This window comes from Conger conger, chromosome 3, assembly GCF_963514075.1.
Source record: "Conger conger chromosome 3, fConCon1.1, whole genome shotgun sequence".
In the NCBI taxonomy this organism is placed as follows: Eukaryota; Metazoa; Chordata; class Actinopteri; order Anguilliformes; family Congridae; genus Conger; species Conger conger.
Window position 1 is genome coordinate 67,877,070 of NC_083762.1, and position 72,089 is coordinate 67,949,158.

At 42.9% G+C, this 72,089-nt stretch overlaps 2 protein-coding genes across 2 annotated transcripts in view; both read left to right on the plus strand.

Moving 5' to 3' along the window:
* The first annotated feature begins 5,826 nt into the window (after positions 1-5,826).
* On the plus strand, positions 5,827-51,883 carry LOC133123521 (NALCN channel auxiliary factor 2-like). The gene is made up of 4 exons (XM_061233992.1): positions 5,827-6,114; positions 50,169-50,344; positions 51,035-51,059; positions 51,620-51,883. Exons 1-4 carry the CDS (start codon positions 5,827-5,829, stop codon positions 51,881-51,883), a joined length of 753 nt encoding a protein of 250 aa, XP_061089976.1.
* Positions 51,884-59,051: 7,168 nt separating this feature from the next.
* The window catches only part of LOC133124797 (ectodysplasin-A-like), a 41,306-nt gene continuing 28,268 nt past the window's right edge, over positions 59,052-72,089 (plus strand). Inside the window, exon 1 of the mRNA XM_061236285.1 lies at positions 59,052-59,470. Coding sequence (XP_061092269.1) covers positions 59,168-59,470 — 303 coding nt within the window. The 5' untranslated portion in view covers positions 59,052-59,167. The remainder of the gene's footprint in view (positions 59,471-72,089) is intronic.

A 72,089-nucleotide genomic window follows, 5' to 3' on the forward strand; every position in this document is an offset into this window, starting at 1 on the left:
CAGCCTACACAGTCTTGCATCCATCCATCCATCCATCCATCGTCACCCGCTTATCCGGAGTCGGGTCGCGGGGGCAGTAGGCAAAGCCGGGTATTCCAGGCGTCCCTCTCCCCAGCAACGCATTCTAGCTCCTCCTGGGGGATCCCGAGGCGTTCCCTGGCCAGGAGAGATATATAATCTCTCCAGCGGGCTCTGGGTCTCCCTCGGGGTCTCCGCCCAGTTGGACGAGCCCGGAAAACCTCCAAAGGGAGGCGCCCGGGAGGCATCCTGATCAGATGCCCGAACCACCTCAATTGGCTCCTTTCGACGCGAAGGAGCAGCGGCTCTACTCCGAGCTCCCTCCGGATGTCCGAGCTCCTCACCCTATCTCTAAGGCTGAGCCCGGCCACCCTACGGAGGAAGCTCATTTCGGCCGCTTGTATACGCGATCTCGTTCTTTCGGTCACTACCCAAAGCTCGTGACCATAGGTGAGGGTTGGGACGTAGATCGACCAGTAAATCGAGAGCTTCGCCTTCCGGCTCAGCTCCTTCTTCACCACAACGGTCCGGTGCAACGCCCGCATTACTGCTGACGCTGCACCGATCCGCCTGTCGATCTCACGCTCCCTTCTACCCTCACTCGTGAACAAGACCCCGAGATACTTGAACTCCTTCACTTGGGGCAAAGACTCGTTCCCAACCCGGAGGGAGCAATCCACCGTTTTCCGGCAGAGAACCATGGCCTCGGACTTGGAGGTGCTGACTCTCATCCCGGCCGCTTCACACTCGGCTGCAAACCGCTCCAGTGCGTGCTGAAGGTCACGGTCCGATGAAGCCAACAGAACCACATCATCCGCAAAAAGCAGAGATGCGATTCTGAGGTCACCAAACCGGACACTCTCCTGACCTCGGCTGCGCCTTGAGATCCTGTCCATGAATACCACAAACAGGACCGGTGACAAGGGGCAACCTTGGCGGAGTCCAACACCCACCGGAAACGTGCTTGACTTTGTGCCGAGAATGCGGACACAGCTCTCACTTTGGTTATACAGGGACCGGATGGCTCGTAACAACGGCCCCGGTACCCCATACTCCCGCAGTACACCCCACAGGGTTCCCCGGGGGACACGGTCGAAAGCCTTCTCCAAGTCCACAAAGCACATGTGGACTGGATGGGCAAACTCCCATGACCCCGCCAGCAACCCTGCCAAGGTAAAGAGCTGGTCCACTGTTCCACGGCCAGGACGGAAGCCACATTGCTCCTCCTGAATCCGAGGTTCGACCGTCGGTCGGAGCCTCCTTTCCAGTACCCTAGAGTAAGCTTTCCCAGGGAGGCTGAGGAGTGTGATACCCCGGTAATTGGAGCACACCCTCCGATCCCCCTTCTTGAAAATGGGGACCACCACCCCGGTCTGCCACTCTACAGGTACTGTCCCCGATCTCCACGCGACACTGAAGAGGCGTGTCAGCCAAGACAGCCCAACAATGTCCAGAGCCTTCAGCATCTCAGGGCGAATCTCATCTACACCCGGCGACTTGCCACTGAGGAGCTTTTTGACTACCTCAGCAACTTCCGCCAGGGATATAGGTGCAGATTCCCCCGAGTCTTCAGGCTCTGCCTCTTCCACGGAGGACGTGTTGTTCGGGTTCAGGAGCCCCTCGAAGTGCTCTTTCCACCGTCCGACAATATCCCCAGTCCGGGTCAGCAGTTCTCCTCCCCTGCTGAAAACAGCCTGAGACAAGCCCTGCTTTCCCTTTCTGAGTCGTCGGATGGTTTGCCAGAACTTCCTCGAGGCCAACCGAAAGTCCTTCTCCATAGCCTCCCCGAACTCCTCCCATACCCGGGTTTTTGCTTCAGTGACTGCCGAAGCTGCAGCCCTTCTGGCCACCCGGTACCTGTCTGCTGCTTCAGGGGACCCCCGGGCCAGCCAAGCCCGAAAGGCCTCCTTCTTCAGCTTGACGGCCTCCCTCACCGCTGGTGTCCACCAGCGGGTTCTTGGGTTGCCGCCCCGACAGGCACCGATGACCTTCTGACCACAGCTCCTGCTTGCCGCCTCTGCAATGGAGGCTTTGAACATGGCCCACTCGGACTCCATGTCCCCAGCTTCCCCCGGGATGCGTGAGAAGTTCTTCCGGAGGTGGGAGTTGAAGACCTCGCGAACAGGGGCCTCCGCCAGACGTTCCCAGTTCACCCTCACTACACGTTTGGGTTTACCGGGTCTGTCAGGCAGCCTCCCCGGCCACTTGATCCAACTCACCACCAGGTGGTGATCAGTTGACAGCTCTGCTCCTCTCTTCACCCGAGTGTCCAAGACATACGGCCGCAGGTCTGATGATACGACCACAAAGTCGATCATCGATCTTTGGCCTAAGGTGCTCTGGTACCAAGTACACTTATGAGCTACCCTATGCTCGAACATGGTGTTTGTTATCGACAATCCCTGGCCAGCACAGAAGTCCAATAACAAGACACCGCTTGGGTTCAGATCAGGCAGGCCGTTCCTCCCAATCACCCCCCTCCAGGTTTCTCCGTCATTGCACAGTCTTGCACTGAGTGCAAAATTATTTTAAAGGCCCCACATTGTATACCTTTTCACCATGTTTTATTTTAGGTCCTGATATCCATAAGAGTTTTAAGTTCCAAAAAATAATCTCCAGTTTTACATGTTCATTCTCCAGTGCGTCTCATGAGCTTTACCAAGAACATGTTGTTTTAGTGACTGCGTCTTTAAAGGTACAATAGGTATGTTTGTGTTAAAACATTGTTATAAGGCCATTGTACAACCCTTCCCATCATTAAAAAAGGCTCACTGACATGTTGACTCGCCCTCTGCCTGTGTTTATAGTCCTTAAATTCAGGTTTCAAAGCATGCAGTTGACAGGCCGGTACTCTGTACCAAAACATTGTATAGCTGTACAATATTTAAAGCTCATTGGTTGAAAATTAGTTCTAACTGCCACAGCCAAAGGCATGGGGGGTTTCAATGTCAAAGTGTTCACAGAGAAGGGGGAGGGATCAAGAGTGTTGTGGTTTGAGGATGTTTGTTACTGCAATTCCTCTCTTGGCCGTTAGAAGTCTGAAATTACCTATTGTACCTTGAGTGTATGGTTGTGATATCACAACTCCACAAGTCCAAATGGCTCGTTTAATGGCACATTTTCTTCATGCTAGATTGTGTTGATTTATTTGTGGACTGTGCGTTTTGATACTTTTACAGTGTTTGTATAGCAACTTGAACACATTTATAATCAGCATAGCAAGGAACATATTCCTTTAATATGAGACCATTAAAACGAATTTCCTGTTAAAAATGTAAATGCAATTCACATGCGTGTCGAATCAATCCGATAGATGGCGCTGTGCAAAATACTTCGGTGCCTACATCCAGTCAACAACTGTGTTCCCAAACGTCATGATTTTCTTAAATAATACTAGATTGATGAAGCTGGTATTACAAATTAAGCTAAGTCTCCTGTTGTTATAATGCTGTGTTTGAAATAAAATGGATCAATATTCATTTTCTGAAATTAAAATATATATCAACTATGAATAATCTGTATGGTCTTCAGAAGAAGTCAACTGAATTGCTGCAATATTGTCCACATTTAAATGTGGTTCGCTTATATGGGGTGATCAGTGTTGATGGAAGTAGACACTAAGAACGACCATACTTTCGTATAGGCTTCTTATATGCTGCAATTATAGTTTTATCATTGGCTCTTTAACACAAATAAAGGACTGTGCTGACATCTATATAAAATAAACAAATGTACAAAATTCAAAAGTGTCTTCTGTGGTGTTGACGGTCTGAACATTTACCGTGCTAGGCTACATCAGTCATGTTTTCACAGAGCAGGCTGTTACACATATGCTTAGTTAACAGACGAGGAAGTATGAAAGTCAGAACTAGAGTGCCGTGAAAAAGTATGTACCCCCTTCTTGATTTCCTCCTTTACTACATATGTGTCTAACTGAATGGTCTCAGATCTGAGAAGCATAAGATTTTGTTGACTTCTCTGTAAAATGTCAAAATAAGAAAAGCGCTTGTAATTTCAGTGCCAGAGCTATCTTTCAGCACCATTCCTCTGGACAGCGCCTGCCAAAAATGACGAGGTCTTGTGATGGCAAACGGTACAAATAGTACACTGTACAACTATTGGTTTCCTATTTGTTTATGTGAATGGGGCGTTAACTAAACGCAATTGTGATGGTAACTACTTTAGCAGTAAACTAACAGATCTTGCAACAAACAGAAACTAATTTGTATTATTTCATGTGAAGCAATGTGGCATTTGTTATTAGGTTCCGTACAAGAATGGCAAAACTAGGATGCGTGGTTATTCTTCACGCTAGCTTAATAGTCTAATGGAACAACGGTTTTCGCTTAACAGCTTGCTGGCTGATAGAATCCAACGTTTTTCCTGGTAAAAGACATAACATGAACGTAACAAATAGCTACATTCCCGCATTGAGCTAGCCTAGTATTCAGCACTGACAGTTAGCATGAGATTATCATCAGTCAGTCCGTCATCATAAAGTTAATTACATGAAATAGCATATGCGCATTACCTGAAGTATTAATCTCGTTCAGACCTGCAAGGAGCCCGCGCAGCATATCTTTAATGGGCATGCATCAAATAAATAAAAAAAGACATACTATGACAGGACAAATTGCGAATTGTAATGCTAATCTTCGCTATAACGTTCGGCGCTGGTGCAAATATTATCTACATTTTTACATCGGAAGTGTGGAGGAAACACAGCTATACCCGGCGAAATGATGAATGAAACGGGAGGCGGACTATGAATGAATCTGCTGTGAATGGGGGAAGCGAAAGGGGATACCGCGCGAGCACGCACACCCACCCTCCCACCTCCCCTTAGAACCACCCCCCTACCGCCCGCCCCCCCCCCCCCCCCTTTCAGTTTAATCAATTTCTCAAGGTGGTCTCTGCAAAGCCGAAGATGGCGACAGACTGAGAGGGACAGAGGGAAGGGTGAATCGCGATGATGAGCAACACACATGCCATTCTTCTGCACTACAAACGCAAGAAAAAATAAGAAAACATTCTGTGTCAAGGATGACAGCGGTAAGATATAATCTTCCAGAATCTTGTTCGTTTCCCGAAAGGTTCAACAGGGCGCTATGGAGGATGTGTGGAATGTTGCAGCACGTTGAAACGAGCGGCGTGTGAGGACGATTTGTCGGGATATATACGTTTTCTTCGCCAATGGATGGTGCAAAAAATTAGACGCAGGGGTGGGGGAAGTGGTTTGATATCTTATTTCAGCCCAGAGGGAAACATTACCCAACATCATGCTGCTAAGAAGGTAGATGATATTGTTTGGGGAGAAAATTGGAGAGGAGAAAAAAAAAACGGCCGGGGATCACTTTTGTCTCCCCCTAAAATATGATCCGGGGTGTTTGGATGTGTCGAAGGGAAGATGATGCCGTGCTGAAAATCTGCTGTGCACCCAAACAAAACGACAAACCTTACGCCGATTCCGAGAGGGCACAGAAATGGCGAATGTCTTTGGCATCGCTTTTATTTTTTACAGTCCTCCTTTCTGACCACCTCTGGCTGTGTGCTGGAGTTAAACTGCAGTCCGGGGACAGGGGTTATCGCGAACCTGGGAGTAACGCGACCGAGGAAGACCGTTTCACAACTAAGGAGGGGGGGCACGATGTTTTTCTAAGCAATTCGACCAAATTCGTCGCTCCAAGTCCTCAGTGTACCGCTGTCCAAACTCGCCGAGATCTGGAGTCAGCCTGCGCCACACTGCGTTTGCAGCGAACAGACGTCGGGTCATCATTTTCAACTCCATTGACGTTTTCGTCACAGCTCATGTTAGCTCATTTTAGTAATTTCAGCCTTTCCTTTTGTGATTCTTACACCATCTCCGACCTGCTTCTGGGAATGGCGAACCCGGACGGTTTGAACTGCAGTCTTCGGAACATGATGTGGGATTTGGGTCGCGGGGGCGCGGATGACGACGACGTGTGCAGCGGCTGCATTCAAGCGTATGCGAGGCTGGACCAACACGCTCAGGAAAAATACGAGGAATTTGATTTCCTCTTTCTCAAGTATTTATCGGGGGATTATTCCGTCAGATCACATACCGAGGACTGTAAGGTAAGTGGTTGCTACTTTGGGTACTTTATCAGACCACGCGTGTGATCAGTTTGTTTGTACTTTCTCTCAAGTGAACCAGCATCCCACAAGTGCACTCATACCTTTCACCCCGCAGCCTGCATCTGAATCTGCGCATTACAGATAATTACAGAGTATTAATAATTGCATTACCATGTAAACGTTTACTTTTACCTCCAGCCACTGCATGACTAAAGAAAGACTTTTATACAATTATTTCAGTTTAGAATGTAATAAATCTACATGGCCAACTTGCCCATTACTTTTAATACCTCACCAATAAAATATGATCATTGCTATCTACCAAACTGCATTATACACAATCCTTATGTTCGAAATAGCGTATTTTTTCTTACTTTTATAATAGCTTACTAATGGTCTGTGAACTAAATAACTAGAATTTAGTTCCATGGAATCACCAAATTATTTTTCTCTTAAACCAAGCCAGGGGAACTATACTGCAGGATGTTTAGTAAAATTAGGGATAAATAAATCAAATATGCTGAAACCCTTTTTTTCCGTTGGATAAAAAACCCAGTTTGATACATTTTATTTTCTCTTAGATGGCAGCAAAATGTAAAAACACTTTCAGAGATACCTGGGAAGTCAATATATAATCAAAGCAATTTCATTTGAAGTTTGGTGAAAATAGATATCTTTTAAGATCCCTCGGTAATGAGTTTGCTGGTGTATCAAGGGTTAATGTATTTCAGATGCGTCATATATATGACCCTGGTCTGCTAACAGGACACAACATCTCTTTATTGAGGTGCTACCAAAGAGACATTACTTATTATTTAATTTAAATACATTCAGTCAATCAATCATTACTGGTCCAGCTTGCGGGTTAGCCCCTGCTCTTCAATGAGATGAGGAGGTGGTTTCTCATGTGAGACACATGAGTGTAGTGTGGTTACTTTCCAGTGTAGCCCTCCATAGCAGAGGGCCCTGTTATAGCAAAGTGCCTTGTTATGGCAGAGTGTGTCCTGTTATAGCAGAGAGTGCCCTGTTATAGCAGAGTGTGTCATGTTATAGCAGAGAGAGCCCTGTTATAGCAGAGAGTGCCCTGTTATAGCTGAGAGCCCTGTTATAGCAGAGAGTGCCCTGTTATAGCAGAGAGAGCCCTGTTATAGCAGAGAGTGCCCTGTTATAGCAGAGAGCCCTGTTATAGCAGAGAGTGCCCTGTTATAGCAGAGAGAGCCCTGTTATAGCAGAGAGAGCCCTGTTATAGCAGAGAGAGCCCTGTTATAGCAGGGTGTGTCCTGTTATAGCAGAGAGTGCCCTGTTATAGCAGAGTGTGCCCTGTTATAGCAGAGTGTGCCCTGCTATAGCAGAGAGTGCCCTATTATAGCAGGTTATAGCAGAGAGTGCCCTGTTATAGCAGAGTGCTCTGTTATAGCAGCGAATGCCCTGTTATAGCAGAGAGTGCCCTGTTATAGCAGGTTATAGCAGAGAATGCTCTGTTACAGCAGAGTGCCCTGTTACAGCAGAGAGTGCCCTGTTATAGCAAAGGGTGTCCTGTTATAGCAGAGTGCCCAGTTATAGCAGAGAGTGCCCTATTATAGCAGGTTATAGCAGAGAGTGCCCTGTTATAGCAGAGTGCTCTGTTATAGCAGCGAATGCCCTGTTATAGCAGAGAGTGCCCTGTTATAGCAGGTTATAGCAGAGAATGCCCTGTTACAGCAGAGTGCCCTGTTTCAGCAGAGAGTGCCCTGTTATAGCAGAGAGTGCCCAGTTATAGCAGAGTGCCCTGTTATTGCAGAGTGTGCCCTGTTATAGCTCAGTGTTATTACATTACATGTCATTTGGCTGATGCTTTTATCCAAAGCAACTTACAGTTGATCTTAGACTAAGCAGGAGACAATCCTCCCCTGGAGCAATGCAGGGTTAAGGGCCTTGCCCAAATGGCTGTGTGGATCTTATTGTGTCTACACTGGGGATCAAACCACTGACCTTGCGGGTCCCATCCATGTACCTTAACCACTACACTACAGGCCGATGATTTTCCTGTGTCACCTTTCCCACTCCTTCTCTTGACTTACCTTTAGAAGTCTCCTTAATCATGTAGACATTTGATGCTATCTGGAGCTTAACCAGCACCTCGACTGTTTGTTTGAGAGTTGGTTTTTGAACATCATCTGCTGTTTTTTCCTTTTTTTTTAAATATTTTTAGCAACAAAAAAACTTGTTTTTCCTTCTGTCTTGCTTAAAGGGCTAGCACGTGGCTTGGCACACTGTGTCCAGTGTTGATGACATCATTTTCTTACCCAAATCCCTGTCTCCTGTTCTTACATATCTTAATGTCCTACCCAAATGGCCCTAGCTTTTCCCCACCACTTCACTGTGCAAGGCATACTTCAGGGCTGCTTCTGTGCAGTACTCAGTCACAACCTTCAAAATTATTGTCATAATTCACTCTACACTTGTGGGAAAAACCAAGAACCCCGACCTTACTTTGCATATAATTCCTGATTCAGTTGTATTCGGGTAAATATGTTTGTTATTACAACCGACATGCATTAAAAAATTGACCCCAAATGAGGAGTGTGTCATTCTAAAGAGCTTTGATGCTCAAACAAGACTCATCTGAGACTCTACTGAGACTCATCTGTGCAAGAAACAAATCCTTCATCTGTCCCTGCCTACGGTGACAGCCAGTGCAGACACAGTTCATTGGGCCGCGTAGTAATTATCCAGAACGTCGCACACACTCGCTCTTTATCGTTAATGAGGATCCCAGCCTGACCGGCTTGTGAAGGCAAAATGAAAGAAACCGCCGGAACAATAGGCAAGAACAGTCTGGCCGTTCCCATTCGGGGCCTCTCAGATCTTAGACACAACAGGACATACGATACGTGAGGTACAAGAGCTGCAGATACTTTAGACTCACCGGAACATCTCTCTGTTATTAACCGTGACAGTTCTGTCTCCCGACCGTTAAAGCCAAAATATAGCAATGTTTCTAATGCTTTAGGAATATTTCTGAAGGGGTGTGACAAAGTACCACATTGTGTCAGTATAGCACTGGGAGTGCATTTTACCAAGCAGAACGTCTAGTCATTAGGAAAGAGAGAGGACAGAAGGAGATAAGTGTCTATGGAGCCTTTCAAATTTGTGGAGGAACTCGACTCCAATTCTGTCGTTGTGATTGGCTCATCTGCATGAAAGTCATTGTAATCTGATCTGATCACTTTCCTTGTGATTGGACCATCGCATCACCGATGCAGTGGTTTGACTCAATCACAATCATTATAATTGGTTCGAATAGTGTCACTGCGATTTTGCGCAATCACTGTCTCTGGCATTGGCATAGACACTGATCACGCTTGTTGGGATCGTAACAATTTCTGCTGTGATTGACTCAATCACTTCATTCATTATGCAAAGATGATTAGGCCCCTAATTGGCTGCACGTCGGGGTCATTGCCTATAATCATAAAAGCTTCCTCATAAACCAAAGGCTTAACAAAATTGAGCAACGAAGAGCATTTATGTTGCCGCTTCCCTGGAAGAATGCTGCGATGTTCTTAGCGTCAGGGCTTTTCCGTCGGATGGTTATGAATCAGCTTGGACTAATTGTGGCACAAAGGGCACAAAGGCATGGGCATGGCCTCTCCTGCTGTGCATTGTGGGCCAGCAGACGCCTCGATTGCTGCCGCCCACAGAAGACGATTTCAAGGGCATCTTATGCTTACCGTTTTTTTCCCTTTCACATAAAGCGCACTGCTCGCATCTGGAATGCATAATAAACAGTTTCACAACTGAACTGGTGTTACCTCAGTACTGGCAGTTAGAGGAAAAATACATCTTCATGTCCACACTGTAGGAACACTGAGATGGCTAAAATATGTTGCATTTCCCTTGGCAAAGGCATGTGTTTCATGCTGTTGGTGGAAATGCATCTTAGCTGGTGAAAAGGCAGTTATTTTAGAACAGGGGTTATCTTCTGGCCCTCTAAGATAACCTCCCTAAAGCTGTCTGGGGAACTCAGCATCACTATTTAACACATTTAATAATCACGATGGTCACATATTACTCAGGATGGGTGAACCATGTACATAGTTTATCTGAAAATATGAATCAAATATAAAGAATTAAATGTGAAATTATGAGCATCATATTACAATTATTTTCCTTAAGACTTCCTGGCACTCCTTCACAGACACCAGTTTGGAAATACCTACTCTAGAAAAGAGCATATCTCTTAGCCTCTGAGGACAAATGCACTTTTAACACATCACAGTCAGTTACATTCTTAATATTGTTTTTCAGGTGGAAATGCAGATAGATGCTTCTAAACTGTTCCACCCCTAACCACCATAACATCTGCCCCTTTACAAAGTCATCCTCCAAACCAGCCATTGCTGTATCTAGCTGTCAGGGCAGTATAAAAGCAGCAGTGGCGTTCATTGAAGAGCAATGACAAAGTCCTTAGAGAGACAGGAGATTACCATAAAGAAATTATTCCCAAAGGCAAAGTCCCACAGCTGTTTGTGCCTCAGGAATGTTTTTTTTATATAATTGTGATTTTAATTAGACTTTATGTTTAAGGGGACTGTTCACAACTCGTTTTTTGAATGATAATTTTGCCCATTGAAATGATGTTCATGTTGGAGAAACATTGTGTCCGATGCCAGCAGCAGATGCGTAATGGAGGAGTCGTTTGGGGGAAGAGAGCACTTTTGATAGGCTCGCTCTACGTGTGGCAGAGCGAATAAAGGCCCAGGAGCTGGAAGCTCTCTCGCTCCCCCCAGCAGGCAACAGCTTTACCACACTCACCTGTTTATCTTATCCCTACAGATGGGACTGCATAGCAAACCCCTGTTTTATGCAGCCATTTTTAGTGTCCTGACACAGCATATATGTTTTCCAGAAATGTAATATACTTATACAGCTGGATGTTTACTGGCGGTTTTTGTGATGGCATGCCTTGCCTTTCTTGGCTCCGGAGTGATTCTGGGTGTATGCAGAGCTGACTGGGGCTGTGATGGTTTTAATTCCCCCCTGGATAAGGGTAATCGTATAAGCCAATGATAAAATCGAGCATGAAACCGATAAGGAAGAAGCCTTGTTTCCAGTGACGGGAACCTCGGTATCCTGTGGACAGGAGAGAACAGTGAAACTGGGTCTTATGTGGCTTTGCTCCAGTTATCCTGAACAGGAGGCCTTCCTTCTGACTGTGTGGTAACACTTCACACTTAGATTATGCACAAAGCCTCAGGGAATCATGTAGAGTGGCTGTAGTGTCCCCACACAGAGGAAGGGTGGCAGTACTTCTATCACTGTGCAAGAAAGACTCCTCTGATTGGGTCAGGCATCAGCTGAGCTTGAATGGTTCTCCTCAACCAATGGCTATGCAGCTGAGCAGGGGGACTGGGATAACACAGTGTGCCTGGTGGCTGAGGCAGTGCTTGGAAAATGGCCCACAATACAACAGGGCTTTCCAGTTTGGTTAGAAAAATGCGGTTACAATTCTGTTAAATATATGTATCGTATATGTTGTCCACACTATATTTATAAATCACTCAGGGAGATATGTAGTGGATAATCACAGATTTGCAGTTCAGTTGCTAAGTCAATGTGCTTTGAAAACAGCATTTCACCCCATGTGTGTTTTGCCATGGCATGTGCTTATGAATGATTCATAAAGGTATTATGTCATAGTAAGAAGGAGGTAAATCATTTTCATGAAGGCCTTGGTTATGCATGTTTTATGGAGAGTGTGATCGTAACAGTTTGTGATTCCCGAAAGCCCAGAAACATTTTCATGTCCTGTTATTCCTCTGTTCTCTGAAATCCCCAATGTAGACCTTTATTATGAAAAGCCACCTATCTATTCTGAACAGAGCTCATTCATTTACTGCCGCCTTCCACCCACAGATACGAATGCAGGCAACTGACCACATTAGCTTATTAGTATCTTGTGTAAGTAAGCCGCTTTAAAGTAATATAATCATTGGACCACAATGCAATGCTGACTCGGTTGTATTTCTGACTCAAAATCCACAGTTAAGAGGAAGCATACCGAGTTGTAAACATATACACACTGAGCACTTTATTATTAATGCGATTATCTTATCAGCCAATCTTGTGGCAGCAGTACAATGTGAGGAGCATCAGTTAATGATTGCTGGGGCCAGACAAGGTGGATTCAGTATCTCAGAAACGGCTGATCTCCTGGGATTTTCTCTAGAGTTTGCAGAGAACTGGTGCGAAAAACAAATCTCATTCAGTGAGCAGCAGTTCTGTGGGCAGAAATGCCTTATTAATGAGAGAGGTTAGAGGAGAATGGCCAGACTGGTCAAAGCTGATAGGAAAGTAACAGTAACACAAATAACCACACATTACAATTGGGGTATGCAGATGAACACACAATGCGTCAAACCTCCAAGTGGATAGGCTAAAGCAGCAGGTAATACAAACAATATCCCATAACTCATAGGGTCATGTATAAAATGCTATAGGCTAGTAGCAATTACGGCTAGTTTTACTAGCGGAGACCTCTGTTGGGTTTCAGTTTTTTGATGAAGAGAGCACTAAGATGTCTCACAAGAAAAGGTAAGGTCTATAAGGTAACATCAGCCTGAAATTCAAAGGGAAAGACATCATCAGCAAAGTGTGAAGTGGGGAAATTTAAGAGGAGGATAATAATGTCCATGTATTAATTTGAGGAAACACTGATCAATTGATTGTAAAATTCAACCTGGAGCAAGAGCAGGGAGGTTAATTGAGAATAGAGGCCCAAAACTAAATTACTTTTTCGCTAGCTGTATAGGTGCAATACCACTATTCAATCACTTCCTTCACAGAAATCACCATACTGTATGTGCACTTTAAGATATCAGTTGAAAAAGAGCACAAATTGGAATAACAATGGCAAGATGTTAGGTTATTTTATGTGGTAAAATGTTACATATTTTTAAAAGACAGAAGGCTGAGTATTCTTCAAAATTGATTTCCCCAACGTTCTCATATTTCTGAGTCAACTGCCTATGTGTAATTAAAATAGTCTATTGCATAAAGTTCCTCTAGAGCTATGAAATGTATGATCATGTCATTTTTATGCAGCTTCAGTCAAAAAATGTGGAAATAGTGATTCACTTGGGAATATGCTACTGAGATTGAATTGTGTCTTCTAGACACTCCTTTTCTTAACTCCCTGGCAATATTTTATAGAGTATGTGTTAGTAACAAGCTGGAAACAGAAAATGAATGCAGAAAATATTTTAATGTGATGTCTGCCAGCAATTATACCAGGCTTTGGACATGCTGACAAGTCCTCCTAAGGTTTGTCTTTGAAACCATGAGACGGAAATCATTTCATCCCGAAAGATAATCAAAACTTCACTAGTTAATCACCAACCCACTGATGCATATTGGGGGCTTTATTGAAATTCAGAGTGTTGAATTCCAAAATCCCAAATACTCTGCTCTACTTGAAACAATAAAGGTAGAGTTAGGGGGCGACGTGGCTCTGGCAGTAAGAGCAGGCCTCTGGCCTGTCGGAGGGTTGCCGGTTCGATCCCCCGCCTGGGCTGGGTCGAAGTGTCCCTGAGCAAGACACCTAACCCCTAAATGCTCCTGACGAGCTGGTTGGTGCCTTGCATGGCAGCCAATTGCCGTTGGCGTGTGAGAGTGTGTATGAATGGGTGCATGAGAAGCATTAATTGTACAGCGCTTTGGATAAAGGCGGAATATAAATGCCAACCATTTACCATTTAGAGTGTTTGGCTTCACAGTGGTGATAGCTTGTTAATTAGGCCATAGAAGAAGAACTGTTCTGTCATAGATTTCATAGAGAACGATATTTGTATTGGTTTTATTTAAAAATGGTTTGATTATGTTTATTTAATATTAATTCCATTCTGTAAATTAAAGCCTTTAAATGAATTTGACTAAAAAGACATATTAGACTGTGGTAATTGTCCTACATTTTAAATTGCCCTGGATAAGACTGTGTTTCAAGCTGACTGACTGTGGGATAACTTTTAGACTGTGATGTCGGTTTAGAGGAATTCACTTTCCAATTTGAAATGTCACCTGCCTCCCATGCTGCTGTTTTCACATCAGAAAGTGCCTCCCCCAGTTCTTCACAGTTTAGGGTGGGATTTATCCAACAAGAGCCACAAAGGGGAGGCTAATCTTAGCATAGCTTTATGCTTCAAGCAAGTGAGATTTTTTCTGTTTTATATTTTTGAATGTATTTGTTGGTGAAGAAAGTGAGGAGAAATTCACTACAGTTGACAGGTTCACCTCCATTGACTCGACCTATCCATTAGCACTCCATAGCACCTTTCGCCAGCAGTCATGACAGGGTGTGACAGGGTGTGAACACTAAAGCAACACTTTAGTGTTGAACAGCAACAATATGAACCCCAGCAGAGGTGTGAAATCCTGGTTCAGTCCTGGTTTAGTCCTCCCCAGAATTCTGCTCCAACCACCTTAATTGGCTAATTAGCACAATTCCTCAGCCAGGAGGTAGAACTAATGAGTGAAATCATAATGGGTGGAAGAAACACATGACAGGACTTTTACTTTCTGACCCCTGGACTTTACACTTCTGCCACAAAGGCAACAAACTCTGTAGGCCATGGATACTGTGATATGGCCCTTGAATCCAAATCCAGTCCTGCAAGTTCATAGCAGATTCAGTAGTTTCAGAGTGCAAATCCCTCTGGGCTTTGGTTCTCTGGAATAGCACATTCCGAATGGTGATTCCAGCGACCTTCCTTGCTTTAATGTGAATAAAAGCATGCAAAAGATCCTACAGTACTAAATAAATGAATAAAGAAATAACGGTCATTAACACACTCAGGGAATTAACTGGACTCCACGGACTGAGGGAGAGACGTTGCTATTCGAGGGCTGAGGGAATGCTGGAGGGAGAGGAAGAAGGCTGTTCATTTGTCTCCTTCGGAGGTACCAAACTTCCTCTCCTAATTACTCTCCCCTGTTGGTAATGAATAACTATCAGATAAAAATAAATTACCTTTCTCTGTGAGGGGTGTCCTCATGGGGCTTCCTTGGGCTGGTGAAATGGGTGCCTTCATTCTAATAGCGCTCAATCAACATAAATCTTCAAGTGCCGCAAACGCACGCTATGCCGTGCCACCTGACAGGCATAATGTATCTCTCTGCAGTGCTTTTGTGTTGCGAGATTAAAGTTGCATAACAGAAGCAGTGGAAGTGTGTATACCCTCAGTGGAATAGCACACATTCGGTTATGTCCCCTTCAGTATTGTGAGGCGTGCTACTACAAGGCAGTAACCAAATCCGTTATTTTCATTAGGGTATTTGCAGTGCGCTGCGATGTGTTGTTCTGTCATGTTGAAGCCTTGCTGTCAACTGCCACATATGTAATGAAATCTAGATTCATAAGCAAATTTCTGTTTAAAAGGACAATAACAGAAAGGAAATGGATTGGAACATCAGGCAGGCTTTAAACTCAAATGCACCGTGACAAAAAGGTTCAATCAAGGTTCACCATTGATTGATTTCAGTATCGAATTTTCCATTGCTGTGAAGTGGCACCGGAGGTTTTGGTGCTGTTAGTGGGTTTTAAGCGTAAACGAAACCTGTGCTCAGATAACAATGACAATGGCCAAGCAGCATTTCTCTAGAACAAATTGGACAGTACCTGGCAACAGTAAATTATTGTGGAGAGGCCAACGAGCATCTGGTCTCCCTGCGCACCACAGGGGCTACTGGCCTGAGTGAACAGATCGGAAATCAATGGTCCGGGCAAGGATTTCCGAAGTGAACAGCGCTCCTCTGGGAGAAAGGGAAGCGCTTGAACCAGTAAATAAGTGTAACTGGGTCAATGAGCGCTTGTGTGGAAGGTGCTGGGGGTGGCTGGGGTGGAGAGAAGCTAGAGACTTGGTGAGGTCTTGACTAACAGGTCATTCACTTTGACAGAAGTACTCTAAGATCAATCCCCCGTCAAACCTGATGTGTGTGGTGAGCTTGATAGAAATCAAATGTGTTTGCAGGATAGGGTGTCTGTTTTAACCCTGGCTGTACAGAAAGGGCTTCTTTGTTGTGGCTCCTTGAAGCATACGTCAACTCCTGTTTACAGTAGTTATATTTTTCAGTAGTGGTTGTTGTGGCTGAGGCTGTGGTTATGTTTTTTGGAAACTGTTTGGTTACCTGTGTTTTTGGGGTTTCGGTCACATCTGTGGTTGTTGCTGTAGCTATGATTATGATTGGCCTTTTGGGTGTGGTTGTTTCTGTGGTTGTGCATGGTAGCCAAATGTTCAACAATGTAAGAATCGCATCTCATAAAATAATAATACAATTTAATTAAGAAAATAATCAGAATGTGAAATTAGATGTTTTATATGGCATATCAATGACATGCAAAAGAGGGTAACAAAATGTACTACTGGACTCAAATAAAGTAAATAAAATCACTTTTGACAGGATCAAACCCTGGATGTCTCTTTAGAGAGGTGGTTTTATTATATTGCATGAACAGCTGTGCCATCTGAGGCTCCTGTAGTTGGATCCATCACAGTCTGACAGCAGAGGAAATTGTGGATCTTTTATTGTGACTTTGGAGAAGTGTCTCTCTCTCTCTCTCTCTCTCTCTCTGTCTCTCTCTCTATCTCTCGCTCTCTCCGTGAGAGATGGCTTTTAAGGAGCTAGATGAGAGGTGAGGACACAGGCGCACGATGTCAATCAAAAGTGCGGCGCAGCTGGCTGCGGCATGTGGCGGAATATCAATGAGGGGAGCTGGATTTACCCCCAGTGTCCAGTACAGGGGCTTTCACAAGGCCCCGCCTCCCGACCATGCCCATTGGCTGAGAGCCGGCACCGCCCTACCAATGACAGAGATCGGGGCGTGGCCCAGCTCCATTTTTTCTGATCATGCTGTCATCCACAAGGCATTAGAATGCTGCACATGTCTGCAGCCAAGCAGTGTGTGGTGTGAGTACAGCTCAGCTATCATCTGAAGGACAGTGACTCAGGCATAATGTAGACACAGCATACCGTAGGTAGATATTGATGTTATTCATTCAGAACAAATGCTCAATGCCTTTAGCAAATAAAATAAATGACTCTGAAAGAGGCTAATTTTTAGTTTAGAGTTAAAGCTATAGAGAAGTTCAATTCTGAACTTCTCTGGTGTCCTTAAGATTAACGTCCAGTGTCTCTTTCATTATGCTAGCATTTCATTTTTAAAACTATTCCGTACGTTTATGCCACTATACTTTACTGGGCAATACTTCCAGCTGACTGCTTTATACCGCATTTGAGAAAATAATTTCTTTACTCCATTACACCGTGTGTATGCGCATTACTCACGTAGGTGAATCCAGAAACCCTAAGGAAGATGCCGGAAAACTTTGAGTCTCAAGGATGAGTCATATTCAGGAGGTGAGGATTCAGCAAGTGCGCTGTTGCCATACATAGAACTCTACTTTGTCCTTGTCTTGAACAGAATTTGGAGTGAGTGTAATGAAGCTGTCAAATACATAAAGATCTCCCTCTCTCTCTCTCTCTCTCTCTCTCTCTCTCTCTCTTGCATCTTGAATTATTTATACAGCTAAAATGGAAAGGGGTTGGGGTGGAGGAATGGTTTTGGGACTAATTTTAGTTCCACACAACCCATATTGTAACCCTTTACTCTGGTGTAAGTAGTCTATCGGCACACAAGACATTCACAGGATAACCCAACTTCAAACTGAGTCCACCCGAGAAGGAAGGAGCGGCATACGGATCCACCCCCGCAAAGCCAATCGATCCTGGCTATAATTTCATAAAGGTTGAATTGGTAGGTCACATTTTTATGGCGTTTGTGCAAGTAGATTGATATTGATTTGTCACTCAGAGAATTCCGTTGCCTGTAGAAGCCACTGACACAAGTAGCTGCAGCACTGTGCTCGCACGTATGGGATGATTGCAATACAGAAACCTCACTTTACTATTTCCTCAGACTATCATCTCCACAATGTTCTTTTGCTTTATTTTCTAAAACTTCATTTTATTTATTGATTGATTTGTATTACACGTATTTCAAAACAAAGGATGGAAGCCTGTTTCCTTTCCTGGTTTAATACTCTTTCTGTTTGTTTTCAGAGTTGTGCCAACACATGATAGGACTGTATGGTTATACTGAAACTTGGTAATTGTTGGACATCCTCTGGAAACACACATATTTCTATAGTAGCTCTACTGGATCCTACACCTTAACATCTTGTGTGCATTATTATACCAAATGCCTTGTTTCTTTTCTCACACCCTCTAGGCTTTCTTTGATAAGTCTTCCCAAATAGGTCAATGCCATTTATTGAAGATGCACAGGCATTCATGACCCACTTCTGCTTATGAGCGTCTATTAATTGTGGTAGTTTTACATTATTGTGCCCTCCTTTAAATTCAAAGACAACTTAAATTATGAAGCAACACCTCAGTAAATATGTGCTTTCTTTACTGAAGGATAACTGAATAGAATTTGAGAGGTCCAACCAAATTTGGAGGTTAAAACAAACATTGGTTGGTTAATCCCTGGTGATTTCAAATATTTGAATGACCTGATGACCCTTAAGGGCCTATCGTCCATTATTTTAGCCACACATTAGCCATCCATTGTAGTCTCCTCTTGCTTTAATTCACTTTTTGTTTATTTGATTATTTCTTCATTTGCCATTGAAATTACTTTAATTACTGAAATCATTCGTTTTCAGACAGTCATTCAAGGAGAAAAAAGTAAGTGCATTCAAATAGTTTTAATTCCATCTTGAATTTGGAAAAAGATTAGATTTATATCCATGGCTATAAAAAAATATATAGAATGGAGTTTCATGTTTTATAGCTAACTGCGTTGTTAGCACAGACTGCCATCCCTTTTCTTGCACAGTTCCTGCAAGCTATGGTATATCTCTTTGAATAAAATATTGTGCACCTTTAGTTGGTGATTACTTGATTTAAACAGCTTTAGCTCTACTGTCTTGTCTGGTGTGAATTCACAGCACACAGCTGTTCAAACAGCACAACAAGTACAACATGTGGCCATCTGCGGAGAGAGGAGGGGGTTGGGAGAAACGGAAAGACCTTTTTGATGAATGAGAACTAGTCTAAACAGTCTTTATTGTGATGCTAGAGCAATATAACAACTTAAATAAAGATGGCAGACAAATGCTAAGTATCTAATTTAACCAGAGCTGGCCCCCTTCTACTTTAAATCATGTAATTCATGCTGATATTTGTTATTAAATGCATGTCCTCTTCGAGGGCAGATTTTCTTTCAAGACAACCAACAAGGATGGGCACTGAATGTCAGCAGTGTGTTTGGATTTGAGATTTTACACCCGGGTAGGCCTGTGTTTCGCCTGCTCTGTCTGCCCATGTAGGTGCAGCCTGTTTTCCCATGATCCTCTACCTGTCAATTAAGATTAATGTGTTGCTGCTGAGCAGTGGGGGCCATCTGCGGGGTCGTGGTGTAAAGTAACCGTGTGTGTGTGTGTGTGTGTGTGTGTGTGTGTGTGTGTGTGTGTGTGTGCTGGCCCCACCACAACCAGGGCCTCCGCCATGTACTCCAAGCACTTCATTTAAAGATTTCCAGCTTTAAACCCTTATTCAATGTGATACAAGTACATTGTCAAGGGTAGAATTTGCCATTTAAAACAGGATTGGTAGTTATTGTTAGGCTGATGGCTCTGTGTGGCTAGTGTGAGCGGTTATTAAGAGTGTGGACAAACATTAGCTCTGTCGATGGAGTGTGCTGATTTCTCTTGTAGCGCTCGGCTATCAGTTTGCTTTGTTACGCTCCAGAGCTCAGCGTGTAATGAGCTATTAAATGGGAGGTGGAGAGAAGATGTCCATTCCGCATCGGTCCTGACTCCTTTCTCCTCTTTCTTTTTATCCTTCCATGTCTTTCTCTTTCCCCTCTTCTCACTCTTCTTAAGCACTTGTGGGTTTCGCCCTGACCGCACCTCACACTTCAGAGTCAGAAAAGGGGAGCACAGGACACCTCACAGCGACAAAATGGATAAAATTAGTTTCATTTGTTGTTTTTTTGTTTGTTTAACATTTGTCAAGATGGCAGGCTGCAGAAACACAAGAAGCCTCCAGAGGAAGTGTTGACACCTGTCAGGTCATCTAAGAAATTAGCTTTTTGCTTTTATTCTCAGAGGTTTGCCTGCTCTGAAAGGAACCATTGGTCTGGAAATATTTTTAGCATTCATTCTGTCAAATAAACAGCATGTACTGCCACCATAACCAAAATCTGCAAAGGAGAGGCCTCCACATCATGCACTACTTGTGAACTGTTGTATTCTTAACCTCTCCTTCATGCTTGTCCTTCCTGGTGCTGACTACTGACCTAGATGCATTACTGTATGAGACATATCATGCGTTTTTATTGTACGTCTGTACATCATCAAAGCCATATAGATTAGAATTAGAATGAGCTGTAAAATCTCATTTTCTGTTTTCCCACATCTGTGCACCTAAGAACTGTTGTTTGAAAGGAATGATTTTCATAGAGATGTTCATCAGTAGGTGATGTGCTGTACCTGGAGAACCATTCGCAGAGTGCTTATTAGCGCGTTAAGGACATCCGCCATGCATGTTGAATGGGGTTTGCATGTGAAAAGCTTCAGGGGGGAGGATTTTGGCAGGCAGTACCTCAGCCTTCATGTGTGATGTAATTACAGGGAGTCCTGCCAGAAAGGAAAGGATATACAGGATTGGTATAATTCGTAATGGGATTTATAAAAAAAACTAGGCAAACTTGAGTATTAGTATGATTACACATCTTGTTTGAGATGTATGAAAACCAGGCTTTGCGTCAGGTGAAAGGGTTTTCCTAAGCAAATTCTGTAGCTGAATGCGCTTTTTCTAAATGTACAGTGTGCAGCCCATCCTGCAGGCATGCCATGACATTACATGACATTGCATTAATGGCATTTGGCAGACGCTCTTATCCAGAGCGACGTACAGTTGATTAGGCTAAGCAGGAGACAATCCTCCCCTGGAGCAATGCAGGGTTAAGGGCCTCGCTCAAGGACCCCAACAGCTGGGCAGATCTTATTGTGGCTACACCGGGATTCGATCCACCCACCTTCCGTGTCCCAGTCATTTACCTTAGCCACTACACTACAGGCTGCCCTCAATGACATGCTAGGTCATTTCTGTGACTTCTTATATTAGCAGCCCCCCAATCACCCACCTCCACCAGTTCACGTTTAAATTAGAATGACGCCTTTAATACAGTTCAATCTGAAAAGGCTGCATCCAGATTCTTTGCCGTGTTGAGAGATTCCTGTGGCTTCGGTGTTGAGGCTGTGCGCTCTGATCTTCTGTAAAGCACTCTCTGAATTGGGCATGCCCCCCGGACTGAGTGCTTTACAGTCTTGCCTTGCTTGAGTGTTGCAGGGTTTACAGGTTTTCGTCATTACTCCGAATTTAATGAAGCAATTAAAGTGAAAATCTTTGATGTTTCCCGTGTTGAGCGGTGACCCGAAGCACTTTCGCACCAGAGCATCTGGGAAGAGAAGCAGTGGATTGGGAGGTTCGTTGTCATTGTGTGAAAGCCTTTATTGTGTGTGGCGTAAAATACCTGTTCATCAGAAAAGTGCTGTCTGGTTAAATTCAAAGAACGCAGTGAAGATCCGGCTGTCACGATCGTTCATTGGCCACACAGGAAGAAACAGCGGCGTGAGGGTGTATTCATTTAAGCGCGTGTCCATAACAGTATGGATGATGGATGAGAAACGCAGCGCATTGAGCACACAAAGCAAATAAGCCTTATACTGAGACAGGCTTCAAGAACCCCAGAGTGGGGTATTCAGAACACAAGGTTCTGTTGCTGTTCATAAACACAAACTCGGGCACACAAACGTGGGCGAGCAGGGAGGGGTAATCGACCAAGCTGCTCCCAACACGGAAGGCGGCCCGCTGCATTGATTTTGCCCGGAGGCCTCGTGCCGTTGTGGCGGAAAGGTCGCCGCTGGCCATCGGATGACAACAGAAAGCCTCCCAGCGTGGAGCCGTGGGGAACGCCTCAGCCCGGGTGGCCAGGGAGACGGCAGGAAACTGGGAAGCTGCCACGGAAACAGAGCCCCCGCGATGGCGACATTTTTAGCTGATGAGCTGCGCTGGGACTCGGAGCCCATGTCCACAACAAGCGTCATGGAAACGTGAGGAGACGGGGGGGGGGGGGGGCGGTGTTAAATCCAACCGCAGTGCTTTTTTTTTAAGAGTGAATTTCTCCTGCAGAACCGTTCCTGTGTGATGACCTTCCAGATGATAATTGCCAGGTACATTGGAGCTTGTGATGGTGCGTAAGGGTACTTGTCAGTCAGATGCAAGGAGCGAAGTGCCTCACCAGTCAGATTGACTAACTCCCCTACAACGAGTCTTTCCCATGAGCAGGGACACACACAGGAGCTCCCACTCGAAATCTTGAAAGCCTCTCATTATTCTCCCTCTTTGGGCTCTGTGTTTTATTTTGTATAAATGAGTCACAGATATAAGCAGGGGTTACCCTTTCATAGCACTTTGACTTTCTTTGTATTATTTTAATGTATTTATTTATTTATTTTTGGAGAATAAGAATTGTTCTCCCCACATCTGTTAATAAGCTGTGTGAAGTGAGCAGATGTGATTTATAATTCCCTGGAGTAATGAACGCTAGCCAAACAGCTAAACTAATTAATTTTGGACAGAGGGTGTGAGGTGGTTGGGTAGGATTCTTAAGCCTTACCCTCCTTCATCTTAAATCCAATTTACAATATGAGCAGTCGGAGAAAAGGAGAGGCCGGGAGGGTGAGCTGACAGTCGGGTTAACACAATTACCTTAAACACGCTGACTGGGCAGGATGTGTTTCCCAGAGCTGGGAAATACTTTGGAAGTTTTTATTTTATATATTATTACACTTAAGGCCCCCAGGTAAATTAAAATAAAATACAAAGTTAAAATGAAATGAAGGTTAAAAACAAATGATAAAAAACGCAGACAAAGTATGTTCATTGTTCCAATGCCCCTAGGTAATTCTGAGAATCATTTCAACACAGATACGGCAACTAATATTACACACAGCTCTGATTAGACCAGACACCTGATCATCGTTCATTCATAATGGCATTCCTGCACCATAAACCTGGGTGGCTACAAAAATTCTGCATGCATGATTTGCCCCGAGAATTTCTACGGATTATTAGAGATGATAGTTCTATTGTCACAGGCTGTCTTACCCAGCCCTCCCTACCCAGTACCGACCTCCCTACCTCTCTCTCTCTTAGCAAGTCTCCTGAATTGTACCTTGAGAAGACTGAGGTCTGTAATGCAGGTGTTATTTATAGTGACAGCTTAATTTAGTACATGCTAAATTTAGTTTGTGTGTGTTAACACTGCATGATACAGTGTCGTATTGATGCTGAGCTTATCTGAACCTATCAAATCTTATAATGATGGTGTGAAATCAACCTGGTGGCAGCCTTTTTCAGCAGTCCTATGTATTGGCTGCCTAAGACAACAAAATAGTTTCACTGATGATTATCAATTTACAATGTATTAATGAACTCTTACTGGAGAAGCTTTGTACAGGTGGTTACTGGATACAGCAGAATCAGCTAAATCTAATTTATCACTGAATTTCAGATCAAAGCATGTTTTTACACAGACGTGTTCCCCTTGGACCAATTAATGCCTCTTAGTGCATCTTTTCCAATGCTGATCAAAGGATGCTTAGAGGTTAGTTAAAGATCATATACAAGCCATCGAACGAAACAGAAACAGAGGGAAGCCTTTGAGTCTGAGGGATTGCACATTGTTCTGTTCCATACTGCCTGTTTTATATTGTTTGACCAGAGACAATGATTAAGGACACTTAAACATCTATAAATGTAAAAGAAATGCATTTCTGAATTTAAAAATATTTCTATCGAGAGGAAACGGTGCTCACAATGATTTATGAGTAGGCTATTGAAGGTATTACATAATTTGATTATAATTTTTGTCTGATGCACAAGCTTCATTAAATACAGGAAAAGATGTGTATATAAACAGGTAATATTCAGATAATAATATATTTATTGAGACATTGATTTACTGCACATTGAAGTTTGATTCATAAATTACATTAAATTAGATAAAGTATTATAGTAATGCTGCAGACCTCCTTGTGCTGACTGATTCTCATAAAAAATTTTTATTACATTTGAGGGCTGGGCTAACTTAATAAATTTTATTTATATTTTATTTATTCAATCTTTTTTTAATCCCATATTTAGAAAGCGTTACAGAGTAGAGCTTCTGACCTTGCATTAGGTTTCCATGTCCGTATCCTAACCTTATCCATTGTGAGGTTAAAGGAAATACTGATCTCAGATCAGCCCTGGTCTGCCCCACGTCAGCACTGGTTCCTGGCTCCTGTTGTGACCATTCCCATCCATGTCTCTGCCCTAAATTGAAACAGTGCACAAGAAAGTTGATGTGTGTATTTCTTTACGGTAAATGTCTGCATTTATATAGCGCTTCTCATTCACTCATTCACACACTCACACTCACGGTGGTTGGCTCTCAACCAGCTCATCAGGAGCAATTGGGGTTTAGGTATCTTGCTCAGGGACACATTGACCGGAAACTCACCAACTGCCAAACGACTGCTCTTAGCTCCTGAGCTAAGGTCTCAGGAAGGTGGGAGAAGCCACCTTTAATGATGCACAGAGAGGGTTATTGAGTTACACTGTTTAAACAGTGCTCAGAAAGCAAAGCTAGAGTAAGCCATTGAGTGACTCATCAGCGCCTGCTCTGAGGTGAATGAGACGCCTGCCGCAGACTTCTCCAGGCAGCCAAAACACCCAGGCTGAAGCCTTCCCAAAGCCCAAACACCCAGGCTGAAGCCTTCCCAAAGCCCAGTCACCCAGACTGCAGCCTTCCCAAAGCCCAAACACCCAGACTGAAGCCTTCCCAAAGCCCAAACACCCAGGCTGAAGCCTTCCCAAAGCCCAAACACCCAGACTGCAGCCTTCCCAAAGCCCAAACACCCAGGCTGAAGCCTTCCCAAAGCCCAAACACCCAGGCTGAAGCCTTCCCAAAGCCCAAACACCCAGGCTGAAGCCTTTCCAAAGCCCAAACACCCAGACTGCAGCCTTCCTAAAGCCAAATCACCCAGACTGAAGCCTTCCCAAAGCCCAAACACCCAGGCTGAAGCCTTTCCAAAGCCCAAACACCCAGACTGCAGCCTTCCTAAAGCCCAATCACCCAGGCTGAAGCCTTCCCAAAGCCCAAACACCCAGGCTGAAGCCTTCCCAAAGCCCATACACCCAGGCTGAAGCCTTTCCAAAGCCCAAACACCCAGGCTGAAGCCTTCCCAAAGCCCAAACACCCAGGCTGAAGCCTTTCCAAAGCCCAAACACCCAGACTGAAGCCTTCCCAAAGCCCAAACACCCAGGTTGAAGCCTTCCCAAAGCCCAAACACCCAGGCTGAAGCCTTCCCAAAGCCCAAACATTCAGACTGCAGCCTTCCCAAAGCCCAATCACCCAGGCTGAAGCCTTCCCAAAGCCCAAACTCCCAGGCTGAAGCCTTCCCAAAGCCTGTCAGCACCGCTCGCTCTTCTCTCTTTCATTAGCAGCCAGAGCACATACACCTGTACACATTATAGGGCTGGAGCTGCAGTGGTTCATTGGCATTCATTTTTGGATGGGGGGGGGGTGTTATGATAAATATAATAATGTGCACTTTCTTGTTCATAAATGATTTTTTTTTAACACAGATCGACAAAGACTGGGAAAAGCGTTCAGTCAACCTGGAGATCATCCCACAGAGAGGGGCTGTCCCATTAATCACTGGCTTATTTGTTAAGTACACAAATGTCCTGTAAAAAAACACAGAATGTACACTAAGGACCAAAAGATTACAGTATATACTTTCATGAAAGGGACATTTATTTTCTCTGTCAGCCAGTGACTGATCTAGAGCATATGTGAGTTAGGCTTCAGTGTCTGGGCCAGTGTCTGTGATTTGTTTGATGTACTGAAGGGGGGTCAGTCCAGTGCATTGTGAGTTTGGTTCTGAGGTTTTCCTTGCTGTGAAGCTGTTATTTTGTTTGTGTTTTCCAGAAGTACTTGTTTGGGTCTATGCAGACAGGGCCAGCAGGAAATGTGCAGATTCATGTAGGGCTACTACTAAATTATCATCAACTCTAATTGCAGGTGTTAGTTTATATTTGGGTGGGGTGAAGAGATGGTTTTACAATGGGCATGAGTGTTATTATGTGGTGTGATTTAGGAGGGCAGATACAGAGGATGTGGTTTTTGGGGTTCTTGCTGTAATGTACAGCTCAGCTGGCTGATTGTGGGGTGGAAATGAGTGGTGGCTTTTGTGGGTGAAGCCCATGCAAATGGAAAATTTGAAAGTGCCTTCCCAAATTTACAGTTATTTATATCAGTGGGACAGGCCTACAGATACAAACACAGCGAGGGAGATGTTTTACAGTCAAAAATGTATGATATATTTATGATTAAAAAGCACTTTCACTACTGTACTTTTACTCTGGGCAATTCAGAGGAGGTTTTCAGAACAAACTACCAGAGAGCAGATGTGTATCAGGAAACTAATACAGTCTTGGGGATTTCCCCAGATGCCTTGAAAAACAGACTGTAAAATAGATGTTGCCACAATCGTGGTTAATATTCCCAGTACACAAATTTACACAAGGTTAGACGAGCCAAGGTGAATATGCTGTGGGACGTCAGGAAGACCTGTGTGAATTCTCAATATGGCTTTCACATCTAGAAAGAAATGCAGAGCTTCCCACTGCAAACTCCCACTGCTTTCAGGAGAAATCACAGATGTTAACAGTTTACGCACAAAGGAAGCTGAATGCACTGAGTGTGTATGTCTGCTGGCGTGCGTGCATATGTGTGTGTGTTGTAACCCATGGTGATAACAGCAGTGAGTCTCCGGCCTTGTTTAGTCTGCATACACGGTATATTGTCTGAAGGCGGTCGTCTGAGCCTAAATCAGTCGATGGTTACAGCAAGACCACACAGCTCAATGCACTTCCCACTAACTGTAATTGAAATAACCATACTGGAATAGAGATATTTACCATCATCATATTCCAGAAATAGATATGGTTTCTTCCCGGGAGTTTGTTTGTGTGCTATTGACAAACTGATACATCAGTCACACGTACACACACATGCACGCACACACCCACACACACTGTACACTAACCATACATACATCAAGGTGTACATACCAGTTGGTCGTTACTGATAGACCAATCAAAGTCCTGCCTCTTCTCTTTTCAGGTGTGGTGTGTGTAACTTCATTATCTCCAGGCTGGTTAGAGAGGATCAGATAGCAGAGCTCTGCTTATTGGCCATTTCCAGTACACAGGTCAATGTGCAGGGTGAGCAGTGCTGAGAGGATGTAGGGTGGGCTGGCTCTTTGCTGCCTGTTGAAAGGTTAAAGGTCAAGGGCTGCTGGCTCTTTGTTACCTTCTTTTCCCTGTTTCCTGCAGCTCAGTTACTACAGCATCTCGTTCGCACAACGTCAGAGTTACGAGCAAAAGACAGAGCAGGCCCGAGCGCATCCTCAGCGTTTCCTTGGAAACCACACAGGGCCATTGCCTGCAGGAGAGCATGCAACAGAATGGATGATTATCATCTTTTTAAAAAACAAAACCCAGACAAAAGGCTCACAGCCACGCGTTTGCAAAACGAGGATGAAACGACGTCCCCTGGAATTCCGCTGTTCGCAGGGACTTGCCCAGTCGTAGCCACTGACGTGAATAATATAATACGAGGCTAAAGCCATTCCAACCCTTCAGATCACATTACTAAAGACGAATGCCGTCGTGACCCTTCCGATCAAAGTGCAGAAGACTGGAATGTAGACAGTAAAACCATCAAAACGCAACATGACTGGGAAAGACAGGTCAGACTCAGTGCTGCTGAGAAACCTAATCCCCATGGAGCCATATTCTCTCGCTAATGCGCCTCATGATTTGAACTCCTCTGCTTCCTTTTAGTGCATGTTTATTATTTATTTCCTTATTTATTTTGCGGTTTATCTTATTTATTTATGTATTTAAGGAAGTCAAATCAGACATGGTATTACAGAGAATTAAAGATCACAGACAGACTCTCTCTCTCGCTCACACACAGACACACATATACACACGTGCATGCAGACACATTTCAAACCCCTCGTGCCGATGTCTCCAAAAGTTTGGTAGTGATTATTTCAATTCATTTCACTTCATCAATCTAATCCTTAATCTTTAATCCTTAATCCCCCAACTCTTGACTCTTTTTTTTCTTCAATTGAGTAATTTCCATGATTTTAGTAAACATTTTAACATAGAGCAAATTAATAAAAAGGAACCAGAGAGAGAGAGAGAGAGAGAGAGAGAGAGAGAGAGAGAGAGAGAGAGAGAGAGAGAGAGAGAGTGTGTGTGTGTGTGTCATGGGAACTCCTGCCTGTGCGTAATGACTTGGTTTTTGTCAATAATAATAGTATTAGGGGGGTGTTTTGCATGTCACACTTTAAGAATAAGCTTCATGTAGCATTTAGATGTAGCATGAACGAGGAAGGGGCCATCAGTGCTGTGTCATAGCAATATTTTAGCATTTTCTGGAAGCTATTCACGTGCACAGCTGAAGCTGATTATTAATCAGCCCTGCTGTAGCTCATTTCCTTTATCAGGCCTGTTTGAAAAAGCATAGCCTTCTTTGGGAACACCTCCATTTTCACATTTTCTTTATCAAGCTGGTGGAATGTTTTTCTCATTGCAGTCAAAAGCACATTTTTATGTTTAGATTTTTTTAATGCACAATCATAGCCTTGTATTGTATCTCCAGCGGATACTACACAAATCTATGTTGTATTGAGGTGCACTGTTTTTCAGATTAGAAACCGACAGACAAAAAAACAACACTGGCAGAAACAGAACTTCCCCCCTGATTGAAATGTTTGTGAATGACCTTCCTGGGCAGAAAGTCTGAAATCATCCATCAGTGCAGCTTTAGCTGCGGTAGGTGTGGAGAGCTCTCGGAAGCTTGAGTGCGCGCTGCGATGGTGCGGAGAGATGATCGATATAATTCTGACAGTGAAGACGTCAAAGCCGCCTGCAACCGCACCCGCGTCCCTCAAGCGGGCGCTTGTAGGGCCGACAGCGGTGTTGGTTAAATTTCAACCAGATTCAACGTTATGTTTTTATTTTTCAGTTTTAATAACACATAAAAATCACGAAAATATAGGATACACTTTTGAGCTGGCTATATTATTGCCGTGTTCTGTGGGTCTGTGGAAAGGGGTACTTTATTCATTTTTATATCAACTAGGTTACATTCTCACTTTGTTTTTGATCATTATCGAGACATCATGTAGTATTGTTTTTATTATTGGATTCATTTAAGACGCCCATTACGACTGGTGCAGTGTAGCAGCATGTTACCGTTCGTAGCCAACAGGTCAAAATTAAACTAAAATTTGAAACGCGGGGCAATGTTTGCGTCGGAATTCTAATCTGATTGTTTCCCGCATGGCGTGGTGGTGCCGACAGGGGCTTGGAGATTAACTTTCCCGAGCTTTTTGAACCGCTCGTCCTGCGCTGCTACCTATCCCTACAGGCTTTGCGGGGCGCCCCCCTCCCCACCCCCCACGCCTCCCATTGAAAATGAATGGAGGCGGTACAACCGCCAGCTGAAACCGCGAACAGTGTGTCTTCATCGTGAAACGTCTTATCACCATATTTCCAAAAACAAACACCTGACTCCACCCCGGTGAACACGGGGCTGTGGAATAGTGATAATATTCTAAACGTAAGCAGCTTACAGCGCTCTGGATGAGGCATGTCTGTCTGAAGTGAATAAACCGCAGTACATGTGGTGGCAGATTGCTCAGCGCCATTACGGAGTGACGCTAATCTGGAGAGGTGGAAATCTCCGCCCTTCAACTGGAATGCAGACAAACGGGAGGGCTCGCGGTGTCACGCAAGAAGGATCAAGCGTTCCCGTTAAGTTAGATACGTTTACGCCGTATTTATTATTTATTCGCTGGGTACATGAGCCCTTACTCAGAGTGACTTGCGAGCCCATTGTGGTGTGATCCATTAAAATTCCCATTTCAAGAGAAAGAGGAGCAACAATAGATTAGGCAGCTTTGTCATAGAGTGATTAAGCGCAAGGCTGGAAATTGGTACTAAATGTGAGTACTGTATTGGCTTAGCATGCGTTCAGTGCATACTGTATGTGCATGTAATCTTTAAGAGCAACACACAATACCTGCCTCTTGCTAATGTAAAAATAGCATTATTATATCGCCCAGTGGTCACAGTGTTGCCAGGCAATTGTCTAAAAGGGTGACATTAGCTCACATCATCGTTAGTCAACATTACCCTGCCCAACGCTAGACAATGTGGCCACTCTACAGCACCATAAATCTATGGGCATGTCCATTATATAAACGGGTCATGGTTATTATGAATAATTGGGCTTAGAACGGCATACATGTACTTCTGTGCAGATAATGATGCATAGCAATGGAATAAAGACTAGTTTCCTTTAGACAGGAAAGCTTGGCATGAGTGTGTGTGTGTATCTTTCAGATTCTCCATTGTTTGACAGCAGTGTGTCAGTTTCTACACAGGTGCCACTCTCTTTACTGACAGCCATCTGTTTGGCCTGCTGACATTTTTATTTTTGAAGCTGAAGTTCTTTTGAGATGATTGACTGGCACACTGCCCATTGGAAAGACTACACTCACAGATTTTCCTGTGTCCTTTCATGTCTCCTTGACACCACTCGTTCAATACTGTAACAGTATGATACAGTATACATTACAGTGAAATGTTTTGAGGATTAAAAAATATCACACAGTGGGTCTGTTTGTCTCTGCTGATTGGACAACGGAGCCATAGAGTTACTTGATTTATCATTTTTAGTTTTACACCTCTTCCTAGAACATTAGCATTAGACAGTAAAAAAAGCTCTGCAAGCTGTGTCTCACTTGCTGGATGGGATGTGATAATGAATATTAAGTGTCCTCAGAACTGCTGTCTTAATACCAGGGCCTCCCTCGGGTATTACCACTAACAACTGTAAAGCAGACTAATTATTGACTTTGGGATCTGTATGTTGATGTATGTCTATGGAAGGGCAGAGTGAGAAACTGGCAGCAGCCATTTTGTGGGAGTGGCTGAAAGACTGGGAAGCCTGTTGGGAATGTAAATGAAGGAAATCAGTGTGATTGTGGTAAATGCCCTGGCAGAATGTGTTGGGAGGCCTCTGCACCGAACAGGAAGAGAGTCTAGAGAGGTACCGAGAAAGGCAGAGCAATGGGAATGGATGGGGTGAAGTCTAGAGACGTGCAGCTTTCTATTGCTCCTTGATTTTGGTTTCAGTGGCTGCTGTAGTTTTCATTTTGGTTCATATCAATTTCCATAGACATATTGAAGTGTATTCTGTTATTTTGTTTGTTTGCTTGCTTTCGGATATATGACACTGGGTGTAGGTACTGGGTGGTGAACCCACCACAGACCACAGGTGTGTTTCACTTCTGCTTACAGGCGTATACGTTCCTGCTCATCACACAGTTGGCTATACCCCCTCCAACTGCCACACAAGGCTCTGCCTCCTTACTGACACTGCACACAACTGAGCATTAACGGTCAGGCTTTACATCAGTTGAGCCCCTCAGCATGGCTCACCAACACACGCATAGATGCACCCACACACTAAACGCAGACGCACAGCATATTACCTCACGAATACCATTTTGTTTTCTAAAAGCGGGAGCGATAATCGGATTATGGCGATGCAAGATATCCAGCCTGTTTCCTCAAAGCGCGTTGGGCTTGCCCAAATCGATGGCGCGGGGCTAATCGTCTGTGAGAACAGAAGTGTCATCTTGGCGGAGAGCCGGCCCATTCAGTCAGCGGAAGAGAAGAATCCCATCACATGCGCCTCAGTGCTGATCTTTTAGTCCTCAATCAACTCAGTGTGCGCCGTTAATTACACCTGTCACTGGCTTAAAGGCACAATTATGTGAAACTGAAGCACTTGGAGGAGAAGGGCACACCGGGCTTGAACAGTTGATTAGCATTATAGCACACCTTGTGCCCCCTTCGCTTTAATCATGTTACAGTGCGTTTTGTTGTACAAAAGGTCATATTGTGTTAAAATGCATCATGCTGTGTTTTCTTGTGTCATGTCACGTCCCGTTGTTTCACTTTGTGTTGGACGGCTTCACGTTTCGTTCTGTCCTGTCGTGTAGAGCCAGGTCTTTAGCTCCGGTCCTGGAGGACCTGTGAGATATTGTGGGTTTTGATTAAACCTCAGAATTAGTGCGCAGTTCAGAGAGGGGAAAGCAGCTGAGGTGTGGTGGCGGTGTAATCAGCCGCTTTAATTGATCAAATGAAGTTGTGAGTACTAATGAAAGCTATCAAACCCTGTGGCACTCCAGGGCCAGGGCTGAGGATCCCTGCGCTATAGTACATTGTGTTGTATTGTGCGTGTACCCGGCGCTATTCATCTCCTCCTTTAATGAAAGCGTATAAGGATGATGAATGGTGCTCCTGAGAGGAACAGACAGCAGAGGAGCCCCCAGCTTCTTATTGGGCCTTCACTTAGGAGGCTGGGCCCTGCACAGATTACAGGGACTGTTTAAAGACATACTGTTCTCCCAAATCTCACTGCAAATGAAGCATGAATTGTAAATAGTCTATTCAAAGTACTCCTTTGGATTGCATAATGAATGTCTCAGCTCAGTAGCAAACACATACGGTACCTTATGTTGTCATTACAAACTTGGCATATCACGTCAAGGGGTATTTTCTTTGCATTTACTGTGCAATATCTTCATATTAAAGTGAACTGTCTTGTGCTCCTATGCACAAAAATGAGAAGACATGTTTAATATTGCATTTGACCTTGTGAGCTTCAGAAAAAGTATATAAAATGCAGAAACTACTCGCTTACCAGAAATATGTTAAAATGTAGGAGTTATAACCTGCAAGAAGCTGTTTATTGGTCCTGCCCTGAAGCATAACAGCTGTTTATAAAGATTCAATAGGTTAAGAGTATCACCTTGATGTACATTAATGTTATTGCCGGCCATTACAGGAACCATTACACAAGGAAGACTATGTAGTATCTGTAATGTGTTCATATTAAATGGACAATAAAATAAGATTTACGCGTGAAAAGAGATTGGGGGTGCTGGATGGTGACGCAAAAAGTCTTTGACTTTGAGTTATTGAACACCTCTCTTAGGTTCTGCTCTTCTGTACACATGACTGCAGACAGCAAGGAACTGATCGTGCGCATATCAAATTTGCATGAGCAGGAAATTTGTGCTTGTGTGTTCACATGCGGTTATTTCTCAAGATGATTTCTGAAGGCTTCATTTCAAGGTGTAATTATAAGTACATCATCAATGATGACACTTTTCACCTTTTCAAGGATTACATGTGGCTAAGACACACATGGAGTGTTGTTTCCATTATACAGTACATGATGTTGCTGACACCCTGGATTCATGCTCGAGTAAATATCTTTAGCGCATGTCTGCATATTATGCAGTAATAGAGATGGAGAGAGCCAGATAGAATGGGCAGATAGAACAGCAGAATGGAGGGAGAGTGGGAGAGGGAAGACAGGGACAGTCTGAAAAAGATAATAAAAATATCCATTATTTTTGTAAATTATTATGTAAGCATAAATTAATTATTATTTATGCGATACTGTAAGTCCATTTTTCTTTGTTGTTTTCTTTTCAGTTTCTGAAATGTGTATACAAGTGAAAAGCACTCTTTGTAATCTCTCACTTTATTAAAAGTGACATTACTTTTTGAGAAAATAGAGAAAAATATCTACTTAAAGACACCACTACTGTGACTTTTCCTGCATTCTTACATTCCTTTTCACTGGCACAAAGTATTCAAATCCTGACCTCATCTGGACTGTAATGGTTGGATAGCCCACCACAGATGAATCACGTGTTATATACAGTTATGTACTATAGACAGTTGTAGATTATGTGCAAAACATTTTAATTGTTCTGAAAGTGATCTAATAATCTATTTTGTTAACAGATGTGCAAATAATAGTCTAATAGAGTAAAGAATAGTCAAATGGTTTGTCTGGGCTAAAAATCAAACCATTTGTATGTCTGCTTCTTACCTTCTTACTTAGTGCATCTATCACAGAGTCTGTTTATCATGACGAATGTTATCAAGATATACCTTTAGGCTATCTCATCCTGCAAAAAACAAAAGAAAATCAATAGAGGAGTCTCTTAACTTAATCTCTCACCATCGGAAAAAACATAAACAATGCTGCGATTGTTCAGATAAGCTTTTAGATTCATAGCATTAACCGTAAAGATTCCAATAATGCTTTCAAGCCGAAGACATTAACTATGAGACAGTGGGCAATAAAGCAGGCTAAGTACCCAGCAAAGGGGTGTCTGAGCCTGTAATTACTGGGTGAACCTCCCCCCAACCCCACCCAGCCCAAACCTTGTTCTCTGACTAAGGCTGGAAGCCCTGCCAAACGTTTAATCACTGTAACGCATGGGTGGGGTAGTGAATTGAGTAGTGCACTTCCACCCCGAAGGTCATAGGGTCGTATTCCCGGTGGTGCACTTTTGTTCCACCTTTAAGCCAGGTATGTAACCTAAACTCTTTCTGTAAAAGCTGTGCTGTTTAAACACAGAACACGATGCAAAACATGAGAACGTGAGCTGAAATGTTGCCTACACCATGTCCATGAAATAATGTTTTATTTGTTTTGCGCGATGTTGTTATTTCACTAAAGACAGTGAAATGAAGAAATGTTGGTTATCCTGGCAATGTTAAAACTAAACAATGCGGTTACCGCGGCTCCCATAATGATTTCCCTGCTTCCATTTTAGCTCCCACCGCCCCTACAGGTGGAGGTTCACTGTTGGAAGGACAAAGGACAGTCCAGTGCGTGGCAGTGATAGGACTGTGGGATTCATGAACCCAAAAATCAGTGATCCAGCAATAGTTCAGTGGTACAGAACCAACTGTCCTGCTTGTGCTCCTTTGAAGTAAATAAGGCTTTTGCCTGTACTGTGTATACTTTGCAGAAGCCAGTAATAACAGATCAATATATCTTAGGGGGCGGCACGGATGGTGCAGTGGGTAGCACTGCCGCCTCACAGCAAGGAGGTCCTGGGCTCGAATCCTGGTCGGCCGGGGCCTCTCTGTGTGGAGTTTGCATGTTCTCCCCATGTTCGCGTGGGTTTCCTCTGGGTACTCCAGGTTCCTCCTACAGTCCGAAGACGTGCAGGTTAGGCTGATTGGAGAGTCTAAATTGCCCGTGGGTATGAGTGTGTGAGTGAATGGTGTGTGTGACCTGCGATGGACTGGCAACCTGTCCAGGGTGTATTCCTGCCTTTCGCCTAATGTATGCTGGGATAGGCTCAAGTCCCCCTGCGACCCTCTTCAGGATAAGCGGGTTCAGATAATGGATGGATGGAAGGATATGTCTTAGGGCCAAGTCCCAGACATACTTTGAGGCTTGTTGCAGTCATATGTTACATATTTTGTGTTGCCATAGTTACTCAATCTTTTGTGTTGCACAAGTTATAAGATGAGACTTCTGTAGCTGTATATGTGCATTAAATTAAATGGTCTACAGTTAGAAACAAAGCTTAATACTCCAATTTGAGCCAGCCAGGTGATAAATGCAGCCCACTTGAGGCGTTGGCAGTGGAGGAGAGGAATTGTTCCACTAACATTATTTTTACCATTATTTTTTAAATTAATGAGCAAACAATACATATATATCTAAAAGAAGCCAGCCAAACAGAAGTCTGCATCCGGTCATTTAACCAGCAGCTGGTGCTTGCACCTTGCCTGCCATAGCTTCACAAATATTATGAGCTTTTACATTTCTTCAGTTATGTACAGCTATCTGTGGTGAATGAGGCTTCATTCAGCACTACATAGCTGTACACTGTGGGCAGACACTACAATACACCGTAGGTGGATTTGATCAGGGGGGATTCAAACAGTCCTTTTTTCCCCTGGCTTGGAGACGTCATACTTGCATTTTCCTGGAAGTGTGTCGGGAAGAAGCAGCTCAGCTGGAGAGCTGAGTTTCCTGGAGCTCCATTCTATGTGCTGGACTTCCTGGAACTGTCAGTGGGAGCGGGGGGTAACCAGCAAACAACTCAGAATAACTTCATCAAAATTGATTTACTGAACGGGGATGATGTTTGTCTATAAAAAAATCTGTCTTCACTGGAGTTTGAAAAGCCTTCTGTACCAAGGGTGTGGATTCCTTAATTTGATCAAAGTCCTTGTTTTCACTTTGTCCATAGTATTGCACCAGATGCATCTGTGCATCTTTCACGCCAAAAGTCTGTTCTCAAAGTGGGAAATCTCCAGCCCTTGCATTCATCTTCCCGTCTGGAGGAAATAAATTGATTTGATAGGTTTCCAAACGGTGTTAACGGGGATTACAGTGCTTTTACTCTACATTAAATGTAACATCAGGGGGATGCCAGGGAGGCTTGCTGATAACACGATCAGTCAAATCTGACATTCAGAGCCGTGCCTAGATAATGTGCTGCAGCGTGTTGTGGGATGTGTATGTGCCAGCTTACATGCATCTCCAAAACACAGTTTACATGTGACAACTTGCTTAGAATAGAATAATTTAAGAATATGACTCTCATATCAGCATGGTTTAGCATGCTCCATCTTGGGGAAAGTTGTTCAGGTGATCTGTGATGGCCAATGAAGGTCCTACCTTAGGCAAGAAATGACCGAACGACACAAATTGGTTTAGGACAGACTGGTGTACTGTATCTATGCTTTTGTTCCCAGCAGCAACTAGTGCAAAATGCATTTGTTTACATAGGTAGTTGTGTACAGTTTGGGCACTTATAATTGGATTTGCCACATACTGAACTATGAAGAATGAAATGTAGCTTTTCCTTCCCAGTTAAACATTTGTGTAGAAGGAATTTCAGCAGACAGCCCAGAGCACTTGTCAGGTTACCACTCTCTTGGTATCCAAAAGATTGCCCTAATATCTATGTGTTCTAGTTAGCTTGTGGTCAGAGGTGAGAAGCATGCTTAAATGATTTTTCTCTGCTGAGCCAACACACACACACACAAACTAATTCACATGCAAACACTCCTCCTCCTCTCCCCCCTCTCCTCCTCCTTCTTCTTCTTCTATTATTATTATCTTGTTTAGCAATATTATCTTTATTATTTAGGTTAGGTATGGAGGCAGTGGATAGTGGATACAGAGGTTGGGTATGGTGGCAGGGGGTAGTGGATACAGAGGTAGGGTATGGAGGCAGTGGGTAGTGGATACAGAGGTAGGGTATGGTGGCAGAGGGTAGTGGATACAGAGGATGGGTATGGAGGCAGTGGGTAGTGGATACAGAGGTTGGGTATGGTGGCAGGGGGGAGTGGTTTCTTGTGTTGGAGGCGTGGAGTGTACTGTACTTTCAGGAGCTGCACTCTAATGCTAAATGACAGCGAGCAGGAAGGCCTGGGCCAGCGGGGTAATGAGGTTAGCGCCTGGGCCCCAGAGACGCAGCACACGGAATATCAGCTGGTCTCGCTTCATCAGCTTTATTGCCTCGACCTCAGACCACACTGCCCACTCTACTGTGACCTCAGGAAATGAATGGAGCACACACACACACGCACATACATATGCAGACAAAGACACACACACACACACAGACCACACTGCCCACTCTGCTGTGACCTCAGGAAATGAATGGAGCACACACACACACGCACATACATATGCAGACAAAGACACACACACACACACACACACACACAGACCACACTGCCCACTCTGCTGTGACCTCAGGAAATGAATGGAGCACACACACACACGCACATACATATGCAGACAAAGACACACACACACACACACACACACACAGACCACCCTGCTCACTCTGCTGTGACCTCAGGAAATGAATGGAGCACACACACACACATGCATATACAGACATAAAGACACACAGACACACATGCTTTTGTTTACACTGCCTGTACATGCTATGACATAAATTTGTTCTGTCTCGAATTTCTCAATGGTACAAACCTCTTATTTAATTCATGTCTTCAACCATTTGTGTGCAGTAAATTTATTTTTATTAGATATTGACACTCGTAAAGGACGAGTACCAAATAGGTGGAAATTGCCCTCTAGGGGGGGTAAAGTGGAAAGGGTTAAACAAGGTACTTCTGAATTAATTCATTCAATATAATATTTATATACAGTAAATGGATTGTCAGTAAAAAATAATGTAAGATTTATCAAGTCATTGTGGATAAGAGCATCTGCTAAATGCCTAAAATGTAATGTGTGTGTGTGTATGTATTTTTGTGTGTATGTATGTGTGTGTATTTTTAGTGTACTGTTCATGTGTGCAGTTATACAAATGTTTGTGTGTAAGTGTGAATGTTTCTGTGTGTGCATACAGTACGTGTTTGTGTGTAATATCTGATTGTGAGCTTTGCCATATTATTGGGTGTTATATCTCTCCTGGCTCTCTGTGAAAATCTTCTCAAAATAGTGTTTCGCAAAAACACAATATTCAAGCACAATATTCATATCGCCAGAAATAATATGTGATACCTTGTTTTGTAGTGTGGAGTCTGTACATTAACATGAGATTAAACATTTTAAAATTTGCTCACATTTATAGTCTCTGAAGGCCTGCTCAGACTTTAGGATCTACAGGAAACCAGATGGTCATCCAAGACAATCAGCCCACTGCTATACATCAATAGGTCTTGAGCTGATAGTCTGGACCCATTCTCCCGAGCTTACACATTGAAACCTGGTCACATGTTAGCACACAGCGCTTCACTGTTGAGCCAATCAGAAGGCAGGAGGAATTGATTATTTGAGCTTCCCAGTGCAGTTAAAAAAACATCAAGTAAACCACCCAGGAAAGGTGTGTGCCCTGTGTGTCTCCCATTGTAAAGAATGGCAATTAGTTCCCAAGAATCACAAGTTCTGGCTTGTCGAGGGCCATGTGTCGGGTGTGTGTCGATGGTTTAAATTTGCCCCATGGACATGTCAAGCGCCAGGGGAGACAAATGGCCTGCCAGTTTGAGCAATGAGCACTAAGAACGGGGGCGGGAAGGGAGCGGGTTTGTCCTCTACGCCTCCAAACGACGTGTACCAGCAGTATCTCTCCGCACAGCTGCTGAACGCACTGTTCTGCCTTCCGAGCCAACTGAAAATCAGAGCGGCGTGGGCTTCTTCCAGAGGGCACGCTTCAAGTGTGAAGTCAGTGATGTGTGATTAGCAGAGTTTTAAATAGCTTGACATTTGTGTGTGGGCGTGCGTGTACGTGTATGCATGCGCGAGTGTGTGTGTGTGTGAGAGAGAGAGAGAGAGAGAGAGAGAGAGAGAGAGAAAGAGAGAGAGAGAGAGAGAGAGAGAGAGCCCTTTGGAACTGTCCGATTGAACAGTTCCAAAAGCAGGTTATATCACAAACAACCACCCAACCAATAAACTAAACCTGTGGCCTCCTGATTATCCTCCCCGCTCTGCAACCATTTTAGGGACCACCATGCCAGCTGTGCGCAGAGTGGGGCTCGTCTGGTTGTAGACCCTGGGGTGGGAGAGGTGGAGATTATGAATGAAAGCCTGCAGGAGCAGTGTGGCTCCCCCGAGAGGGAGGTGGAGAGAGATGAACGGCACCAGCCTACAGGATGTGATGGACGTACTGTGGGCCTAATGAAGCCCCGGGAGAGCCATCCTGCAGTGCCAGCAAAGCATTCCAGCCAAGCCACAGGCCCTGCATCTGAGCAGACATAAAAACACCGACTCGCAAAAGCTCATTTCCAGTCTGATAAAGAGACATAATCTGATTCATTTGGCTTTATTGATTCTGACTCGTAAGAGGCCCTCTTGAAAGCTTTTGCCGGGGAAAAAACTTAATGGACGTTACCAGGCTACCTTTAGTTTTTAATGTTTTATCGTCATTAGGAATCATGGAATTAATGGACATTTTTTATGACTGAAGTCCCTGTTGTTGATATGGATCTGGAGTCAGAGATGAAATGTTGAAATTTTAATCGTTCCCTCTGATGGAAATAAACCAAAATGACAGAAGCTATGTGTGGAGCAGGAAGTGGTGTGGTGGGCCCAAGCAGACACCCATTGCCTTTAAGTGATGATGGGGACACTGTGCTGTCCGAGTTGATGTGTCTGTCTGTAGCATCCCCCTTCCTCTCCTCTTCTTCTTCCTCTCCTTCTCCCTCTCTACCTGTCCTTCACCCCTCCTTCACCACTCTCCACCCCTGCAATGCATTTTTTGTGAAGCCTGAAGTCTCCATCCGAAGACCATGATATTCAAAAATAGCGAGTCTTTGAATCTTGAAGTGAAGTTCTTTTTATTGTGTTTAATTCATACCATCCAATTTAAATATGTTGTGGTCTTGTTTCAATAAGCACTGTACTTTAAAAACTGTGGTCGAAACAAGTGTGATATCCATATTTATTATGTGTGTGAGGATCTCCTTTCAATCAGTTTAGACCTGTGAATTGAAAGGAGATCACAAAAACTAACAGAACTGGGGTTTCAGTCCCATAAGCTACAGTAAAACAAGACAATACATTTTCATACACGTAAAATATATCCTCACCCAAATATGCTGTAAATATGGGTACCACAATCCCTCATATGCTAAACACAGAGGGTGCGGCTGAGTACTAATTAGTATACAGTACACTCATGTGGAAAATAAACTTCAGTTCTGTACAGACAATAGTCTAATAATTTAGATTCGTTTTTATTCTGTTCTGTGTGAGCTAATGAGTTTCACCTCCAGTAAGTTCCAGTTATTACCGCTCTTTACCGGCGGGTGAAAGCGAAATCCGTTTTACTCTGTGTATTGAATGAAAGTCGGGCCCAGCCGAGTCTGAATGAGTCTTTTTATTGTATTGTTAATCCTAGAGTATCGGCTTTGGTGCCGAACACTTCACCGGTGGGCCTGAAGAGCATCTCTTCTGCCCCGCTCACCCGAACGTGAACCTCGGCAGGTGGTTATTACCCACTGTCTGGGCTCGGCACAGGTGGCTGTTTAAACAATAGGGGTTTGGGAATTGGAGCAGAAAGCGGTTAGAAATGGCCGTCCGGAGAGCCGTTACTGAACCACGTGGTCATCGCTCAGTGTAGGCCTCCAGTACTGAGCTGAAAGGCTACGGCTGCTTGGTGCGCCTCCGTCCTTGTGCGTTTAAGAGCACTGACTGAATTTGCAGATGTTTAATCCATGTCACCTGTTTCAAGAGCACCTGTTCTCCTGTTCCCCTTCTTTATTGTCTTCCTGTAGCCTCATATAGTGCCACAAACTACACTGAGGTTAAGAATTGTACTCGTTCAGTATTTTTCCAGAAATTAAGCGTATCCAAAAATATACAGACACTGTACTGCCCGGAAACATCCTTTTTCAGTCTCCACAGTTGTAGACAGTCTTGTGTACGCCTATGTGAATATGTGAAGTTTTTTTTATTGTGTTTAATTGTGCTGGAATATTGTGTTTAATTCATACCATATTTGTATTTTGTTGCATGTGTGTGTGTGTGTGTGTGTGGCCATTCAAGGAAAAGAAGCTGAGGAGAGAAAACCCAGTAAAAGGAGATGAGAAAAGAAAGGTGTGCAGTTCAGTTTCTGGTAGCGTCCGTAGTAACATTTTATTTGTGTTAGTTTTAAGTCATTTGCGGCGGGCAACCCCGTTGGTACCAAAAGAACAGCGAATTTGATCAGACCCAGCGAGTAATCACTTATCTGACTGCCATCGACTGCAGCTGTTGACAGCACTGTGCTAGCGGCAGAACCATGTGACTATTTTGTCTTCTCTGATCCTGATTTCATGCAGACTTTCTGTACCGCCGATTACTGCGGCAGTGTCTGTCAAACACTGACAGACTCACTGCTGTGTTGACGGTAGGCCATTAGTGGACCACTCAATCCCCGGTAGCTGCCACTGCTTCCTGCTTGTTACTGGTGATGCTGGAATTGAAAATGTTGAAGAAATTGCTAATTTAAATGAAATTGTAAAACAGACCTCACAACGAATTTGTGGAATTCGCTTTTCCCTTCATGATCAATGTGACTGAATAATTGCAGTGAAAGTTGCTCACCGCGTCTTTAATCTTTTTTTAAGAAGCTGGTGGTGGGGTTCTTCCTGTTTTTTCATCTTTATAAAGAGTTACTTAAGCACCCACTTCTGCCCTGTGCCCCCAGAAAATGCTTCCCATGACATTTCATTGAATGCAGTTTGAATCTCAAATAACTTTTGATGGGTTGGGAAGGGAGTCATGTTTAATTTGCGTTAAAATAATTTAACAACCTATTTCTCTATTGCCATGTATTTCAGCATGAAGTTAAATATAACAGAGTTTTAATAGCAAAACTCAGAACACAAAGGCTCAGCCGTAATTCAGAACCCAGACCTGATAAACAAATAGAAAATTCACAAATGAAAATGACCAGGAGAATTACACTGGTACCTATTTGAAAAAAAATATATATATATAGATATTTTATTCTTTTATGAGCAATTGTCACAGATCAAACTAGTGTGTATCCAATATTCAGAATCGCCCCTTCCAAACTGGTTAACACAGAACAGGGATTTTATTGAAATTAAAATATGACAAAATCTGTTTTGGAATGTAACACTGTACAATACTTCTGCAATCTTTTTTAAGCATTTATTAGTCATGTTATTGTTAATGTCATTACATTGCCTGATTCCAATTCAGTAACAGTCATCTAACAGGAAACTCTCACCTTACTGTGTGAATAATGAGTGCAGTGATCTGTCGTATTAAACTGTTACCTGGGAATTGTAAGTAATCAGTGCTTGTAATTAGAGGTGGAATGCAGTGCATGCTGGGAAAGGCTTCACAGAGTGTTGCAGTTGGGGGCTTGGGGTTGATGGGATATAGGGTATAAGAGATCCACATTCTGCCATAATGTGTCAACATAAAATGTTTTTCTACACTTACATAAAAAATTCAAGGCTGTCTGTTGCTAATATACCAAAAATATATTGAGTAAGAATAGATTTTGTTTTTTAAATATATGCCAAAATGTTCCTTCCAAATCAATCAAAGTTAATAATTTTATAAAGTTAAGTATCAAAGTACACTGTGCCCTGATTGGTTGAATGACAGATAGAGGCCTGGATAGAGTTGTGATTTACCTGGTCCACACACACAAGATGTTTTGGGTAGACAGGTTACTGACAGGATTCAGAAGATCAATAGCCTGATAGTACTCAGCTTTATGAGGCTAATAATCAGAGCATGGAGACTAAACCCCAGAAGAGGTGCTGTAAGATGCTAAGGAGATCCCATGATGCTTTGGCTTTGTCGTTTGGTCAGGAGCAGGGTCTCTGGGGCAGGGGGGATGCTCTCCAATCATGTGCATTGGGGGGAGGTGGGCCTTGCTGTGAGAATCTGAGCCTGTGACGTCACTGATGATGTCACACTGGGATCGTTTTCACCAGTCCGCATGAAGATATCTCAGAAGAGCCCCTGATTTGGGCTGTGCATCGGCACACAGTGAAGGGAGCCGCTGGCAGACGAACGAACAAACGAACAAACAAAAGAACAAATGCCAGCTCCATATCCGCCGTGTGTAAGGGGATGAGTCGCATTCTGCAGCTAGGGCTGTGGGCATAAGAGGTCACTTTCCTGATCCAGAGAACCAGAGCTGATTGTCTTCATAGTTTATCTGTGGGGCTCTGCAGCTAGAGAGGCAGATATATGGCTGACAAAGGCTGGGTGGGAGAAATGGAGGAGGCTGATTGATTGAAGCTGCCATGCTTTTATTTGAATGGGGATCCTGGCAGCGATTGTGTGCGTGTGTAGTAAGTGTGTGGGCGCACAAGTGTATATGCATGTGGTGATTAGTCCTGTCCCATTGAATGCAGAGCTCTATTACCCCTTAATGACTCTTCTGTATCGCTTCTGAATTCCACCTCTTCATCTGAACCACCAGTCTCTACACACCAATACACACCCACACACATAGCATCTACCTGTGTAACAATCATGCCAGAGGGAAAATTGAGATGTATGAATGCTGGACTGTTGGAAAGGACACTGCTGGTCCCTGGGGCTGCTTCCCATGAGCCTGCCACTGGCAACTCCCTGTGGGGCTTCCCATCATTCAGCTCTCCCTGGGCTGGAGGTTGTGTTTAAACCCCCAGGGACAACTGTCCCACCTCCTGCTGGGGGAAGCTTGTAATCTGTCATTGTGGGTTTGTGTCCAGACCTGAATATTTCATATTTGAAATACTTTAACTGTTTAGATGCCAGTAATATTTGAAAACAGTCTATCAGATTTCTCACCTTTTCTTTTCTTGCCCAAATATTTCTGAAATTAGACAGTTAAGTATTATCATTTCTTAATTGGCAGTAATCTGCAGAGATGTCACTGGTGTCTAAATGGTTAAAGTAGTTCAGTTTGTTAATTAGTCTATTCATAATGTATTCATATTACTTAAGATTTGGCATTATAAGTTCCAGCGGAGGCTGTTGGCTGGGGGGGACCAGGCCTGTGTTGATGAGTGTGTTGCTGGAGGGGAATGAGGGCTTCCTGGAAGAGAGCTCGTTAGCTGGGCTAGTTAAGCGCCCTCGGTCAAGGCAGCACTCTCCCTGCCAGTCTATTAAATCTCCCCTGCTGCCTCGCCAGCTGACGTCGCTGTGAGCCGGCCAAGACGCCCTAACACACCGGACTCAGGCATGTGTATAAAAATCGATGTCATTCCTACACTGATCACCTGATATGGATGTTAATGCCCTCAAATTAAAGGTGGCAGTCTGCACTTTAACCTCATACCCATAGTTTTATCCTACAGAGGAAAGGGAAGCAACACCACCTTACCATCTATTCATTTTATGAAGTTCATAGTCTTCACGTTGGTCCCTTATAGATGTTGCTTCATGGCACTGCAGTCTGAGAGACCCTCGGCCTTGGAGTCGAGGATGTCCAGGGATGGTCTGGTACTGTTATAATCCAGCCAGGCCCTCAATCAGAGTAAATGCTGCCCAAAAGTGGAACTGCTCTCGCAAGACAGGAAGGGGATCAATCAATCACTCTTTAAATTAAAATTAATTGCAGTTTCTCTGTTAGGATATGAGTCACAATAGCAAGGCGGCTGGACAGCTGTGGTAACTGGTCACCGTAAATCCGAATTGTACATAGAAAGTGCTGGCAGAATGACTGTCACCGGGCAGTGGCATCATTCCAGCAGACTGATTGAATTAAACGGTCTCCTATTTTTTCCAGTGTGGCAGAGTTTGCACTTCGGAGAGCACTTCACCTTTCGTGTTGTTATGATTTTGATTTGGTTCGGAGCCTGAAGGCAGATCCAGTTTGGGCAAGTGGCTCAAATGACTCAACATCTTAGTCATACTTTCATCAGTAGTTATCAGTTTTTGCATCTTTCGATAACCCAGAAACTGACAACAACTAAAGTATCTGCCGGTGGTGTTTGTGTGTAGCTAGGTAAACAGCAGAAGTGGCTGTTGTCATTAACCGTCCATGGAGTCGTTTAGGGCCAGGAGTGTCCCTGGCACCTGTTCCACAAAGCAGGATTATTGAGTTAGCCGGATAACAGCACTAAGTAATCCAGACGTCCCCAAATCTGGAACATTGACTGTAGTGGGGCATGGGGCACATGGGGGCAGCATTGTGGCTAAGGCCTGGGACCTGGAAGTTTGGTGGTTCGAGCCCTGGTGTAGCCTGGGTAAGATCCATGCAGCTGTTGGGCCCTTGAGCAAAGCCCCGAACCTCACATTGCTTTAGGGGGGATTGTCCCCTGCTTAATGTAATCAACTCTAAGTTGCTTTTGGGATAAAAATCGTCAGCTAAATAATTGTTATGTAAAGTAAAAGAGCTGTTACGGATTTTACTTCATGCAATTATCCAGCTAACTCAGTAATCCAGCTTCATGAAACACGATTTAGAACTCAACTGCATAAAATGAAAAAATGAAATTGTTTTTGTCAGTCACTTTAATTGTGCAGTACTCTTAGGTGTCTGTGCTGTGGCAAACATATGTGACCCCCCTGGTCCACGATCACTTCCACCTAACATTCTTGTTTCGGGCCATCAAAATCGTAGAGCCACCCCTTGAAAAGGGGTATGTTTTATCTCTATGAATTCAAACCTGAATCAGAGTAAGATGTGTGTGTCCTACTGAGTCTGTTTCTTCTTACAAGCCTTCAGGGAGTTTTGCCTTGTGGGGGCTCTGGGCATGCTGGGAACACTGTCCTCTGTTTTATGCATGTGGTGGTGCAGGTGAATATTCCCTTATGCTATAAAAATACAACGGATATGCCATTTAAACACAACCCAATGTCATTATCATTATAAGATGGTATGTGTCAACACTAGTTTTGTTTTCAGGAGTATATGTTTTCAACAACTTGCAGTATATGCTATTTACATTACATTATTATCATTATAAGACATTCTGTCAAAACTAGTTTTGTCAACAATGTTGTAAATTTTATTTTAATCACCAAAAAACAGCAGGGCCTGCTGCTCCCAGCACTGGGGTTGTAGGCATTTGCTGTGCATTAGATCTGAATACTGCATTTACAATGTTGAGAATGACATTTTTATATACTGAAAATGTGTGTTATTTTTCTGGGGCCCTAAACAAATTCATAGCAGATGCAACTACATTCACATTTGTCTTGGGCAGCCCTTACCTGTCAAGAGAACACTATCTCCGTTCCCCCCACTCTTAGTATTCTGTGTGGCCTCCGCGTGATAAAGTCCCCCTCCCCCCGAAATGAAATATGTATGGTACACTTCTGCTGCAAAGTTTAGAGCATGACTTTATCTGCCAGCTGAGAGGGCTCTGGACCAAACAGGGGGAAACGGAGCTTGTGTGGCCTGTGAAATGTCACAGACTCTTCTGAAGGACAAACACCAGCCTGGTATAAAGTGTATGCACATAGGCTGAGGGGAGGCTGCAGAGACCACTTTGATAGCATCTGCGATACTGTATGTTCAGAGCATTTGGGGTACATTTGTGGCATATTTGTGGTACATTTGGGTTGTGTGATTATGGTATTTGGAGGCATGTTTTGAACAAAACTTACCACTATGACCTGTCTCCTGTTCAATCCATAGAACTGCACTTCAACTACCAATACCCTTTTCTCTACTTTGATCTGTTGTATTAATATTTACCCTCAACATACCTTTTATCAAAATGAGAATGACAGATACTACACGTATCAGTTGTAATGAAATTACAATCTGGTAAAGTCATTGGATATTTTCCAATAAGTGGCTTGTGAAGAAATAGACATTAGCCAACACACAAATACACACATGCACACAAGCACACACAAGTACACACCCACTCAAACAGAACACATTGCATGAATATGTTGCCACTTGAAATGACTGAGACCTCAACAGCTGCAGCCAGTAATCCCATGACAGAGGGACGATAATCAGGCGCACATAAAACCAAGGACTTGTTGACAGAATTTGCAGTTTGCTCGCCCGTATTTGTCAACAGCTAAAATGCACACACACACGCACACTAATGCAAATTACTTACTGTTTCAGTGGGAAAACCCCCATGTGAATCCTCATGTGCAGTAATTATACAGCTATTTACACTGGTGTGGAGCTGAATATGCTGTATTTAATGAAGATGGACATTCCAGAGCCGGGGTTTTATTGGTACAGTTAAAATGCCGGCAACGTGATGATGTCATCCTGACAGCTGTGTAGAGGTTATTAAAATGAAGGTCCATATGTTGTCCAGAGAGGACCTTTACATATAGTTATTTAATCTCACTGTCTGATTTCACTGTTATTATTTCTCGGCTGCGATCCATAAAACAATGTAAGGTTTATTCAAGGGACTGTTCTTTTCTCGGCATCGAGAAACCTCAGGTTCACCTGTCTGTTTCTACTTCCCAGAAAAGACATGTAAACACTGAGACTGCAGTTAACAGAAAAGAAAAAATATATATTTGATTTCTCTTCTCAGTTCAGTAAAAGTATGAAAACAGTCTCTGACTGAGAATTCCCACAGTCCATACAGTGCCATGTTTGTTTGTTTTTTTGTTTGTTCCTATGACAGAAACAGGAAGGGAAGAAATCAAGCATTCTTATTTTCACAGCAGCCTGCCTGTGCCAGATGATGCCACAGGGGGGCAGTAATCAGAGCCCACTGTCAGTTTCAGTCACATCATTCGACCAAAGAAGAGGGTGGAGAGGCAATCCAACGCTTATGGAGCATCTTAAATGTCAGAGTAGCTGAAGCATATAATAAAACGACACTGTAAAGTAAATGGCATATTTAGTTACAGTGTCATATTTATGGTTTGATGGAACAAATCTTGAATGAGAATAAAATTGTTTTTCATACTCAATTTGAAGTACATTTTTAGTGATTCAGAAGAAAATAATAAATAAAGCCTACTTATTCTATTTCCTCTTTTGCTACGATATTCTTTGTATTGTATTTAATGTCTTATTTTGTACACACTTTAGAACTACAGGTATATACACAATCACACAAAATAAAGCCATTTATTACCAGATACATGTTTTAGATGCACCAGCATAGGCCGGTTTCTTAAAGATCTGTGTCCATGATGTCAGAGCCCATTACAGGCCACTTTGACTTCTGGGTAATTCCATGGACATGACGGTCTGGAAGGAGAACCGATTATTAATAACATCAGCATTAATAACAGCATACATATTTTTTATTAAAATCGTAACCTAGCTAGCTTTACAACTTGGGAACTATTTCTGCATGACTACACATGCTAAGCTAATGGGTAACATCCATCCATTTATTAACATTTATAAATGCACTGACATGATTTGGGTACAACTTCTGGACATGAACACTTGACCAACTGGTTATAAAGGCTGTTCCTTTGTATGAGGGTTTGTGCTGCGTGTGTATACCACCTGAGACAGTGCTGGATTGAGTGCTGGGGTCAGAGGTCAGTTTTAGATGTAGGAGAGCAGGGTGGGGATGTGGCACACATATCCTCTCCATGACAGCAATCGTCATGGCTTCCAGAGCAGAAAAGCAGACTACAATAGCCCCATGCCCACACACTGTGGTGAGCTGGACAGGCTTGGAGAGGTCACGGAGTGTATTATGTACCCCTTTACCAGTCGGAAGTGCAGAGAATGGTATGAAATCAGCTGCAGGCTGAAGGGTATTAAGTGTGACTGGTTTCTTAATTTCTTCCACTGATAGCTTCGCCGCTCAAGCTAATCCTTAATATATCCCGAGTATTGGGCTGGGAGGGAGACCCTGCTTTTCAATTATTCATGCGGGTAGGGGCTCAGAGCAGCCCCAGAGAGCGCTTTTCTCCATTGTCTATTTGCCTAGCAGTCTCCCCTATTCATGGTCCAATTACAGGGCTTTGGCCCACACAGCTAGTATTTGCTGATGCTGTTGAGGTCAAATTGGAGGTCAGTGAGGTCAGCCGTGCATAGGAGTCCAGCCTACTGCCCACGACAGCGCACGTGGACCCCCCACCGGGAGGGGGAGCTGACATATCAGAGAGAGGGGACATCTTGTGGTGTCTGTCAGTGACTCAGGAGCTACCCCATTCCATGTCAGACCTTGGGGTCAGGTGACATGGAATGATGGACCTCTCTGGATCGTCAACAAGTAATAATGTTACATATGAGTGGTAATGCAATGTTATGATTTCTTATTTACATGAGCTGGTGATGCATGTTGATATTCATAATTAGGGGGCATGTGGTGTTCGAGCACCCTGGTGTAGATTTTGTTGGAGAGCAGAATTGGTTTGCGATGCAGTGGTGTTTGGTCGCATGGTTGTAGCGTCTCGGTTTACTCCGACTCTTTGGCGACTTGGACCGTGTGAGCGGGACTTTGATTCAACACCTGTCGTTGAGGTTAATTAGACGGATGTGTTGACACCTGTTCTGCATTATTGTGTTTTAACCAGCGTCATTCATCTCTCTCACCCCTCTCTCCTCTCTCCTTTCTTCTCCCTCTTTCAGTCAGTCTACAAAGCCTGGTTATGCTCCGAATATTTCAGTGCTACCCAGACGCAGTGCCACCATAGAATTCCCTGCAAGCAATACTGTCTGGAGGTGCAGACGAAGTGCCCCTTCGTGCTACCCGACAATGACGATCTGGTCTATGGGGGAACGTCCAGTTTCATCTGTACAGGTGAGTATCTATGGTGGGTTAAATAGTTTTTGGCCGATCCTAGGTTTTGTGAGTATTTACCTCCCGCCTCTATGGTTACTGTTGCTGTCACCCTACTTATATTTTCTTTGTGAGTCACTTTAGATATGAGTACTGCCAAATGGCAGCGATGTAATGCAGTCATCAGTCACACATCTGGACAAAAAAGCATCCAAGGCAGATTATTAAATTACATCTGTGCAGATAGCCTGCGGTAAATTATTCAATGGCGTCTGTATTGAAAGGTGTCAATGTGGTTATTCATTTGCATGTGTACAGATAATTGGCTCAGTTAAACTTTATTTCATTTTTTCATTGTTTTTGTTTGTTTTGAGAATGCAGTAATGGGAAATGGCATAGACAGAGACAGAAAAGCAACTAATAATTTTATATTAGTATCTTTGCTAAAGGGAATAGTGGTAGTGCCTTACCAAGCCTGTGAGCCCTGAAACCATTACAGGTTAAGATCTCTAACCACTGTCCCGCATTACAAAAAGACATCAGATAGACATATTACGTTTATATCAGGGCATCCATTTTGCTGTGATCTGGCCCACACGCCTGAATTTTGAACTGTAATGTTACAACTTGAGATGCAAAGAGAAAACTGTAGAATGCAAGAGATTACCCCGTCACTGTTCTCCACTGTGGCTTATAACAAACTCCAGACAATGAGATTAGACACCAGTCTTGACACTGAAGTGGACTTTTGTGCTTTGCAAAACAAAGTTTGATTGCAAAAAAGCTGTTTTGTAATAGATATATTATTGTGCCATGCTGTAAGGAAATTTTGAATAAAAAGACACTTCCAGGACAGCACTGGTTGGTAAAAAGTTATTAGGCATGTCCCATGGATTATCTTCTGTACTGATGTTTTTCTTATGTCATTATCTGATTCCCCTTTGTGTATGTGTGTGTGCATGTGTTTACGTGTGCACGTATGTGTGTGTGTGCATGCGTGTATTTGTGTGCGTGTGTGTTTGTGTGTGTGTGTGTGTGCATGTGTGTTTGTGTGCATGTGTGTGTGTGTGTGTGCATGTGTGTTTGTGTGCATGTGTGTTTGTGTGTGTGTGTGCATGTGTGTTTGTGTGCATGTGTGTTTGTGTGTGTGTGTGCATGTGTGTTTGTGTGTGTGCGTGTGTGTGTGTGTGTGTGTGCATGTGTGTTTGTGTGCATGTGTGTGTGTGTGTGTGTGTGTGTGTATGTTTGTTTGCTCATCACAGGGCTGCTAGAAGAAGACCATGTGACCGGAGGGCCAGAGTGCTGTGATGTCAGATGGAGCAGCTGCAGCCCAGTGGCGTCAGGCGGCTGCAATGCCTCCACCGGCCTGCGGGGGTCGTTTCCACGGCAGCGGCGGCCCGTGTCGGCTGCCGCGCGGCTGGGCGGGGGCGCGGGCGGCAAACTCAGGCTGTGCGTGCTCGTCCTCTTCCTGCTCCAGACTGTCGTCAGCTTTTCCGCCGTGCAGGACAACGGGGGCGTCGCCATGGAGACATCCCTGGAGGAGGGGTCAGCCAGAGAGGAATGACTGGAAGCCCCCACAGGAGACGGGGTGGGGGCGTGGTGGAACTGTTTTTACACATGAGGTTGGGGGAAGGGGGGTGAGGGCGGACCGGTGGTGATCCTTGAGAAGAGGCATCAGCTCCTGCAGCTCAGACATCAGGGTCGTGAAGAAAGTAATGGAAACAGGAAGTGTGGGGCATTCCACTTCCTGCGCACACCCTGATGTCCTTTCTTACTGAAAGCGGATTGGTTCGCTGCGTTCCCACAAAGGGCTTGGGTACAAGTGGCCTTTTTTCTTTTTCTTTTTGACTCCAGAGGAGTGATATGACACAACACACAAATATATACATTTTTGTTGTTGCTGTTGTTGTTGTCGATGGTATGAGTATAATTTATTAAACAGAAAATATATTCTAATACAATTTGTAATGAAGCAGTTGTAGATCATATTTGTCTGAGAGTTGTCCACTCTACCCACATTGGCTTTGTTTCTTTATCACAGTTAGTTGATCTTTCATGCTTATTTTTCTACTCTGAAAAAGCTCTGGTTTTTATTTGTGCATTCGGTAAGGAAGGAAATATGCCTCACGCAGATTGTCGTCGACAACTAGATCCCTCCAGTAGCACAGTGAAGGTAAAAACATTCAACTGGCACAAAACAGCGTGTTTTAGCCTTGTAGTGTGTGGACCACTGTCTCATTGCATCGTGTAACCTCCAAAATGATGTTTTTACATGGAAAAGGGTTCAATTGATCTATTTTGTATGACTGGTAATATCATACTATAGTATATACACTCTGAGCACTTTATTAGGTATTTATTAGACTTATTGGTCGGCACTTCTGCTTCTGTAGCCGATCCACTTAGAGGTTTGACACGTTGTGTGTTCACAGATGCTTTTCTCACAGCTTTTCTCCCTGCCAGCTTCAACCCGTCTGGCCCTTGAATGTTTTTTGTTTTTTCTACAAACTCAAACCACCCCGTCTGGCACCAACAATCATTCCACAGTCAAAGTCACTTAGATCACATTTCTTCCCAATTCTAACATTAGGTCTGAAAAACAGCTGAACCTCTTGACCACGTCTGCATGCTTTTATGCATTTAGTTGCTGCCACATGATTGACTGATTAGATATTCGCATTAACAAGCTGGTGTACAGGTCTACCTAATAAAGTGCTCACTGGGTGTACCTCTTTTAATTAACACAAATTGGAGCTTCAGGGGCCTTAATAAGTAAGAGCCACTTCATATAAAACTTCATAAACTGTTGTTTTTAATGTTATATTTGATGTGACCTGGACTATTAAAGTCATACGTCTCATCTTACGCAAAGGGCTTTGACAGGATTTTTTGGGATGAGTACAGTACAGTGTCGCTGTATGTATACGTATATGCAGAGTAGACTTGTAAGGAAGGAGTTGGACATGTGCCTTTTTCCTCAGATGGTACAGATCACTTCATGGCTCGAAAAACTCTTGAAACAGTTCATGTAAGAACATAAAAAGTCCATCATGATTGGTCCTTCCCGTATCAAGACCATCTGTTCCAAAGGTGGGGTCCTCCTGTAAGACACAAAGACTGGAAGTTAAAATATGACCTGATAAATCATTTGCACATTTCTGCTTGTTCGGGATTACATTTTACTTTCCTGTGTTTTAGCTTTTTTACTTGAATGTGGCAAAGGTAGAGAACTAGGTTTTATTTCTCTGCCTTTAAAATTGCTTCAATTCATTCATTCATAAATTTTAAGTGCATTATAACCTGTCAATAAAATGTACCCCAAGCATTTGGGGAATAAAATAAATTCCTATACAGCACCAATTTATAAATTGTACCAATAAAATTTAGTGATAGTTTTTTCAAGAATTGTTAGAGAAATTAACATAAGCATAATGCTGATATTTAAAAGGACTGTGAAGGTTGACATATTAAAGCTCAGTGAAATGCAGTGATGGATCAAATTGTATTGTGAGATCTTGGTTCAAAATATAACTTTTAAAAAGAAAACTCCCACTAATATCTGGCCTCAGCACGGTTGGATTTATAATGCTTGGCAAATCCGCTCTCATGTTAGCACCTTGTTGTACAGCTGCTAATGTAAAGTTTCTGTGCTTAGAGAGCCTCTACATAAATAAGATAATGCTGCTAGTGGCAGAGAATTTAGACAAGGACAAGATTTAGGCAAAACTTGCTGTTAAATTAACAATATCTAAATAAATATGCATGCATTAGCTTACATCGTGCAACATCACAGATCTTATTTGTTCCTGACTATAATTTCCCATTATTATTCACATTTTCAATTCACATCAGCGTTACAATTTCCACCCCCGCTATCCTTATTTACAGTAATAAAATGGGGCCTTTTTTTTGTTTTGTTGTGAAGGTTATTTCAGGACGACTGACCTCCTTATTTAAAGTGTTAATGCTGATGGATGTGATCGAGCTGACGTACGTATGCAAGCGTGACATGACCCTGTTCTACAGCTCTGAAAAGGTCACTTGTACTCTGTTCTTTGCACTGTGTCACAAACTGTGTGTCACATTCAGTGGCTCAACAGAGGGGAGGCAGAGAATGACACTTAATAACTGACAACAATCGTTCAGGATTCCCCTACCTGACTGTCATTTTAATTTCATTTTAATTTAATTCTTTGTTCCGCTGTAACCCAGTAACAGCTTAGTACACTCATTGCTACAATAATTCCTTGAAATCAGAACAGAATGATTTGCATTCATTTTTTGATCATATTACCGGGTTTTGATTATGATTTTTCTACCGTGCTAAACGTGCAGAACAGCCAAGTGGTGGAATAGAGGTGACTTCTCTGTCTCTCTGAGTCGCAGCTTACTGGCAGGTTGGTCTGACTACAGGAAGAGTAGGCACTGATCCCTGTATGTCTTCTGGCCCTGGCTTTACAGGGGACTCTTCTTATGCCATTTTATACACTGTGGATTAATGTTTAGAACTTTTTTGCACTAGTTCTAATGATGTTTATTTTCGGGAAATGGTTTGGAAAAACTGTGCTATATAATTCATATGAAGATGCATAAGGAATATTAAATCATATCGGTTTTTGGTCATTCGCCTGTATCTGTAATGTCTTCAGTTTCTGTTGTAATTTTGAATGGGCAGAACAGACTACGCCCCCGCTCTATGTTAAACCCAAATGAAGAGGCGCAACTCTTCAACACACCCTACTCTCCTCCTGTCTCAAGTTCTCACATGCATTCTTCATCATTTTATTTCTGAAGGGAAAAGACCAGAGAGAAATGATGATATATTCAACTGTTTTACTATTTATACTTCAACGTCTTTTACCTGTTTATATCATTATGAGAATCCAAATGCTTTCAGAGTCTTTTTATTTAGAAATAAAAATTAGAATGAGAATGATCACTTCCTCCTGCGTGTCTGTGTCTAGTACATATTGTAGGGGCTTTGTGGGCTGTGTAGCCACAACTTTCACTTTTGCACTGTGACTCATCCTAGTCCATTTGGTTTACTTTCCGCAAATCTGAGCCTGATTATGAAGAAGTGAATTCTCCAGCCAACTACAGTATACACTCAGTGAGCACTTTATTAGGTATGTATTATTAATGTTTTTGACTTCTTGGTCTTCTTCTGCTGTAGCCTATCCACTTAGAGGTTTGACGTATTGTGTGTTCAGAGATGCTCTTCTGCATATGACTGTTGTAATGCGTGGGTATTTGCATTACTGTCACCTTCCTGTCAGCTTCGACCACTCTGGCCCTTCTCCTCTGACCTCCCTCATTAACAATGCGTTTTGGCCCACAGAACTGCTGCTCACAGGATGTTTTTTGTTTTTCGCACCATTCTCTGGAAACTGTGGAGACTGTTGTATGTGAAAATCCAAGGAGATCAGAAGTTTCTGAGATACTCTAACCACCCTGGCTGGCACAAACAATTATTCCACAGTCAAAGTCACTTAGATTACATTTCTTCCCCATTCTGACATTTGGTCTGAACAACAGGTGAACCTCTTGACCATGTCTGCATTTATGATTACATATTTGCATTAACAAGCTGGTCTACAGGTCCACCTAATAAATTGCTCACTGAGTGTATGTATTTGTCAAATATTTTGACAGTTATAATATGGCACATGGCTTCACATGTGACTGTCAATGCAGATACTGTATATTCCATTATAAACTGTTTCAGTCTGTAAAGACACTTTCCTTCCTTCAGTTTTCTCTGACTGTGCTGTGACAATTCTCTGAATCTTCATAACCACATTACCGACTAGGATAATAATAATAACTTAGATTTGGTTTACAAAGCTGTCACAGGTTGTATTGTGTTGCCCAGGTGTTAATATCTGAGCATACAGCCCTGTCTCCTGTGTTTTGACAGAAGGTGACATTTATCCCAGTACTCTGGTTGTCAAAGAAGACAAAACCCTTGTATAAGTTCACAGCTCAAATACCTGATTCAACTCATCAAGGACTTGATTAAAGAAACAATCAGATAATTTGTTGAAGCAGGTATCATAGGTCTAGGGGGAAAGCCTACACCCACACCAACCCTTTAAGAATTAGGCTGGAAACCCCCTTTTTTAGAGACTCGCCATTTACCTGCAGCTTACCTGTAGGATACCATACATCTTATGTCCAGTAGAGGGCAGACCTCGACCCTATTAATTAACCAGTTGTAGCAGTGGTTAATTTTCAAGAGATAACTGACTGTTTTTCACAGTTTCAACACAGACAATTCGTTTTTCATTTTTTAAAATGTATTGGAAAACAATTTACAGTTCAGAAACCAAGAAGAACATGCAGCCCCTCCAGTTATACAACAATTATATTCCCAAATTACTGTTATTGCACTGGCCAACAATACAGTTTAGAATTGATTTTTAAAATTGTATTGATTGAAAAGATTGCTCGGGTCTTATAATATTTCCTTCTTTTAACCCTTGTGTTGTCTTAAGCATAAAAAATGTCCCACCACTATGTTTAACAGCAGGGAAAACCCCCTAAATTATCCTTTTTTTTTTCAGCATGAAATTTGATAATAATGTTTGTGATGAGTGACAGGTAGTTTCTTCATGCAAAATAGATTTGTCATTTAAAAGTCAATTAAGCTGCTTTATTTTAGGGGTTTAGTGGAGGTGGGTCATTTTTGAGGGGAGTATACAGAATGTTAAGATTAGACAAGGGTTAGGAAAAAAAGGATTACAAAACTGTTTAAGTTTCAGTCTCAGTGCAAGCTTTCCTTGTGACATGACATTCTCTTGGAAAATACACAGTGGATATTGCCTCCAGAAACAGTGGCCACGCATTACCTGTCCTGTGATCACTGCTCTATCAAACTGTATGTCAATCTGTTACATTAGCGCGTTAGCTGGTGGGCTGCAGAGTGACAGCTGAGCTACACAGTGACCGACTCGTCAGAGGACAGTAGTATCTGTGCCCTCTGAAATTGAGGAAGGGTTGAGTAGTGATGAGACAGCTAATCAGTACAGCTGGACTTCCCAATTTTAGGGAAAAGGGGAAACTTCAGTGGCTAAATTGATTCAAGGATAATGGTACATTTAATTTATTTATTTACACACTGCACATCAAAAGCTGATGCATAGATGTTATGCAGCAGTTGGCGATAATTAAATCAATGACATTTCAGACCTGCTCAACACATGGCACAAGGAATGAGCATAGATGTGCCATTTGTGTTGAACATCTGTGACTACTTTGCGTCTTCTCGCCCTCTAGTGGTTAAAACCGGGAAAGGCACACGCCACACGTTGCCTGTTCCTCCGCTCACGGTCGACAGTACCTCCTTCACTTGTGGCTAAAATCATGCTTGGCTTAGATCAAGCACCATGCCATAATGCCATTTAATACTTTAAAGATGGAAAGCCCAACACGGCTTTGAGAGGCACTGGTGTTTGTGCAGCTGCTGATTTAAATCCAGATAACACCAAACTAATTACTTGACAAAAAACGACTTCTATCAGAGACGTTTTTAAAATGAAAGCAGTGAATCACGCCTGTGAAAACATGAATTAAGACATCATTAAAACACAGACCGCTGGAACAACCCCCGTGGTGGAGTTAAGTAAACACACTGACATAAATGCGATTACGGACCGTGAATGTGTTTTATATCAGCCTGAGATAAAAGATTAAAAGGAGACCTAGTAGTAGTGGTTAATGAGGGTTTTTTAACATTACTGCCCTGAGGCGTTTTGCTTTGTGGTGCAAGGCTTTGAGTGTGATGCACAGGTGCTGGCAGTACGGAGTGAGAGTTTGGTGCGTGCCTGACATATTCAACATGGGGGTAATTAGACTTTGACATTCTTGGAAACTGGAGGGTTGCCATAAGACAGGCTCAACCATGCTAATTTACTGTATGCATAGCATGTTACCATGGATCACAGTTGCCTAAGGTCTTAAATGTTTAAGTCAGGTCATCAGTCCACATTTTATCCTGAATACATTTTCTGGAAAAATGCTAAAATCAAATGCATGACTAATGCTAAAATCAATCATGACTAAAATATATACAGTATATTTTTCTAAATATAAGCGAAACCATGGCATTTTCCTGAGTGAAATTGGACAGTTAAAAGTTTAAATATAATACATTCAGGTAAATGGACAACTGATTTTTAACACACTTACAGAGCTGTCAGGACTTTGACCTCAACTGTTGGTACCTCTGGGTTGTACTCATATGTGAGGGGTCACTCAAAGAAATCCACACACAAGCACCCACACATGTGCCTAGTTTCAGACATGCACATGTGAAATAACATACGCTCATATAGACATGCACGCATACACACGCACACACACGCATATGGCCGTTGCTTTTTAAGCTATAAAGACCCGTACAGTGTCTACCATTTAAAAACTTTCAGTTTACTGTTTACAGTGCAAGGCAACATTATGTAAATGTAGTCTCTGCCGCCCGTTTGCACCTACCAAAAATAAAAGCAGATGGTAGTGTTAATCAAAGACAGTATAATTCTTCAAATAAAAGGCACTATCAAAGTTCGCCCTCTCTCTAAATGACGCATAGGACGGCGCGTAGAGGTTGGAGGATTGATCGAAAAGAGGGTAATATCCTCCAATCACAAATGATGAAGGCGGGTCTACAAACCGGTTTGCTTGTGGTGATTGCCGCGGTTTGGTAACCAAGGCATTCATTCTGGTCTAGGAGGAAATTAGGGTCGAAGCGTTCATGTGGGTTTGTGCACCAAAGATACTGATCAGCTGTAGATCAGACCCCAGAAACGAACTGATTATGCTGAAATAGCAATCCCCGAAACCGTAAATAGCAATGGCATTCAAAGGTCTGACAGAAAAGTTTTCAGAAAAAGCGCTGAAAACTCAACTTCCTTCAACCTGCATGTGCAGGAAACGGTGCAACAACTGCAAGGTTTTCCTCGGATTCTTCGTGCTGTCCTTGTCTCTGCATTTCATTACGCTATTTTGCTACTTGGATCTCAGATCTGAAATCAAACGTGAAATCTCACAGAAAAACAGAGATGAAACGCTTTCGACGGATGCATCCGGTCTGAATGAACTGTATCCCCACGCACTAAAGCCAGTGGACACCAGTTACCCTGCAGTGGACCTAGAGGTAATTATCTAGCTAGTAGCACATACATTAAATTGGTTCTTAAACAAGCCAGCTAAGTAGCCCATGCATGCTAACCATATAAAATGCATTATGTTTAAATAATGTACTCTGTAGCTATTTGTTAGTTTGATGTAGTCTAGGAGTATTACCTTTTTAATTTATTTTGCTATTCAGTGAGGTTTCACCACGCATTGTCTAATGTTAACAGATATTTAGAGTAGCGATCTAGGCTACCCATGCAGCGAATGTTCTTTGGTGTCTTTAGCTAGCCAGATGTCATTGCTAATGATTATTGTCAATAAAACGAACCGTGTGACGTGCTAGCAGCGCATCCAGGTAGTCTGAAGTGTTTCCAACTTTGCTGAGCAAAACACAATCTGTACGGTGCGAACTGCAACACTTCACGTGGTTACTTGGTACATCTTAATATTTTGATGTCTTGTTGGTTATTTTGTTGAAGTGTCTAGCTGGATACAATATAGAAAAATAGTGTTCGCGTTTTCAAATTGCTGAATGGTTAACTATTCAGTGGCACAAGACAAATGTTTTATGCCTGCATTCTGCTGAATCTGAGTTTCTGTGCTTGACTACGTGTGCATTCCAAGCGTGAAAATGGGTAGATTTGCTTCCAAGAGACTTGAGAGAAGCATTGCTTCAAGGTGAATGGCAGAGTGTACTTTGATATTGCCATAAACAAGCCTGTCAGCTACCCCCCAGATTATTGTTTAGGGCCCCGCACATCAGCAACGTTTAAGGCCAAATATGGGTCCTAAATTCGAGTGTCCTGGTGGCCGTGATCTTAGACAGGTGAAATATTGCAGTGACCATTAGCTCAACCTGCGCAGCGGAGTTTTATTGCTGCAAAGAGCAGGATGTGATAATGCAACTTGTAATTAACAATACAATGGTTGCACCGGCGGCGCTGTATTCTTGTGGACGTCACACACAATTGACATCGTGCGAGAGAACTCGAGGTTGTGCTATACAAATGAGTCGCGTAATTTGCACCACAATCTAACCCCTAGGGCCTAGGCTAAGGAGTGATGTCGTTAAAAAGAAATAATGAAGTCTTGGATTAAGCCTTTTTGGTGCGTGGCTGAGGTACAGGGCGGAGGTGGTAATGATTGAAGAAATTTGTTCCACCCATCATCGCTTTTAATTTCACACAGAAACAGAATGGAAAAATTGAAAATGTTCGATGCATTTGTTATGGTTCAAAGGGCCTTTGAACCAACTCCAGTTTGTCCCTTCCCAACTATTCCTCATTCGCATACGTTTATCGTATTTCGCCAATTATGTCTTATAGCGGCTTGTACAGTAGTACATATGCTGAAAAGTAGTTGCACCGAGTTGCTACTATTACAGTGGATTGCATATCATATAGCAATATCTTGCTCGTTAATTGCGTGTATAATTATCTGAACCAATTTAAGAAATTGAACACTCGTCTTGATAAACTGCAGAACTTTTGCACCTTTCGCAGCTGTTCTGTTGAAAGGCAAGAGGTAATTTTAAGTGGGTGATTGATGCTGAAGTGCATAGGTTCACAAGCAAGAGACTATGCTGTGTGTTAAAACATAATTTTTTTTTCTTAATCTGCTTTAGAATTTAACTTTCATTCCTTCTGTCAGAAGCTTCTCTGAATATGAATGTATGTAATGTATGTAGAGTAACTTAATAAGTACATTATAGTATCATTCACAAACTCTTAATACATTCATTATTTTTATAATATAAACATTAGAACACGTTGTGGGTGCAGGATGCAGAGCATTATAGGATCATTTTTTGGCTGAGGTTCTTGATTTATTTAGCAGTACCAAGGCCACAGGTGCTACCAGATAGATATTCCTTATTTTAGCACTGAAACCTGCTGTTTAAAAGGAATGCTCTAGTCTAAACTCATTATGGGGCTTGGTAATACTGGCACCGAATGGTCTATGCTGCAGGAAAGTATTTTAAACTCATATTACCAACCAGAAGCTTCTTTACTTTGGAAGTAGAAAGGACAGATGGAGCTTGAGAGCATAGTCTAGAAAATCTTGTTTTGCTCAACCTGAACTGAAGACGTTTTGCTAAGGCACTGAGTTTCAGTGTGTGGATCAACTCCACGTTCTGCTAAGAAATCTGTATCTGGTAAATGTCTTCTGTGGTTGCAGGTCCTTCAGGCTGGTGTATAATTGGTTGTAGCATAACTCTGAGGGTGGGATTGGTCTTTGCTTTGCTGGCCAAAAGACTCCTAGTTGATCCGGTGCCTGTAGTATAGGCAGCTATAGTCTACTCTTACACCGTGACTGCACCACCTGGTTGGTAGTTTGTTGCATGAAACTGCGTGTAGAGAACATCTTGTCTGAGGCCACATTATGGGCCTGCATTTACAATGGACCATTCAAGGAAAAATCAGGCGTTGCAAATTGGTTCATATTAATAGTATAGCACAGCAAAACAAGGTGCCTTTCAATTCCATTGACAAGCAGAACATCCGTGTAACAAGTAGAAAATGTAAAGAGGGAAGAGGGTCCATCTGGCCCTCATTGATACAGCAATCAGATGAACACGAAGAAAGGCCAGGCATTCAGCTGCACTGCTGTCGCTTGCAGCAATGCAGATTCCACATCTTAACCTCTGACCTTCTTACCAGCTGCAGGAAGCCTTGTAGGCCCTTTAACATAATTTCTACAAGACTGCTGTCAGTGACTAATTTAGCAGGAGGAAAAAAAATATATATAGACCACGTACCAAGTTTCTTGTCAAGTGAAACACGATGAATGTGAGATTAGGGGGGGAAAAAGAACCAGTGAATCGAGCTTATTAAAACCTTGTGGGGTTTTTCTGCGGCAATTGGTAGTTTGGTTTCAGGATCTGAGCTGGGAGTAAAAATGTTAACCACTTCAAAAGGCCAGACAGTCCAAATGAGATTGAGAGAAAACCGACAGCGTGAAGCAGGTAAATAAGCCTTTTTCTGTGGCTCACGGCATCCTTGGGGCATGTGGCAGGTCTCCAGGACTCTGTGTGACTCTTATGCCCTGCACAGTTATAGCCGCTCTAAGGGCCTTCACGTTGGCAATTAAATCAAACTGTATTTCCCGTTTAGGAATTCCATCTCTGACAGGAAATTGCCGTAATGACTCCATTGTGTTATGGAGCTATTGCTCTTGAGCTGTGTTAAAATAAGGGATAGCACAGGATGGTCTAGCAGTTCACAAAAGCTCTCTGCTTTAACCTGGAGGATTATATACAGTAGGTGTGACTCTGGTCCTGTTTAAGTTAGACTTTACGGGGCTGCAGGGTTTCCCAAGCTTTTTCCGTAAGCTCCCGTTCTCTTATAATGACCCTCCCCATTCTCCAACATATCCATTACTAGTTGACATTCAGTGACATCCAATAGATACAGTATCCAATGTATTAATGAGGGAAATAAGAAAATATCTTTAAAGTGGAACACTTTTTCCATTTTCTCAAGGACCCACCGGAGCGCCATCACATACCACCCACTGCTCGAGTGTCTGTGTGGGCGTCACAGTGAAGCGGCTACCTCTTTCCTCTGTTAAATTCATTACAGGCAGGCCTTTCCATGACACTGATTGGTTCAGACCGCATGTCACATGAAATGTCAGGGCCAATTGCAGAAGAGTTCCAGACCCACCGTTTTAAGAGCAGTGGGAGTGTTTCACATCAGTGGTCGCCAAATTAACTTGGTTAAATTAATCATGGGATTTCTCCCTTCTACAGCCTTCCCTCTGATATGTTCACATGGGTCACATGGTCCACCTCAGCCAATTACAGCATAATATCTAAAGTGTTGAAGGAAAAATATGTCCTGCCACCTAAAAAATGGTTTTGTGTACGATACTGCTGATGGATAAGAAACCAAAATGTGATATTTCTACAATTCGAAACTTCTAGCAGTTCTGTGTATTCATGAACAGTGTATTTCCTAATACCAGCAACATGATTATAATGTTTATAGTAAAATATAAGATGGGGTGTATGCTTTAAGAACTGTGAAATTGAAGCTGGTAATTGTAACCAAAGTATATCCTTAAAGTGAAGTTTGAGGTGCCTATGTTTGGCCTACTTGTCAAAATGTCGGTCTGCCTACATCTTAAATTGCCAGGTGCTAGTTAGTTAAAAGCCTTGACAATGAATATTGAAATGTTTGTTTTAACCATCCATCATGGTGACTGAAGTCTAAAAGATCAGAACCGATGTTCACATCATCACAGAGAGTTGACATAAAAATTATAATATACCAAGATCTAGTGTAGGTATTGCACAAACAATACATTTTTAATCATTCAGTTTTCTTCATTGATACACTTCAGAAGGACCAAGATGTTTCTGTCGTCAGCTGATGACAATAGTGAAGTCTAAATTTTTATTCTAGCTCTCCCCCTGAGGTATATTAGTAACGGATATGATATTATGACAGTGTGACTTTGGAGTGTTAAATAAACCAATTTCATGGTGTCTCACTACTTCCATTTGTGTGGGAACAGCATTGGTTTTTATGCTCTGTGACTTTAAGCATTCCCTCTGAAATGGCTCCCAAGTATGCTGTTTTTCTTCAGGCTTGGCTAAGTGTAACCACACGTTTCTTGTGTGTTACCATCCCTGTGTGAGCCATAGCTGGGTCTGCATTCTTTTTCTCAATGCTTGTTTATTTATAAATATCGTTCTGGAGAATTGCTTTTTGACGACTCATGATAGCCATCCCTAGTTTCCCCTATCAAATAAATAGAAGCCATGCGGTGGCCTTGGAATAGCAGACATGCTTTTTTTCTGATAAGCCTACTGAGGTAGAACCAGGTCACTTTTTGTTTGTTTTTAAATGTTCCTTTTTCAGTTTCTTCTCTGTGCATGTTAACCATTTTATTTATACTTGGTATGCACAAGGGAAAACAAAATGTATCCATTTGCCAACTCCGCTTAAATACAGACAGTCTCCATGTCTGTGAATTATGCAGCATTAGGCTAATAGTTTGATGCTGTCACAGCTTGTGTAGCTAAAATGTAAGAAAGCTGTTTTAAAAACGCTCATTGAAAATACATGGGTCATATATTGCTTTTCAAAGAATAAGAATGCCGAGAGTATGTACTGTTTGTGTGTCAGGTGCAGGTCGAACATAAAGATCAAAAGAAGCAAAGTACACACACTGCCGTAATGTTGGACAGATTGGACAGAATTTATTGCCCTATAAAAAGGGACAGCGTTTCAGTCTGTTTGGGACTTCATCAAGGTACACTTTTGTAGTCACAGGAAGGTGATGGATGTCAGCTGGCACGTTGCTGGTTTCTGTTTAGATTCCGCGAATTCTAAAGGACCATTTTAATGTGCTTAATTGTAGATGGCGCACACATGCACCTGCTTTTATTAAGAAGAGCCCCAGGGCTTGCCTGCTAAACAGATGTTAGAGAAAAACCTAACCATTAAAAAATGTACAGCCTGCTGCCCTGTGAGGTGTTCGTACTGTATACACAAATGATTTCTGTATGCTTTGTCTGTACAGTATTGTTGGGTATGATTTCAGATACTTTGAAAATCTGCCTGGTAACCAAACCCTTGACCTCCGCACTTGCCCCTGAAGCCCTGCACTGCCAGCGCATGTTTCAGTGCCCTCTGTCTGTCCTCTACAACGACGGCAAGAGCTTTCCAGTCTGCTGTTAGGATTCCCTTTAATCCTTAATAGTCATGCCATTGACTGTAAAAAGCATTGCGCAAATTAATTTCCACAGGGACCTAGTTATCACCCCCAGCCACATGTAAATGGTATTGATTATGATTTGTTCACATGGAAACCCTAATTGTTGAATGGCGTTGCCATGGATTCTCCGTATGTCTGTACAAGCAAGCTTTCGTGCAGACAGAAATGTGCTTTCTGTTGTGGTGTAATCTGGGCCTCCCGTGGGAATAGTTTTGTTTTCGCACTTGTATTTGCGGCCCATTTGTCTATATTATTTAAATAATTTATTTTCTCTCTGAAGTCGTTTTATGCCGGTGAACCCAGACGTTTTTGTGGGCCTTTTCTTTCTAATTGCTTCCAAAAGAATCCTTGTGAAACCACTGTTGCTGTGTCCTTTTAAGGGATAGCAGTTATTTTTGAGCATTTTGTTTAAGAGGCGGGAACAAATTATCAAGATATGGTCCGCTGGCAACAGATTTTCTCAATTTTTTTTGGTTCATTACAGAATTTGTCATGGAATTGAAGTGACAATAGGCTCTAAAATTCACAGCACAGGCCCATTTTAGTTTGAAATGGTGCGACTACAGTGTAGGCTAGAGTCTGGTATGCAGCCGCAGAGCTATAAAAAGGAAGCCGTCCTGGGATACTGGGTTGTGTTTGTCACAGAGGATATATGAGGGCCATATTATTTGTTTTGATAGCACATATTGAAAGGGAAGCCAATGACAGCATTGTTAATCATGTCCCATGTCATCAACAGGGCGAAAGTGGATTTGTGCCACGCTGCAAAAGCAGCTGGGAGCACTCTGGGGTCAGGAATATTTTGGGTCCTTGTGGAGAGAGTCTGAATGTCTTCACATCTGCAAGTTTACTTTGAGGGGGGAGAGACTTTGACTGATTTCTCGTCTCTGTCTCCGAAATCCATATGTGAACAGTGGCCTCTGTTTGTTTGGGAGCAGGGTGTTACTGTGACTAGCTTCAATCTGACCATGGGTGCTGACCAAATTGTTAGTTTTGGGATGGATTTTTCTTCCCCCAGAAAGATGCCTCTGTAATGGTAGTATATGAATAATATTGCTTTTCTTAAGATATAGAAAGGGAGCGGAACAGGAGTCTGCTTTTAACCAGTAATGTAAGGAAATATGGATGTGAGGAAAAATGGAATGCAGTGGGTTTTCAGAATCCTGTAATGTGCTGAAATGCCGTTGACGGACACATGGATGCAGTTAATGCTGGGAATTTTGGCATCATTTTCAGAAGACCATCGTGATATGCTTTTTAATATAATGACAGATTTCCTTAACACGTTAAAAAAACAGAAACAAACCCGTCGTTTCAAAATAATAATTCAAGAGTTTTGTATATTCATCTCGGCTGAATAGATTACAGTCCAACTGAATTCAGCTACGATGTCGTTGATCTTGGTAGGCTGAAGTGTCGAGGAGTTGCCAACGTCATAATTCTGTCACCGATCGAGGCCCATGAGCATGGATATTTTAAGCACTACACAAGGCATTACAATTAACTAATAAATGCAGTTTATTTTGTGGTAAGGTAAACAAAATGTATCTGTAATGGCCACAATGCAACTGCACTCCAACTGGGACGAACGGTTGGTTAAAACAAATGGAAGTATTTTGGCCCTGGGATTGTTGTTCTACTATGAACTGGGACTCACTGCAGGTTAGCTTCATTCCAGTGGCTACAGCTGTCTAATGGTGGGCATAAGCAGACCACGGTTAGCTTACTGCCTCAACAGTGCCATCGTTGCTTGCTTGATGCCCACAAGTTACCGCTTGCTGTTTGTGAAAGTCATCGGTGCCTCTTCACTCTTCATTCTCATTGGTCGCCCTAATCATCGTATTTTCCTGGGAGCACGTCTGAGGAGTGCGCTTAGCCAGATTCACTGCGTCTGCTGTGTTGTGTGGGTGGGGTGCAGGGACCTGGAAGCATTATTCTCTAATCAGTGATTTACAGGGTAATGCACCCAAAATGGTACAGTCTATATATACTGCAGATTGAGGTGCTTTCTATAATGCGGTACTTATCTCATAATCTAACTAAAATGTAAGCTTTTATTAAATAAATCTATGAATGTGGGTGCAGTAGGCTTCTGCTTTGTGCAGCTACTAGAATTTAGACAGGAATAGCAGCAAAGCAAATGGCTTTTGCAGTGGATATTTTTATTGTTTTGCATTGATGTCCTGTTACTGTTAGCGGTGCGCTCTGCTTGGTTTCACAGGAAGACGTCATTGGCAAGCACAGTAAGATGCTGCAAATTCTATTTTTCAGCCTCTAATTTCCCCACTCCAGAAAGGCATATCGTGTTACAGATATGTCTGAACAAGAGATTTCAGTCTTGCGCATGTTGTCATGACAGCAACAAGGTGAAATGACATTTTGGATTTCTGTCACGCGAACCCCTCAGATCCTGGTAACGAAACACCCCCCCCTCCCACATTCCCCAACACACCACCCATCCACTCACATAAACAAAACAAAACAGAAAAAAAAGAAGCAGAAATGATGTCATCCCCCGGGGATGGAGAAAGGCCATATGCATTCCGTCGCTGTGTGTCTTCCAGGATTAAGCCTAAAAGCTCCGAAGAATCTAATTAGCTGTGCGTCTGGAGGCCTCCACTTCTTCTCACTCTCATCACTCATTCATTTATTTTCATTTTTTCTTTCAGCAAAGCACTTGAGCTTAGAGAGCGACATTCTAGGACCACGCATCTGTTAGATTTGCTCAGTGCCAGTATGCACCCTTGAAGCGCTACCAAGATGGACTTTGATTACATTTGACAAAAAAAAAAGAGCTTGTTTTTCTCATGATTGAAGTAGAGCTGTTTTGATTACAACTCTGCTGTACTTTCATGGTAGTTTAATATACGAAGCCTTGTCTACAGTTTGCTGGGTAAGGGCCAGCAGTGGCCGGACAGCCAATCGTACCGATGTTGTCTTCTGAGGGCGATCTTGGAAGAGCAGGCTAACTTTTTAACATGTAAATCAGTCTGAACCTTTGTTGCGGAAGTGCCTTCCTGACTTTCAGCCCCCGCCTTTCCCTGTGAATCCTATGTGATTGGATAGAAATATATGGGTTATACCCCCCAAAATGTGGTCTCTTCATCACTTTCACACAGCTTTAACTTACTGTATGACAGCAAAGTATAAAAGAGGTTGTACTTTTTCTTATTGAACTCTACAACACTGTTGAATCTTACCAGGGTTTAAAAAAAATCGTCTAAGGTGGATTCTTGCTTGGATATAGGCGGCTATACAGTATTTGTGGCAGTATTTGTGAATTTCACTCCTTACATTTACATACATTTCAGATAACATTTTACAAATACAAACCCATTTATACAGCTGGGATGTTTGTAATTTTTTATTGAAGTAGCTAATTCAGGGCACAGTAAGTATCTTTCTCATGGGGTACACTGGCAGCACCCCCCAGCTGGGTTCCAAACCCACAGCCTTTGAGTTAGCCCTGTTCCTAATCCATTATACTATACTGCCGCAACTAATTACACATCGTTTCACCTCAGCACTCCGTAAACTTTACCAAAGAAATGTGTGGGGGAAAAGTGACCTCTTCAAAGGAAGTTACTTAAAGTGAGGGAACAGATTGTAAAGATTTTGATTCAAATATAGAAGAAACTTTAAAATGTGCTTTAATTTTACTGATACTGACTGTAGTTTTAATTCCAGCTCGTCGATCATAATGGACATGCATGCATACGGGTGGCATGTGTATTTCATTTTTCCTGCAACTGATGTTCCTTTTCATTTATGCACGAATAATACATCAATGAAATCTGAATTCTAGCTTTCATTAATTCACTTTCATCTTCTGTTTCCTGAAAATAAGAAATGATATAGCCTAGTGAAATCCATCACTTTTTATCAGTTATTAATGCAATATGTTGTCATTGTGTGTGATACGAATGTAAAAACTGTAATGTGTCTGACCAACTATACAAGATAAGCATACATCATTATTGGTTTCTCTCCGGTGCATTGCCTGGCGAGAGATTGATGGTGTTGCTTTCTGTGCTGCCTGCCTATAAAATAGTTACTAATTCTTTGGCATATTCCCTTATCCAGTGCTGATTACACTGTAAAAAAAGAAAAGAAAAAAACTTTGAAAGATAAAATGAGCATGATTTGAGGGAAAAAAAGGCAGATTGGGGGTGGGAGGGAGACGCTGGCGTAGAGATCCAGCCCGGGCCCTGTGTTTGCTGCAGACCAGATGTGGGGGCCGCAGTGTGGAACAGGGCCTTTCATGTGGCTTTCTGCCTGTCCTAAATTGGGATCGATTGAAGCCACAACGCACGGCGGGCATGCCAATGGGCGGGGCGGGGAGGGGGTGGTGGGGACTGAGGAGCAAGGAGGAACGAAAAAGGGGGGAAAAAAAAACAGAGGTAGCAGGTGGAAAAATATATTAACAGAAATTACTGGCAGGTGCTCTGAAGCCGAGGGATTGGAGCTTCAAACAGCGAGCTCGGTGCGGGAATTTGAACAAACACACGGCACTTGGCCACGCGCCACTCAAAACAACATGTGGCAGTTCAGCTGCCCTGTGTCATGTGTGCGAAGGAGACCTTTTGGGGGGGAAAGCATTGCATACAGGGGATCGTGCTCCTGCCCCAAAAGCAGTTGTCTTTAGTAGGCCGAGAATCATTGATGGACAAAACCCAAATGGGTCCAAATGTTAGTCTGAGATTGTTATGAACGTCCGGTATTTAAGCACGAACGTTGACATTTCCAATGTTGCCAAGGTCATCCGAATGCATCTCCATTGTGGTTCCATTGAGAAAATCTCAACAAACACAGTTACATCTGATATTTCATAGAAATAGCAGTAATAACTCTGGGACAAAGATAATGGAGAAATAATGCTGGGTGCTGGGGGCCTTGAAACAGTGAGTGTATAATATGTGTTAACATTTTGCAATGTGCAGTCATGGGCTGCCTTTAGGGCACTTTAGGAGCTTTTTGGTCTACCAGCGAAGAGTGCTTCTCCATTCAAGTTCTGAGCTTCATACAGGTCAAAGGGCATACGTCTAGCCATCTTAATTCAAAATGATTGTGGTTTCATCCATGCCTCTATTTTATTCATGTGCAGCGCACATGAAGTAAGCTGTGTGTAACTTCTGAGAAATTAGTGTAGTGTAAAGGCTCTATATTAGTAGTATACACTCAGTGCAGTGAGCACTTTTTTTCTTAGACTTATTTTTTGGTCTTAAGTCATCGGGTGCTGCAGCCTATCCACTTACACACGTATTGTGTGTTCAGAGATGCTCTACTGCATCCCACTGGTGTGATGTGTGATTATTTGTGTTACTGTCACCTTCCTGTCAGCTTTGACCAGTCTGGGCCAGAGTTGATGATCCATGTTACCATCCATGGTCCACCAAACTATGTTCATGTGTTTGTTGGCTTTAGCCTCCTAAGACCTGGCGTACACATGCGTGGACTCCATATTTTGGGCTGTACAACCATAATACTTAATTGTTAAGACCGAGAGTCCACATATGTGGACATCATTTCTCTCAAAAACTACATCATGTCAAAAGATGATGCTTAGTTTTTATACTTATCAGGTCCCAATAAGCCCAAATAGCAAAGAGAAATTAAACATGCATACCAAAAAAGAGTGCAGGTCTTAGGAGGTTAATGAGCCTGGGTTGTCTTGTGGAGTGTGGTACCCAAAAGCCCCTATATTCCCCTGACTGTGTGTGAGTGTGTGAGTGTGTGAGTGTGTGAGTGTGTGAGTGTGTGAGTGTGTGAGTGTGTGAGTGTGTGAGTGTGTGAGTGTGTGAGTGTGTGAAACATCTCGGGCCCTTTTTGATATGAAGATTGACCTCTGTTAAAGTGCAGCTGTTGTCACAGAGGGATAACTAAATCTTGTTTTGTTCATCTGACTATGGTGTTTTTTTTTTTTTGTTTTTTTTACCCACACAGTGTATTCAGTCGAAAAGCTGTTAAATTCAGTTATGGAAACTTAAATGGGCCAGTTTATGAATTGATGCATCTCTGATTGGTTCTTGACTGCCAATATCTCGATCACTCTGTCCAGGCTAATTACTGACATCATGCCATCATGACATCATGGTTGATGAATAAAGCCTAAAGTAAACTACAGTTGAATGTGTAATTTGAAATGCATGCGCATTTGATTACATTTGATACAAATTTGGCTAATTTTAAAGCTTGACTTGTTGATAAGTACTCCTTTTCCGAAGGGATAAGAACACTTTCAGCCATCTGTATTTATGACACTGCTTATCAGAAGCCAAGCCAGAAACGACAGATATGCAGTGCGCTGGTCTTATTACAATTTTGGCAAAAAATATTTAGATTAGATATCGTTTCTCTGTATTGTTCTTTCTCTTCGGGAGGACATTTCATGCCCCCTGACAAAATGTCATCCATCTGTGTTTGTTGTTCTTAAAGGGCAGTTTCTACTGAGTCATGGGTCATCAGGGAGAAGGAGGACCTTACTAAAACCAGCAAATATTATATAATACATTACAGCCTATTGTTCAGCCAAATTGTATTGAATCTTCATTTTTGTGTCACATTTGTGACTTTACTGTCAAAGAGTCTGAAGAAAATAATAGCTTTTGCATATGGAAAGGAATAGTACTGGAAAAGCAACAGGAATTGCTTGGTGGGCTATCTTCTTGATTAAGAGCAGGAGGAAAGGGTTTTTCTTTGTTGTGGCTTCTTCAGTTTTGTGGTTTGAGTACAAGGAGATAATACAAGGAAACTGTTGCCACTGTGGTCAAATCTTCAATTAGTACACATGTCTGCCCTGATTGGTGCCGTGATGTAATGATCTATCATGTTCCTTCCACTTCTGTGTCCTAATGTTGGAGATCAAACAAGCCCCTGCAAAGCTCAAGGTCGCTGAATTGATGCACTCGCATAAA

Bases quoted from the DNA above. Each gene is read 5' to 3' on its own strand.
- LOC133123521 (XM_061233992.1), top strand. From the start codon at position 5,827: ATGTTAGCTCATTTTAGTAATTTCAGCCTTTCCTTTTGTGATTCTTAC. The intron at 6,115-50,168 runs GTAAGTGGTTGC...TCCCTCTTTCAG, and splicing joins CACATACCGAGGACTGTAAG to TCAGTCTACAAAGCCTGGTT. The intron at 51,060-51,619 runs GTGGACTTTTGT...GGAGGGCCAGAG, and splicing joins ACACCAGTCTTGACACTGAA to TGCTGTGATGTCAGATGGAG.